General features: G+C 50.7%; 1 long non-coding RNA gene across 1 annotated transcript; it reads right to left on the minus strand.

Moving 5' to 3' along the window:
• Positions 1 to 29,740: 29,740 nt before the first annotated feature.
• Positions 29,741 to 33,079, minus strand: LOC141046857 (uncharacterized). The gene is made up of 4 exons (XR_012219681.1): positions 32,421 to 33,079; positions 32,281 to 32,344; positions 32,119 to 32,205; positions 29,741 to 30,684 (listed from the first exon to the last, which is right to left on the minus strand). It is a non-coding gene; the product is annotated as an uncharacterized lncRNA (long non-coding RNA).
• Between the last annotated feature and the right edge of the window lie 39,010 nt (positions 33,080 to 72,089).

Below are 72,089 nucleotides of genomic sequence, written 5' to 3' on the forward strand. Positions count from 1 at the left end.
TACCTAAAAGGGGATACCTCAATGGGGCCCCTGAACACAGAGAAATTGGCAATCAGGGGGTCATAGCCTGCTCCACCCGGCTAAAATCATCATCTGTCTACATGCTATAAAGGGTAAAAAAATTCCAGGGGAGTACTTCACGGCCCCAGGACCTGTTATCAAGCCCAGAGCAGGTCCTAAGCTTTCCAACGCCACCTCGTGCGCCCCGCTAGCATGCCCAGAAGCCGATCAGGGGACCCCGAAAGCTCAAAAAGAACCAGCCCTCCTAAAGAATGATCTGCCTGGATCAGCTTTCTGGGGCCTCAGACCCCACAACTCCCGAGGGGAAGGTGCCAGCAACCCCAAATTTTGCACACACGTTCTTCAGACTGTTACCTAAAAGGGGATACCTCAATGGGGCCCCTGAACACAGAGGAATTGGCAATCAGGGGGTCATAGCGTGCTCCCCCCGGCTAAAAACATCATCTCTCTACATGCTATAAAGGGTAAAAAAATTCCAGGGGAGTACTTCACGGCCCCAGGACCTGTTATCAAGCCCAGAGCAAGTCCTAAGCTTTCCAACGCCACCTTGTGCGCCCCGCTAGCATGCCCAGAAGCCGATCAGGGGACCCCGAAAGCTCAAAAAGAACCAGCCCTCCTAAAGAATGATCTGTCTGGATCAGCTTTCTGGGGCCTCAGACCCCACAACTCCCGAGGGGAAGGTGCCAGCAACCCCAAATTTTGCACACACGTTCTTCAGACTGCTACCTAAAAGGGGCTACCTCTATGGGGCCCCTGAACACAGAGGAATTGGCAATCAGGGGGTCATAGCGTGCTTCCCCCCGGCTAAAATCATCATTTGTCTACATGCTATAAAGGGTAAAAAAATTCCAGGGGTGTACTTCACGGCCCCAGGACCTGTTATCAAGCCCAGAGCAGGTCCTAAGCTTTCCAACGCCACCTCGTGCGCCCCGCTAGCATGCCCAGAAGCCGATCAGGGGACCCCGAAAGCTCAAAAAGAACCAGCCCTCCTAAAGAATGATCTGCCTGGATCAGCTTTCTGGGGCCTCAGACCCCACAACTCCCGAGGGGAAGGTGCCAGCAACCCCAAATTTTGCACACACGTTCTTCAGACTGCTACCTAAAAGGGGCTACCTCAATGGGGCCCCTGAACACAGAGGAATTGGCAATCAGGGGGTCATAGCTTGCTCGCCCCGGCTAAAAGCATCATCTGTCTACATGCTATAAAGGGTAAAAAAATTCCAGGGGAGTACTTCACGGCCCCAGTACCTGTTATCAAGCCCAGAGCAGGTCCTAAGCTTTCCAACGCCACCTCGTGCGCCCCGCTAGCATGCCCAGAAGCCGATCAGAGGACCCCGAAAGCGCAAAAAGAACCAGCCCTCCTAAAGAATGATCTGCCTGGATCAGCTTTCTGGGGCCTCAGACCCCACAACTCCCGAGGGGAAGGTGCCAGCAACCCCAAATTTTGCACACACGTTCTTCAGACTGCTACCTAAAAGGGGCTACTTCATTGGGCCCCTGAACACAGAGGAATTGGCAATCAGGGGGTCATAGCGTGCTCCACCCGGCTAAAATCATCATCTGTCTACATGCTATAAAGGGTAAAAAAATTCCAGGGGAGTACTTCACGGCCCCAGGACCTGTTATCAAGCCCAGAGCAGGTCCTAAGCTTTCCAACGCCACCTCGTGCGCCCCGCTAGCATGCCCAGAAGCCGATCAGGGGACCCCGAAAGCTCAAAAAGAACCAGCCCTCCTAAAGAATGATCTGCCTGGATCAACTTTCTGGGGCCTCAGACCCCACAACTCCCGAGGGGAAGGTGCCAGCAACCCCAAATTTTGCACACACGTTCTTCAGACTGCTACCTAAAAGGGGATACCTCAATGGGGCCCCTGAACACAGAGAAATTGGCAATCAGGGGGTCATAGCGTGCTCCCCCCGGCTAAAATCATCATCTGTCTACATGCTATAAAGGGTAAAAAAATTCCAGGGGAGTACTTCACGGCCCCAGGACCTGTTATCAAGTCCAGAGCAGGTCCTAAGTTTTCCAACGCCACCTCGTGCGCCCCGCTAGCATGCCCAGAAGCCGATCAGGGGACCCCGAAAGCTCAAAAAGAACCAGCCCTCCTAAAGAATGATCTGCCTGGATCAGCTTTCTGGGGCCTCAGACCCCACAACTCCCGAGGGGAAGGTGCCAGCAACCCCAAATTTTGCACACACGTTCTTCAGACTGCTACCTAAAAGGGAATACCTCAATGGGGCCCCTGAACACAGAGAAATTGGCAATCAGGGGGTCATAGCGTGCTCCCCCCGGCTAAAATCATCATCTGTCTACATACTATAAAGGGTAAAAAAATTCCAGGGGAGTACTTCACGGCCCCAGGACCTATTATCAATCCCAGAGCAGGTCCTAAGCTTTCCAACGCCACCTCGTGCGCCCCGCTAGCATGCCCAGAAGCCGATCAGGGGACCCCGAAAGCTCAAAAAGAACCAGCCCTCCTAAAGAATGATCTGCCTGGATCAGCTTTCTGGGGCCTCAGACCCCACAACTCCCGAGGGGAAGGTGCCAGCAACCCCAAATTTTGCACACACGTTCTTCAGACTGCTACCTAAAAGGGGCTACCTCAATGGGGCCCCTGAACACAGAGGAATTGGCAATCAGGGGGTCATAGCTTGCTCGCCCCGGCTAAAATCATCATCTGTCTACATGCTATAAAGGGTAAAAAAATTCCAGGGGAGTACTTCACGGCCCCAGGACCTGTTATCAAGCCCAGAGCAGGTCCTAAGCTTTCCAACGCCACCTCGTGCGCCCCGCTAGCATGCCCAGAAGCCGATCAGGGGACCCCGAAAGCGCAAAAAGAACCAGCCCTCCTAAAGTATGATCTGCCTGGATCAGCTTTCTGGGGCCTCAGACCCCACAACTCCCGAGGGGAAGGTGCCAGCAACCCCAAATTTTGCACACACGTTCTTCAGACTGCTTCCTAAAAGGGGCTACCTCAATGGGGCCCCTGAACACAGAGGAATTGGCAATCAGGGGGTCATAGCGTGCTCACCCCGGCTAAAATCATCATCTGTCTACATGCTATAAAGGGTAAAAAAATTCCAGGGGAGTACTTCACGGCCCCAGGACCTGTTATGAAGCCCAGAGCAGGTCCTAAGCTTTCCAACGCCACCTCGTGCGCCCCGCTAGCATGCCAAGAAGCCGATCAGGGGACCCCGAAAGCTCAAAAAGAACCAGCCCTCCTAAAGAATGATCTGCCTGGATCAGCTTTCTGGGGCCTCAGACCCCACAACTCCCGAGGGGAAGGTGCCAGCAACCCCAAATTTTGCACACACGTTCTTCAGACTGCTACCTAAAAGGGGATACCTCAATGGGGCCCCTGAACACAGAGGAATTGGCAATCAGGGGGTCATAGCGTGCTCGCCCAGGCTAAAATCATCATCTGTCTACATGCTATAAAGGGTAAAAAAATTCAAGGGGAGTACTTCATGGCCCCAGGACCTGTTATCAAGCCCAGAGCAGGTCCTAAGCTTTCCAACGCCACCTCGTGCGCCCCGCTAGCATGCCCAGAAGCCGATCAGAGGACCCCGAAAGCGCAAAAAGAACCAGCCCTCCTAAAGAATGATCAGCCTGGATCAGCTTTCTGGGGCCTCAGACCGCACAACTCCCGAGGGGAAGGTGCCAGCAACCCCAAATTTTGCACACACGTTCTTCAGACTGCTACCTAAAAGGGGCTACCTCAATGGGGCCCCTGAACACAGAGGAATTGGCAATCAGGGGGTCATAGCGTGCTCCCCCCCGGCTAAAATCATCATCTGTCTACATGCTATAAAGGGTAAAAAAATTCCAGGGGAGTACTTCACGGCCCCAGGACCTGTTATCAAGCCCAGAGCAGGTCCTAAGCTTTCCAACGCCACCTCGTGCGCCCCGCTAGCATGCCCAGAAGCCGATCAGGGGACCCCGAAAGCTCAAAAAGAACCAGCCCTCCTAAAGAATGATCTGCCTGGATCAACTTTCTGGGGCCTCAGACCCCACAACTCCCGAGGGGAAGGTGCCAGCAACCCCAAATTTTGCACACACGTTCTTCAGACTGCTACCTAAAAGGGGATACCTCAATGGGGCCCCTGAACACAGAGAAATTGGCAATCAGGGGGTCATAGCGTGCTCCCCCCGGCTAAAATCATCATCTGTCTACATGCTATAAAGGGTAAAAAAATTCCAGGGGAGTACTTCACGGCCCCAGGACCTGTTATCAAGCCCAGAGCAGGTCCTAAGCTTTCCAACGCCACCTCGTGCGCCCCGCTAGCATGCCCAGAAGCCGATCAGGGGACCCCGAAAGCTCAAAAAGAACCAGCCCTCCTAAAGAATGATCTGTCTGGATCAGCTTTCTGGGGCCTCAGACCCCACAACTCCCGAGGGGAAGGTGCCAGCAACCCCAAATTTTGCACACACGTTCTTCAGACTGCTACCTAAAAGGGGCTACCTCAATGGGGCCCCTGAACACAGAGGAATTGGCAATCAGGGGGTCATAGCGTGCTCCCCACGGCTAAAATCATCATCTGTCTACATGATATAAAGGGTAAAAAAATTCCAGGGGAGTACTTCACGGCCCCAGGACCTATTATCAAGCCCAGAGCAGGTCCTAAGCTTTCCAACGCCACCTCGTGCGTCCCGCTAGCATGCCCAGAAGCCGATCAGGGGACCCCGAAAGCTCAAAAAGAACCAGCCCTCCTAAAGAATGATCTGCCTGGATCAGCTTTCTGGGGCCTCAGACCCCACAACTCCCGAGGGGCAGGTGTAAGCAACCCCAAATTTTGCGTACACGTTCTTCAGACTGCTACCTAAAAGGGGATACCTCAATGGGGCCCCTGAACACAGAGAAATTGTCAATCAGGGGGTCATAGCGTGCTCCACCCGGCTAAAATCATCATCTGTCTACATGCTATAAAGGGTAAAAAAATTCCAGGGGAGTACTTCACGGCCCCAGGACCTGTTATCAAGCCCAGAGCAGGTCCTAAGCTTTCCAACGCCACCTCGTGCGCCCCGCTAGCATGCCCAGAAGCCGATCAGGGGACCCCGAAAGCTCAAAAAGAACCAGCCCTCCTAAAGAATGATCTGCCTGGATCAGCTTTCTGGGGCCTCAGACCCCACAACTCCCGAGGGGAAGGTGCCAGCAACCCCAAATTTTGCACACACGTTCTTCAGACTGTTACCTAAAAGGGGATACCTCAATGGGGCCCCTGAACACAGAGGAATTGGCAATCAGGGGGTCATAGCGTGCTCCCCCCGGCTAAAAACATCATCTCTCTACATGCTATAAAGGGTAAAAAAATTCCAGGGGAGTACTTCACGGCCCCAGGACCTGTTATCAAGCCCAGAGCAAGTCCTAAGCTTTCCAACGCCACCTTGTGCGCCCCGCTAGCATGCCCAGAAGCCGATCAGGGGACCCCGAAAGCTCAAAAAGAACCAGCCCTCCTAAAGAATGATCTGTCTGGATCAGCTTTCTGGGGCCTCAGACCCCACAACTCCCGAGGGGAAGGTGCCAGCAACCCCAAATTTTGCACACACGTTCTTCAGACTGCTACCTAAAAGGGGCTACCTCTATGGGGCCCCTGAACACAGAGGAATTGGCAATCAGGGGGTCATAGCGTGCTTCCCCCCGGCTAAAATCATCATTTGTCTACATGCTATAAAGGGTAAAAAAATTCCAGGGGTGTACTTCACGGCCCCAGGACCTGTTATCAAGCCCAGAGCAGGTCCTAAGCTTTCCAACGCCACCTCGTGCGCCCCGCTAGCATGCCCAGAAGCCGATCAGGGGACCCCGAAAGCTCAAAAAGAACCAGCCGTCCTAAAGAATGATCTGCCTGGATCAGCTTTCTGGGGCCTCAGACCCCACAACTCCCGAGGGGAAGGTGCCAGCAACCCCAAATTTTGCACACACGTTCTTCAGACTGCTACCTAAAAGGGGCTACCTCAATGGGGCCCCTGAACACAGAGGAATTGGCAATCAGGGGGTCATAGCTTGCTCGCCCCGGCTAAAAGCATCATCTGTCTACATGCTATAAAGGGTAAAAAAATTCCAGGGGAGTACTTCACGGCCCCAGTACCTGTTATCAAGCCCAGAGCAGGTCCTAAGCTTTCCAACGCCACCTCGTGCGCCCCGCTAGCATGCCCAGAAGCCGATCAGAGGACCCCGAAAGCGCAAAAAGAACCAGCCCTCCTAAAGAATGATCTGCCTGGATCAGCTTTCTGGGGCCTCAGACCCCACAACTCCCGAGGGGAAGGTGCCAGCAACCCCAAATTTTGCACACACGTTCTTCAGACTGCTACCTAAAAGGGGCTACTTCATTGGGCCCCTGAACACAGAGGAATTGGCAATCAGGGGGTCATAGCGTGCTCCACCCGGCTAAAATCATCATCTGTCTACATGCTATAAAGGGTAAAAAAATTCCAGGGGAGTACTTCACGGCCCCAGGACCTGTTATCAAGCCCAGAGCAGGTCCTAAGCTTTCCAACGCCACCTCGTGCGCCCCGCTAGCATGCCCAGAAGCCGATCAGGGGACCCCGAAAGCTCAAAAAGAACCAGCCCTCCTAAAGAATGATCTGCCTGGATCAACTTTCTGGGGCCTCAGACCCCACAACTCCCGAGGGGAAGGTGCCAGCAACCCCAAATTTTGCACACACGTTCTTCAGACTGCTATCTAAAAGGGGATACCTCAATGGGGCCCCTGAACACAGAGAAATTGGCAATCAGGGGGTCATAGCGTGCTCCCCCCGGCTAAAATCATCATCTGTCTACATGCTATAAAGGGTAAAAAAATTCCAGGGGAGTACTTCACGGCCCCAGGACCTGTTATCAAGCCCAGAGCAGGTCCTAAGCTTTCCAACGCCACCTCGTGCGCCCCGCTAGCATGCCCAGAAGCCGATCAGGGGACCCCGAAAGCTCAAAAAGAACCAGCCCTCCTAAAGAATGATCTGTCTGGATCAGCTTTCTGGGGCCTCAGACCCCACAACTCCCGAGGGGAAGGTGCCAGCAACCCCAAATTTTGCACACACGTTCTTCAGACTGCTACCTAAAAGGGGCTACCTCAATGGGGCCACTGAACACAGAGGAATTGGCAATCAGGGGGTCATAGCGTGCTCCCCCGGCTAAAATCATCATCTGTCTACATGCTATAAAGGGTAAAAAAATTCCAGGGGAGTACTTCACGGCCCCAGGACCTGTTATCAAGCCCAGAGCAGGTCCTAAGCTTTCCAACGCCACCTCGTGCGCCCCGCTAGCATGCCCAGAAGCCGATCAGGGGACCCCGAAAGATCAAAAAGAACCAGCCCTCCTAAAGAATGATCTGTCTGGATCAGCTTTCTGGGGCCTCAGACCCCACAACTCCCGAGGGGAAGGTGCCAGCAACCCCAAATTTTGCACACACGTTCTTCAGACTGCTACCTAAAAGGGGATACCTCAATGGGGCCCCTGAACACAGAGGAATTGGCAATCAGGGGGTCATAGCGTGCTCCCCCCGGCTAAAATCATCATCTGTCTACATGCTATAAAGGGTAAAAAAATTCCAGGGGAGTACTTCACGGCCCCAGGACCTGTTATCAAGCCAGAGCAGGTCCTAAGCTTTCCAACGCCACCTCGTGCGCCCCGCTAGCATGCCCAGAAGCCGATCAGGGGACCCCGAAAGATCAAAAAGAACCAGCCCTCCTAAAGAATGATCTGCCTGGATCAGCTTTCTGGGGCCTCAGACCCCACAACTCCCGAGGGGAAGGTGCCAGCAACCCCAAATTTTGCACACACGTTCTTCAGACTGCTACCTAAAAGGGGCTACCTCAATGGGGCCCCTGAACACAGAGGAATTGGCAATCAGGGGGTCATAGCGTGCTCCCCCGGGCTAAAATCATCATCTGTCTACATGCTATAAAGGGTAAAAAAATTCCAGGGGAGTACTTCACGGCCCCAGGACCTGTTATCAAGCCCAGAGCAGGTCCTAAGCTTTCCAACGCCACCTCGTGCGCCCCGCTAGCATGCCCAGAAGCCGATCAGGGGACCCCGAAAGCTCAAAAAGAACCAGCCCTCCTAAAGAATGATCTGTCTGGATCAGCTTTCTGGGGCCTCAGACCCCACAACTCCCGAGGGGAAGGTGCCAGCAACCCCAAATTTTGCACACACGTTCTTCAGACTGCTACCTAAAAGGGGCTACCTCAATGGGGCCCCTGAACACAGAGGAATTGGCAATCAGGGGGTCATAGCGTGCTCCCCCCGGCTAAAATCATCATCTGTCTACATGCTATAAAGGGTAAAAAAATTCCAGGGGAGTACTTCACGGCCCCAGGACCTGTTATCAAGCCCAGAGCAGGTCCTAAGCTTTCCAACGCCACCTCGTGCGCCCCGCTAGCATGCCCAGAAGCCGATCAGGGGACCCCGAAAGATCAAAAAGAACCAGCCCTCCTAAAGAATGATCTGCCTGGATCAGCTTTCTGGGGCCTCAGACCCCACAACTCCCGAGGGGAAGGTGCCAGCAACCCCAAATTTTGCACACACGTTCTTCAGACTGCTACCTAAAAGGGGCTACCTCAATGTGGCCCCTGAACACAGAGGAATTGGCAATCAGGGGGTCATAGCGTGCTCCCCACGGCTAAAATCATCATCTGTCTACATGATATAAAGGGTAAAAAAATTCTAGGGGAGTACTTCACGGCCCCAGGACCTGTTACCAAGCCCAGAGAACGTCCTAAGCTTTCCAACGCCACCTCGTGCGCCCCGCTAGCATGCCCAGAAGCCGATCAGGGGACCCCGAAAGCTCAAAAAGAACCAGCCCTCCTAAAGAATGATCTGCCTGGATCAGCTTTCTGGGGCCTCAGACCCCACAACTCCCGAGGGGCAGGTGTAAGCAACCCCAAATTTTGCGTACACATTCTTCAGACTGCTACCTAATGGGGGATACCTCAATGGGGCCCCTGAACACAGAGAAATTGGCAATCAGGGGGTCATAGCGTGCTCCCCCCGGCTAAAATCATCATCTGTCTACATGCTATAAAGGGTAAAAAAATTCCAGGGGAGTACTTCACGGCCCCAGGACCTGTTATCAAGCCCAGAGCAGGTCCTAAGCTTTCCAACGCCACCTCGTGCGCCCCGCTAGCATGCCCAGAAGCCGATCAGGGGACCCCGAAAGCTCAAAAAGAACCAGCCCTCCTAAAGAATGATCTGCCTGGATCAGCTTTCTGGGGCCTCAGACCCCACAACTCCCGAGGGGAAGGTGCCAGCAACCCCAAATTTTGCACACACGTTCTTCAGACTGCTACCTAAAAGGGGATACCTCAATGGGGACCCTGAACACAGAGGAATTGGCAATCAGGGGGTCATAGCGTGCTCCCCCCGGCTAAAAACATCATCTGTCTACATGCTATAAAGGGTAAAAAAATTCCAGGGGAGTACTTCACGGCCCCAGGACCTGTTATCAAGCCCAGAGCAGGTCCTAAGCTTTCCAACGCCACCTTGTGCTCCCCGCTAGCATGCCCAGAAGCCGATCAGGGGACCCCGAAAGCTCAAAAAGAACCAGCCCTCCTAAAGAATGATCTGTCTGGATCAGCTTTCTGGGGCCTCAGACCCCACAACTCCCGAGGGGAAGGTGCCAGCAACCCCAAATTTTGCACACACGTTCTTCAGACTGCTACCTAAAAGGGGCTACCTCTATGGGGCCCCTGAACACAGAGGAATTGGCAATCAGGGGGTCATAGCGTGCTTCCCCCCGGCTAAAATCATCATTTGTCTACATGCTATAAAGGGTAAAAAAATTCCAGGGGTGTACTTCACGGCCCCAGGACCTGTTATCAAGCCCAGAGCAGGTCCTAAGCTTTCCAACGCCACCTCGTGCGCCCCGCTAGCATGCCCAGAAGCCGATCAGGGGACCCCGAAAGCTCAAAAAGAACTAGCCCTCCTAAAGAATGATCTGCCTGGATCAGCTTTCTGGGGCCTCAGACCCCACAACTCCCGAGGGGAAGGTGCCAGCAACCCCAAATTTTGCACACACGTTCTTCAGACTGCTACCTAAAAGGGGCTACCTCAATGGGGCCCCTGAACACAGAGGAATTGGCAATCAGGGGGTCATAGCTTGCTCGCCCCGGCTAAAAGCATCATCTGTCTACATGCTATAAAGGGTAAAAAAATTCCAGGGGAGTACTTCACGGCCCCAGGACCTGTTATCAAGCCCAGAGCAGGTCCTAAGCTTTCCAACGCCACCTCGTGCGCCCCGCTAGCATGCCCAGAAGCCGATCAGAGGACCCCGAAAGCGCAAAAAGAACCAGCCCTCCTAAAGAATGATCTGCCTGGATCAGCTTTCTGGGGCCTCAGACCCCACAACTCCCGAGGGGAAGGTGCCAGCAACCCCAAATTTTGCACACACGTTCTTCAGACTGCTACCTAAAAGGGGCTACCTCAATGGGGCCCCTGAACACAGAGGAATTGGCAATCAGGGGGTCATAGCGTGCTCCCCCCCGGCTAAAATCATCATCTGTCTACATGCTATAAAGGGTAAAAAAATTCCAGGGGAGTACTTCACGGCCCCAGGACCTGTTATCAAGCCCAGAACAGGTCCTAAGCTTTCCAACGCCACCTCGTGCGCCCCGCTAGCATGCCCAGAAGCCGATCAGGGGACCCCGAAAGCTCAAAAAGAACCAGCCCTCCTAAAGAATGATCTGCCTGGATCAACTTTCTGGGGCCTCAGACCCCACAACTCCCGAGGGGAAGGTGCCAGCAACCCCAAATTTTGCACACACGTTCTTCAGACTGCTACCTAAAAGGGGATACCTCAATGGGGCCCCTGAACACAGAGAAATTGGCAATCAGGGGGTCATAGCGTGCTCCCCCCGGCTAAAATCATCATCTGTCTACATGCTATAAAGGGTAAAAAAATTCCAGGGGAGTACTTCACGGCCCCAGGACCTGTTATCAAGCCCAGAGCAGGTCCTAAGCTTTCCAACGCCACCTCGTGCGCCCCGCTAGCATGCCCAGAAGCCGATCAGGGGACCCCGAAAGCTCAAAAAGAACCAGCCCTCCTAAAGAATGATCTGTCTGGATCAGCTTTCTGGGGCCTCAGACCCCACAACTCCCGAGGGGAAGGTGCCAGCAACCCCAAATTTTGCACACACGTTCTTCAGACTGCTACCTAAAAGGGGCTACCTCAATGGGGCCCCTGAACACAGAGGAATTGGCAATCAGGGGGTCATAGCGTGCTCCCCACGGCTAAAATCATCATCTGTCTACATGATATAAAGGGTAAAAAAATTCCAGGGGAGTACTTCACGGCCCCAGGACCTGTTATCAAGCCCAGAGCAGGTCCTAAGCTTTCCAACGCCACCTCGTGCGCCCCGCTAGCATGCCCAGAAGCCGATCAGGGGACCCCGAAAGCTCAAAAAGAACCAGCCCTCCTAAAGAATGATCTGCCTGGATCAGCTTTCTGGGGCCTCAGACCCCACAACTCCCGAGGGGCAGGTGTAAGCAACCCCAAATTTTGCGTACACGTTCTTCAGACTGCTACCTAAAAGGGGATACCTCAATGGGGCCCCTGAACACAGAGAAATTGGCAATCAGGGGGTCATAGCGTGCTCCCCCCGGCTAAAATCATCATCTGTCTACATGCTATAAAGGGTAAAAAAATTCCAGGGGAGTACTTCACGGCCCCAGGACCTGTTATCAAGCCCAGAGCAGGTCCTAAGCTTTCCAACGCCACCTCGTGCGCCCCGCTAGCATGCCCAGAAGCCGATCAGGGGACCCCGAAAGCTCAAAAAGAACCAGCCCTCCTAAAGAATGATCTGCCTGGATCAGCTTTCTGGGGCCTCAGACCCCACAACTCCCGAGGGGAAGGTGCCAGCAACCCCAAATTTTGCACACACGTTCTTCAGACTGCTACCTAAAAGGGGATACCTCAATGGGGCCCCTGAACACAGAGGAATTGGCAATCAGGGGGTCATAACGTGCTCCCCCCGGCTAAAAACATCATCTGTCTACATGCTATAAAGGGTAAAAAAATTCCAGGGGAGTACTTCACGGCCCCAGGACCTGTTATCAAGCCCTGAGCAGGTCCTAAGCTTTCCAACGCCACCTTGTGCGCCCCGCTAGCATGCCCAGAAGCCGATCAGGGGACCCCGAAAGCTCAAAAAGAACCAGCCCTCCTAAAGAATGATCTGTCTGGATCAGCTTTCTGGGGCCTCAGACCCCACAACTCCCGAGGGGAAGGTGCCAGCAACCCCAAATTTTGCACACACGTTCTTCAGACTGCTACCTAAAAGAGGCTACCTCTATGGAGCCCCTGAACACAGAGGAATTGGCAATCAGGGGGTCATAGCGTGCTTCCCCCCGGCTAAAATCATCATTTGTCTACATGCTATAAAGGGTAAAAAAATTCCAGGGGTGTACTTCACGGCCCCAGGACCTGTTGTCAAGCCCAGAGCAGGTCCTAACCTTTCCAACGCCACCTCGTGCGCCCCGCTAGCATGCCCAGAAGCCGATCAGGGGACCCCGAAAGCTCAAAAAGAACCAGCCCTCCTAAAGAATGATCTGCCTGGATCAGCTTTCTGGGGCCTCAGACCCCACAACTCCCGAGGGGAAGGTGCCAGCAACCCCAAATTTTGCACACACGTTCTTCAGACTGCTACCTAAAAGGGGCTACCTCAATGGGGCCCCTGAACACAGAGGAATTGGCAATCAGGGGGTCATAGCTTGCTCGCCCCGGCTAAAAGCATCATCTGTCTACATGCTATAAAGCGTAAAAAAATTCCAGGGGAGTACTTCACGGCCCCAGGACCTGTTATCAAGCCCAGAGCAGGTCCTAAGCTTTCCAACGCCACCTCGTGCGCCCCGCTAGCATTCCCAGAAGCCGATCAGAGGACCCCGAAAGCGCAAAAAGAACCAGCCCTCCTAAAGAATGATCTGCCTGGATCAGCTTTCTGGGGCCTCAGACCCCACAACTCCCGAGGGGAAGGTGCCAGCAACCCCAAATTTTGCACACACGTTCTTCAGACTGCTACCTAAAAGGGGCTACCTCAATGGGGCCCCTGAACACAGAGAAATTGGCAATCAGGGGGTCATAGCGTGCTCCCCCGGCTAAAATCATCATCTCTCTACATGCTATAAAGGGTAAAAAAATTCCAGGGGAGTACTTCATGGCCCCAGGACCTGTTATCAAGCCCAGAGCAGGTCCTAAGCTTTCCAACGCCACCTTGTGCGCCCCGCTAGCATGCCCAGAAGCCGATCAGGGGACCCCGAAAGCTCAAAAAGAACCAGCCCTCCTAAAGAATGATCTGTCTGGATCAGCTTTCTGAGGCCTCAGACCCCAAAACTCCCGAGGGGAAGGTGCCAGCAACCCCAAATTTTGCACACACGTTCTTCAGACTGCTACCTAAAAGGGGATACCTCTATGGGGCCCCTGAACACAGAGGAATTGGCAATCAGGGGGTCATAGCGTGCTTCCCCCCGGCTAAAATCATCATCTGTCTACATGCTATAAAGGGTAAAAAAATTCCAGGGGTGTACTTCACGGCCCCAGGACCTGTTATCAAGCCCAGAGCAGGTCCTAAGCTTTCCAACGCCACCTCGTGCGCCCCGCTAGCATGCCCAGAAGCCGATCAGGGGACCCCGAAAGCTCAAAAAGAACCAGCCCTCCTAAAGAATGATCTGCCTGGATTAGCTTTCTGGGGCCTCAGACCCCACAACTCCCGAGGGGAAGGTGCCAGCAAACCCAAATTTTGCACACACGTTCTTCAGACTGCTACCTAAAAGGGGCTACCTCAATGGGGCCCCTGAACACAGAGGAATTGGCAATCAGGGGGTCATAGCGTGCTCCCCCCGGCTAAAATCATCATCTGTCTACATGCTATAAAGGGTAAAAAAATTCCAGGGGAGTACTTCACGGCCCCAGGACCTGTTATCAAGCCCAGAGCAGGTCCTAAGCTTTCCAACGCCACCTCGTGCGCCCCGCTAGCAAGCCCAGAAGCCGATCAGGGGACCCCGAAAGCTCAAAAAGAACCAGCCCTCCTAAAGAATGATCTGCCTGGATCAGCTTTCTGGGGCCTCAGACCCCACAACTCCCGAGGGGAAGGTGCCAGCAACCCCAAATTTTGCACACACGTTCTTCAGACTGCTACCTAAAAGGGGCTACCTCAATGGGGCCCCTGAACACAGAGGAATTGGCAATCAGGGGGTCATAGCGTGCTCCCCCCCGGCTAAAATCATCATCTGTCTACATGATATAAAGGGTAAAAAAATTCCAGGGGAGTACTTCACGGCCCCAGGACCTGTTATCAAGCCCAGAGCAGGTCCTAAGCTTTCCAACGCCACCTCGTGCGCCCCGCCAGCATGCCCAGAAGCCGATCAGGGGACCCCGAAAACTCAAAAAGAACCAGCCCTCCTAAAGAATGATCTGCCTGGATCAGCTTTCTGGGGCCTCAGACCCCACAACTCCCGAGGGGAAGGTGTAAGCAACCCCAAATTTTGCGTACACGTTCTTCAGACTGCTACCTAAAAGGTGATACCTCAATGGGGCCCCTGAACACAGAGAAATTGGCAATCAGGGGGTCATAGCGTGCTCCCCCCGGCTAAAATCATCATCTGTCTACATGCTATAAAGGGTAAAAAAATTCCAGGGGAGTACTTCACGGCCCTAGGACCTGTTATCAAGCCCAGAGCAGGTCCTAAGCTTTCCAACTCCACCTCGTGCGCCCCGCTAGCATGCCCAGAAGCCGATCAGGGGACCCCGAAAGCTCAAAAAGAACCAGCCCTCCTAAAGTATGATCTGCATGGATCAGCTTTCTGGGGCCTCAGACCCCACAACTCCCGAGGGGAAGGTGCCAGCAACCCCAAATTTTGCACACACGTTCTTCAGACTGCTACCTACAAGGGGATACCTCAATGGGGCCCCTGAACACAGAGAAATTGGCAATCAGGGGGTCATAGCGTGCTCCCCCCGGCTAAAAACATCATCTGTCTACATGCTATAAAGGGTAAAAAAATTCCAGTGGAGTACTTCACGGCCCCAGGACCTGTTATCAAGCCCAGAGCAGGCCCTAAGCTTTCCAACGCCACCTTGTGCGCCCCGCTAGCATGCCCAGAAGCCGATCAGGGGACCCCGAAAGCTCAAAAAGAACCAGCCCTCCTAAAGAATGATCTGTCTGGATCAGCTTTCTGGGGCCTCAGACCCCACAACTCCCGAGGGGAAGGTGCCAGCAACCCCAAATTTTGCACACACGTTCTTCAGACTGCTACCTAAAAGGGGCTACCTCAATGGGGCCCCTGAACACAGAGTAATTGGCAATCAGGGGGTCATAGCGTGCTCCCCCCGGCTAAAATCATCATTTGTCTACATGCTATAAAGGGTAAAAAAATTCCAGGGGAGTACTTCACGGCCCCAGGACCTGTTATCAAGCCCAGAGCAGGTCCTAAGCTTTCCAATGCCACCTCGTGCGCCCCGCTAGCATGCCCAGAAGCCGATCAGGGGACCCCGAAAGCTCAAAAAGAACCAGCCCTCCTAAAGAATGATCTGCCTGGATCAGCTTTCTGGGGCCTCAGACCCCACAACTCCCGAGGGGAAGGTGCCAGCAACCCCAAATTTTGCACACACGTTCTTCAGACTGCTACCTAAAAGGGGATACCTCAATGGGGCCCCTGAACACAGAGAAATTGGCAATCAGGGGGTCATAGCGTACTCCCCCCGGCTAAAATCATCATCTGTCTACATGATATAAAGGGTAAAAAAATTCCAGGGGAGTACTTCACGGCCCCAGGACCTGTTATCAAGCCCAGAGCAGGTCCTAAGCTTTCCAACGCCACCTCGTGCGCCCCGCTAGCATGCCCAGAAGCCGATCAGGGGACCCCGAAAGCTCAAAAAGAACCAGCCCTCCTAAAGAATGATCTGTCTGGATCAGCTTTCTGGGGCCTCAGACCCCACAACTCCCGAGGGAAAGGTGCCAGCAACCCCAAATTTTGCACACACGTTCTTCAGACTGCTACCTAAAAGGGGCTATCTCAATGGGGCCCCTGAACACAGAGGAATTGGCAATCAGGGGGTCATAGCGTGCTCCCCCCCGGCTAAAATCATCATCTGTCTACATGCTATAAAGGGTAAAAAAATTCCAGGGGAGTACTTCACGTCCCCACGACCTGTTATCAAGCCCAGAGCAGGTCCTAAGCTTTCCAACGCCACCTCGTGCGCCCCGCTAGCATGCCCAGAAGCCGATCAGGGGACCCCGAAAGCTCAAAAAGAACCAGCCCTCCTAAAGAATGATCTGCCTGGATCAGCTTTCTGGGGCCTCAGACCCCACAACTCCCGAGGGGAAGGTGCCAGCAACCCCAAATTTTGCACACACGTTCTTCAGACTGCTACCTAAAAGGGGCTACCTCAATGGGGCCCCTGAACACAGAGGAATTGGCAATCAGGGGGTCATAGCGTGCTCCCCCCGGCTAAAATCATCATCTGTCTACATGCTATAAAGGGTAAAAAAATTCCAGGGGAGTACTTCACGGCCCCAGGACCTGTTATCAAGCCCAGAGCAGGTCCTAAGCTTTCCAAAGCCACCTCGTGCGCCCCGCTAGCATGCCCAGAAGCCGATCAGGGGACCCCGAAAGCGCAAAAAGAACCAGCCCTCCTAAAGTATGATCTGCCTGGATCAGCTTTCTGGGGCCTCAGACCCCACAACTCCCGAGGGGAAGGTGCCAGCAACCCCAAATTTTGCACACACGTTCTTCAGACTGCTACCTAAAAGGGGCTACCTCAATGGGGCCCCTGAACACAGAGGAATTGGCAATCAGGGGGTCATAGCGTGCTCCCCCCGGCTAAAATCATCATCTGTCTACATGCTATAAAGGGTAAAAAAATTCCAGGGGAGTACTTCACGGCCCCAGGACCTGTTATCAAGCCCAGAGCAGGTCCTAAGATTTCCAACGCCACCTCGTGCGCCCCGCTAGCATGCCCAGAAGCCGATCAGGGGACCCCGAAAGCGCAAATAGAACCAGCCTTCCTAAAGTATGATCTGCCTGGATCAGCTTTCTGGGGCCTCAGACCCCACAACTCCCGAGGGGAAGGTGCCAGCAACCCCAAATTTTGCACACACGTTCTTCAGACTGCTACCTAAAAGGGGCTACCTCAATGGGGCCCCTGAACACAGAGGAATTGGCAATCAGGGGGTCATAGCGTGCTCCCCCCGGCTAAAATCATCATCTGTCTACATGCTATAAAGGGTAAAAAATTTCCAGGGGAGTACTTCACGGCCCCAGGACCTGTTATCAAGCCGAGAGCAGGTCCTAAGCTTTCCAACGCCACCTCGTGCTCCCCGCTAGCATGCCCAGAAGCCGATCAGGGGACCCCGAAAGCTCAAAAAGAACCAGCCCTCCTAAAGAATGATCTGCCTGGATCAGCTTTCTGGGGCCTCAGACCCCACAACTCCCGAGGGGAAGGTGCCAGCAACCCCAAATTTTGCACACACGTTCTTCAGACTGCTACCTAAAAGGGGCTACCTCAATGGGGCCCCTGAACACAGAGGAATTGGCAATCAGGGGGTCATAACCTGCTCCCCCCCGGCTAAAATCATCATCTGTCTACATGCTATAAAGGGTAAAAAAATTCCAGGGGAGTACTTCACGACCCCAGGACCTGTTATTAAGCCCAGAGCAGGTCCTAAGCTTTCCAACGCCACCTCGTGCGCCCCGCTAGCATGCCCAGAAGCCGATCAGGGGACCCCGAAAGCTCAAAAAGAACCAGCCCTCCTAAAGAATGATCTGCCTGGATCAGCTTTCTGGGGCCTCAGACCCCACAACTCCCGAGGGGAAGGTGCCAGCAACCCCAAATTTTGCACACACGTTCTTCAGACTGCTACCTAAAAGGGGATACCTCAATGGGGCCCCTGAACACAGAGGAATTGGCAATCAGGGGGTCATAGCGTGCTCGCTCCGGTTAAAATCATCATCTGTCTACATGCTATAAAGGGTAAAAAAATTCCAGGGGAGTACTTCACGGCCCCAGGACCTGTTATCAACCCAGAGCAGGTCCTAAGCTTTCCAACGCCACCTCGTGCGCCCCGCTAGCATGCCCAGAAGCCGATCAGGGGACCCCGAAAGCTCAAAAAGAACCAGCCCTCCTAAAGAATGATCTGTCTGGATCAGCTTTCTGGGGCCTCAGACCCCACAACTCCCGAGGGGAAGGTGCCAGCAACCCCCAATTTTGCACACACGTTCTTCAGACTGCTACCTAAAAGGGGCTATCTCAATGGGGCCCCTGAACACAGAGGAATTGGCAATCAGGGGGTCATAGCGTGCTCCCCCCCGGCTAAAATCATCATCTGTCTACATGCTATAAAGGGTAAAAAAATTCCAGGGGAGTACTTCACGGCCCCAGGACCTGTTATCAAGCCCAGAGCAGGTCCTAAGCTTTCCAACGCCACCTCGTGCGCCCCGCTAGCATGCCCAGAAGCCGATCAGGGGACCCCGAAAGCTCAAAAAGTACCAGCCCTCCTAAAGAATGATCTGCCTGGATCAGCTTTCTGGGGCCTCAGACCCCACAACTCCCGAGGGGAAGGTGCCAGCAACCCCAAATTTTGCACACACGTTCTTCAGACTGCTACCTAAAAGGGGCTACCTCAATGGGGCCCCTGAACACAGAGGAATTGGCAATCAGGGGGTCATAGCGTGCTCCCCCCGGCTAAAATCATCATCTGTCTACATGCGCCAGACATTACTCGCTCCCAGGGTGGACTGCTGAGAGTCTCCTCTACGAAAAAGACACCAAAACTGGATTGCTGTGACTTGTGGTTCAAGAGAAACAGACCCAGAACCGCGAGCTCCCCCCCACGTTCCATCCAAAGGATAGTATCGAGATCCCGGTAACACACGTGGTATAGCCACGTTTCCTACCCAGACCTCGACTTGCCTGATGGCATTGGCATGTCGAGAACCGGGTAACGACCGTGGCAAATGGCCGTCGCTTACCGGGCCCTCGACGTGCCAATTGGCATGGAAGGGGAGATTTTTCGGAGGGTGAGGGCACGGGCGCACCCCCCCCCCCCCACACACACACACACAAACACATTTCAGGGCCCCCTCTTCTCGCTGGCACTTTGTTAGTGGAGAATATCATTCATTTTGCCTAAAACAAAAGTAAAACGCCACATTAAATCGAAAACCACTAACGCAACGTGGAAAAAAAGCACGCCATTGTTTTCTGGGTGAAATTCTCTATTCGATTGACATATCGCACGCCAGGGGGAAAATGTTTCGCACCCCCCGCTCCCTGTCAAAATGGCCGACGTTTTCATCTTTTTGCTGGGTAGCTCCGCAGCCTAAGCGCACAGTGACGAGCCACTTTGGGGGATGAAAACCGAGGGAATTCCCCAGATTTCAAGACCCGTTTCGCCCGGCTGCGACTTGCGGTTCCGGAGTACCTAGGCCCTGGCTCTGAGGACCACCACTCCCGTGCCGTAAGCACCAGACATTACTCGCTCCCAGGGTGGACTGCTGAGAGTCTCCTCTACGAAAAAGACACCAAAACTGGGTTGCTGTGACTTGTGGTTCAAGAGAAACAGACCCAGAACCGCGAGCTCCCCCCCACGTTCCATCCAAAGAATAGTATCGAGATCCCGGTAGCATACGTGGTATAGCCACGTTTCTTACCCAGACCTCGACTTGCCTGATGGCATTGGCATGTCGAGAACCGGGTAACGACCGTGGCAAATGGCCGTCGCTTACCGGGCCGTCGACGTGCCAATTGGCATGGAAGGGGAGACTTTTCGGAGGGTGAGGGCACGGGCGCACCCTCCCCCCACACACACACAAACACATTTCAGGGCCCCCTCTTCTCGTTGGCACTTTGTTAGTGGAGAATATCATTCATTTTGCCTAAAACAAAAGTAAAACGCCAAATTAAATCGAAAACCACTAACGCAACTTGGAAAAAAAGCACGCCATTGTTTTCTGGGTGAAATTCTCTATTTGATTGACATATCGCACGCCAGGGGGAAAATGTTTCGCACCCCCCCGCTCCCTGTCAAAATTGCCGACGTTTTCATCTTTTTGCTGGCTAGCTCCGCAGCCTAAGCGCACAGTGACGAGCCACTTTGGGGGATGAAAACCGAGGGAATTCCCCAGATTTCAAGACCCGTTTCGCCCGGCTGCGACTTGCGGTTCCGGAGAACCTAGGCCCTGGCTCTGAGGACCACCACTCCCGTGCCGTAAGCGCCAGACATTACTCGCTCCCAGGGTGGACTGCTGAGAGTCTCCTCTACGAAAAAGACACCAAAACTGGGTTGCTGTGACTTGTGGTTCAAGAGAAACAGACCCAGAACCGCGAGCTCCCCCCCACGTTCCATCCAAAGGATAGTATCGAGATCCCGGTAACATACGTGGTATAGCGACGTTTCTTACCCAGACCTCGACTTGCCTGATGGCATTGGCATGTCGAGAACCGGGTAACGACCGTGGCAAATGGCCGTCGCTTACCGGGCCCTCGACGTGCCAATTGGCATGGAAGGGGAGATTTTTTGGAGGGTGAGGGCACGGACGCACCCCCCCACACACACACACAAACACATTTCAGGGCCCCCTCTTCTCGCTGGCACTTTGTTAGTGGAGAATATCATTCATTTTGCCTAAAACAAAAGTAAAACGCCACATTAAATCGAAAACCACTAACGCAACGTGGAAAAAAAACACGCCATTGTTTTCTGGGTGAAATTCTAGAAGCCGATCAGGGGACCCCGAAAGCGCAAAAAGAACCAGCCCTCATAAAGTATGATCTGCCTGGATCAGCTTTCTGGGGCCTCAGACCCCACAACTCCCGAGGGGAAGGTGCCAGCAACCCCAAATTTTGCACACACGTTCTTCAGACTGCTACCTAAAATGGGGTACCTCAATGGGGCCCCTGAACACAGATAAATTGGCAATCAGGGGGTCATAGCGTGCTCCCCCCGGCTAAAATCATCATCTGTCTACATGCTATAAAGGGTAAAAATATTCCAGGGGAGTACTTCACGGCCCCAGGACCTGTTATCAAGCCCAGAGTAGGTCCTAAGCTTTCCAACGCCACCTCGTGCGCCCCGCTAGCATGCCCAGAAGCCGATCAGGGGACCCCGAAAGCGCAAAAAGAACCAGCCCTCATAAAGAATGATCTGCCTGGATCAGCTTTCTGGGGCCTCAGACCCCACAACTCCCGAGGGGAAGGTGCCAGCAACCCCAAATTTTGCACACACGTTCTTCAGACTGCTACCTAAAAGGGGGCACCTCAATGTGGCCCCTGAACACAGAGGAATTGGCAATCAGGGGGTCATAGCGTGCTCCCACCGGCTAAAATCATCATCTGTCTACATGCTATAAAGGGTAAAAAAATTCCAGGGGAGTACTTCACGGCCCCAGGACCTGTTATCAAGCCCAGAGCAGGTCCTAAGCTTTCCAACGCCACCTCGTGCGCCCCGCTAGCATGCCCAGAAGCCGATCAGGGGACCCCGAAAGCTCAAAAAGAACCAGCCCTCCTAAAGAATGATCTGCCTGGATCAGCTTTCTGGGGCCTCAGACCCCACAACTCCCGAGGGGAAGGTGCCAGCAACCCCAAATTTTGCACACACGTTCTTCAGACTGCTACCTAAAAGGGGCTACCTCAATGGGGCCCCTGAACACAGAGGAATTGGCAATCAGGGGGTCATAGCGTGCTCCCCCCGGCTAAAATCATCATCTGTCTACATGCTATAAAGGGTAAAAAAATTCCAGGGGAGTACTTCACGGCCCCAGGACCTGTTATCAAGCCCAGAGCAGGTCCTAAGCTTTCCAACGCCACCTCGTGCGCCCCGCTAGCATGCCCAGAAGCCGATCAGGGGACCCCGAAAGCGCAAAAAGAACCAGCCCTCCTAAAGTATGATCTGCCTGGATCAGCTTTCTGGGGCCTCAGACCCCACAACTCCCGAGGGGAAGGTGCCAGCAACCCCAAATTTTTCACACACGTTCTTCAGACTGCTACCTAAAAGGGGCTACCTCAATGGGGCCCCTGAACACAGAGAAATTGGCAATCAGGGGGTCATAGCGTGCTCCCCCCGGCTAAAATCATCATCTGTCTACGTGCTATAAAGGGTAAAAAAATTCCAGGGGAGTACTTCACGGCCCCAGGACCTGTTATCAAGCCCAGAGCAGGTCCAAAGCTTTCCAACGTCACCTCGTGCGCCCCGCTTGCATGCGCAGAAGCCGATGAGGGGACCCCGAAAGCGCAAAAAGAACCAGCCCTCCTAAAGTATGATCTGCCTGGATCAGCTTTCTGGGGCCTCAGACCCCACAACTCCCGAGGGGAAGGTGCCAGCAACCCCAAATTTTGCACACACGTTCTTCAGACTGCTACCTAAAAGGGGCTACCTCAATGGGGCCCCTGAACACTGAGGAATTGGCAATCAGGGGGTCATAGCGTGCTCCCCCCCGGCTAAAATCATCATCTGTCTACATGCTATAAAGGGTAAAAAAATTCCAGGGGAGTACTTCACGGCCCCAGGACCTGTTATCAAGCCCAGAGCAGGTCCTAAGCTTTCCAACGCCACCTCGTGCGCCCCACTAGCATGCCCAGAAGCCGATCAGGGGACCCCGAAAGCTCAAAAAGAACCAGCCCTCCTAAAGAATGATCTGCCTGGATCAGCTTTCTGGGGCCTCAGACCCCACAACTCCCGAGGGGAAGGTTCCAGCAACCCCAAATTTTGCACACACGTTCTTCAGACTGCTACCTAAAAGGGGCTACCTCAATGGGGCCCCTGAACACAGAGGAATTGGCAATCAGGGGGTCATAGCGTGCTCCCCCCGGCTAAAATCATCATCTGTCTACATGCTATAAAGGGTAAAAAAATTCCAGGTGAGTACTTCACGGCCCCAGGACCTGTTATCAAGCCCAGAGCAGGTCCTAAGCTTTCCAACGCCACCTCGTGCGCCCCGCTAGCATGCCCAGAAGCCGATCAGGGGACCCCGAAAGCTCAAAAAGAACCAGCCCTCCTAAAGAATGATCTGTCTGGATCAGCTTTCTGGGGCCTCAGACCCCACAACTCCAGAGGGGAAGGTGCCAGCAACCCCAAATTTTGCACACACGTTCTTCAGACTGCTACCTAAAAGGGGCTACCTCAATGGGGCCCCTGAACACAGAGGAATTGGCAATCAGGGGGTCATAGCGTGCTCCCCCCCGGCTAAAATCATCATCTGTCTACATGCTATAAAGGGTAAAAAAATTCCAGGGGAGTACTTCACGGCCCCAGGACCTGTTATCAAGCCCAGAGCAGGTCCTAAGCTTTCCAACGCCACCTCGTGCGCCCCGCTAGCATGCCCAGAAGCCGATCAGGGGACCCCGAAAGCTCAAAAAGAACCAGCCCTCCTAAAGAATGATCTGCCTGGATCAGCTTTCTGGGGCCTCAGACCCCACAACTCCCGAGGGGAAGGTGCCAGCAACCCCAAATTTTGCACACACGTTCTTCAGACTGCTACCTAAAAGGGGCTACCTCAATGGGGCCCCTGAACACAGAGGAATTGGCAATCAGGGGGTCATAGCGTGCTCGCCCCGGCTAAAATCATCATCTGTCTACATGCTATAAAGGGTAAAAAAATTCCAGGGGAGTACTTCACGGCCCCAGGACCTGTTATCAAGCCCAAAGCAGGTCCTAAGCTTTCCAACGCCACCTCGTGCGCCCCGCTAGCATGCCCAGAAGCCGATCAGAGGACCCCGAAAACGCAAAAAGAACCAGCCCTCCTAAAGAATTATCTGCCTGGATCAGCTTTCTGGGGCCTCAGACCCCACAACTCCCGAGGGGAAGGTGCCAGCAACCCCAAATTTTGCACACACGTTCTTCAGACTGCTACCTAAAAGGGGCTACCTCAATGGGGCCCCTGAACACAGAGGAATTGGCAATCAGGGGGTCATAGCGTGCTCGCCCCGGCTAAAATCATCATCTGTCTACATGCTATAAAGGGTAAAAAAATTCCAGGGGAGTACTTCACGGCCCCAGGACCTGTTATCAAGCCCAAAGCAGGTCCTAAGCTTTCCAACGCCACCTCGTGCGCCCCGCTAGCATGCCCAGAAGCCGATCAGAGGACCCCGAAAACGCAAAAAGAACCAGCCCTCCTAAAGAATTATCTGCCTGGATCAGCTTTCTGGGGCCTCAGACCCCACAACTCCCGAGGGGAAGGTGCCAGCAACCCCAAATTTTGCACACACGTTCTTCAGATTGCTACCTAAAAGGGGCTACCTCAATGGGGCCCCTGAACACAGAGGAATTGGCAATCAGGGGGTCATAGCGTGCTCCCCCCGGCTAAAATCATCATCTGTCTACATGCTATAAAGGGTAAAAAAATTCCAGGGGAGTACTTCACGGCCCCAGGACCTGTTATCAAGCCCAGAGCAGGTCCTAAGCTTTCCAACGCCACCTCGTGCGCCCCGCTAGCATGCCCAGAAGCCGATCAGGGGACCCCGAAAGCGCAAAAAGAACCAGCCCTCCTAAAGTATGATCTGCCTGGATCAGCTTTCTGGGGCCTCAGACCCCACAACTCCCGAGGGGAAGGTGCCAGCAACCCCAAATTTTGTACACACGTTCTTCAGACTGCTACCTAAAAGGGGCTACCTCAATGGGGCCCCTGAACACAGAGGAATTGGCAATCAGGGGGTCATAGCGTGCTCCCCCCGGCTAAAATCATCATCTGTCTACATGCGCCAGACATTACTCGCTCCCAGGGTGGACTGCTGAGAGTCTCCTCTACGAAAAAGACACCAAAACTGGGTTGCTGTGACTTGTGGTTCAAGAGAAACAGACCCAGAACCGCGAGCTCCCCCCCACGTTCCATCCAAAGGATAGTATCGAGATCCCGGTAACACACGTGGTATAGCCACGTTTCCTACCCAGACCTCGACTTGCCTGATGGCATTAGCATGTCGAGAACCGGGTAACGACCGAGGCAAATGGCCGTCGCTTACCGGGCCCTCGACGTGCCAATTGGCATGGAAGGGGAGATTTTTCGGAGGGTGAGGGCACGGGCGCACCCCCCCCCCCACACAAACACACACATTTCAGGGCCCCCTCTTCTCGCTGGAACTTTGTTAGTGGAGAATATCATTCATTTTGCCTAAAACAAAAGTAAAACGCCACATTAAATCGAAAACCACTAACGCAACGTGGAAAAAAAACACGCCGTTGTTTTCTGGGTGAAATTCTCTATTCGATTGACATATCGCACGCCAGGGGGAAAATGTTTCGCACCCCCCGCTCCCTGTCAAAATGGCCGACGTTTTCATCTTTTTGCTGGGTAGCTCCGCAGCCTAAGCGCACAGTGACAAGCCACTTTGGGGGATGAAAACCGAGGGAATTCCCCAGATTTTAAGACCCGTTTCGCCCGGCTGCGACTTGCGGTTCCGGAGAACCTAGGCCCTGGCTCTGAGGACCACCACTCCCGTGCCGTAAGCGCCAGACATTAGTCGCTCCCAGGGTGGACAGCTGAGAGTCTCCTCTACGAAAAAGACACCAAAACTGGGTTGCTGTGACTTGTGGTTCAAGAGAAACAGACCCAGAACCGCGAGCTCCCCCCCACGTTCCATCCAAAGGATAGTATCGAGGTCCCGGTAACATACGTGGTATAGCCACGTTTCTTACCCAGACATCGACTTGCCTGATGAGATTCATTGGAGGGAGGAGTTTAAATGGGGGACCAATGATAAGCCTTGCAAAGAACAGTTTCTTTTTGAATTGTGACCAAGTTCCCACACAATTCTAACAGCTCAGTGAAGTGAAGCCTGAGCACAGATATGGATGCAATGAACACAGATATGGATGCAATGAACACAGATATGGATGCAATGTCGTCTTCACCAGCAAAGCAGTAAGTATATTACAGAACCCCCAGCAGTATTTATCTTCCTAATGTACAGGAGTTGTTCCCACCTTCTCCTGTGATCACAGTCTGTTTGGCTGTGTGCACACGCTGCGGATTATGTGCGGATTCATCCGCGCGGATTTTGTAAAATCCGCAGGTGAAACCGCAGGTCAAAAGACCTGCGGTTTTACCTGCGGATTGCTCTGCGGTTTTGCCCTGCGGTTTTTCATCTCCTCAATGGAGGAGATGGCAAACCGCAGGAGAATCCGCAGAAAGAATTGACATGTCAATTCTTTCTGCGGATTGAAAACCGCAGATAATCCGCGCGGAAAATTCCGCACCGTCTGCACTGCGGTTTTTGATTCCCATAGGGAATCATGGTACTGTACACCGCAGCAAAAACTGCTGCGGGTCCGCAGCGGCCAAAACCGCTGCGGAACCGCAGCAAAATCCGCAGCGTGTGCACACAGCCTTTGTGTTTGGCTGGGTCCACACATAGTGTAAAAACACTGTTCTCTCTGGCACATTCCAATGTATGTCTATTGAAGGTGAATGCAAAGTAAACTTTAGGGCCTCAGGTGGGACATCCGCGGTCTCTCCAGAGGGAAATATTGTCTGTCTCTGTCTCTCTTTCTTTTTTTCTCTCCCTCTCCTCTCCTGTCAAGGAGGAGATGGAGAGCGCCTTGACTTTGTTGGTACAGCTTATGGGGACAATGGTACTGTTCCTAGGTGCACTATTTGTTCATGTGTACCCTCTGGCACGGCTTATGTGTACTGTCTGCCACTGTTTCCTGTGATCACAGTGTGTTTGGCTGGGTCCACACATAGTGTAAAAACACTGTTCTCTCTGGCACATTCCAATGTATGTCTATTGAAGGTGAATGCAAAGTAAACTTTAGGGCCTCAGGTGGGACATCCGCAGTCTCTCCAGAGGGAAATATTGTCTCTCTCTGTCTGTCTTTCTTTTTTTCTCTCCCTCTCCTCTCCTGTCAAGGAGGAGATGGAGAGCGCCTTGACTTTGTTGGTACAGCTTATGGGGACAATGGTACTGTTCCTAGGTGCACTATTTGTTCATGTGTACCCTCTGGCACTGCTTATGTGTACTGTCTGCCACTGTTTATGGGGCACTCTGGCACTATTTGTGGACCCTCTGGCACTGGTTATGTTTACTCTGAGGCTATGTGCACACGTTGCGTTTTTAAGCGTTTCCGCTTAAACGCATAGCACAATGCATCCCATTGTTCCCACGTTCCATCCAAAGGATAGTATCGAGAGCCCGGTAACACACATAGTATATTCACGTTTCTTACCCAGACCTCGACTTGCCTGATGGCATTGGCCTGTCGAGAACCGGGTAACGACCGTGGCAAATGGCCGTCGCTTACCGGGCCCTCGACGTGCCAATTGACATGGAAGGGGAGATTTTTCGGAGGGTGAGGGCACGGGTGCACACCCCCCCCCCACACACACACACAAACACACACACACACACACATTTCAGGGCCCCCTCTTCTCGCTGGCACTTTGTTAGTGGAGAATATCATTCATTTTGCCTAAAACAAAAGTAAAACGCCACATTAAATCGAAAACCACTAACGCAATGTGGAAAAAAAACACGCCATTGTTTTCTGGGTGAAATTCTCTATTCGATTGACATATCGCACGCCAGGGGGAAAATGTTTCGCACCCCCCGCTCCCTGTCAAAATGGCCGACGTTTTCATCTTTTTGCTGGGTAGCTCCGTAGCCTAAGCGCACAGTGACGAGCCACTTTGGGGGATGAAAACCGAGGGAATTCCCCAGATTTCAAGACCCGTTTCGCCCGGCTGCGACTTGCGGTTCCGGAGAACCTAGGCCCTGGCTCTGAGGACCACCACTCCCGTGCCGTAAGCGCCAGACATTAGTCGCTCCCAGGGTGGACAGCCGAGAGTCTCCTCTACAAAAAACGTAACCAATGATATGAACCGTTTTCACAGGAAGTAAGATTATTAAAAGTCATACAACTTAGTCTCTACATGTAGTGTATATATATATATAAAATTTTTTTTTTTTTTTATTTAGGTTTCATCTCCCCATAGTCACCAGCCAGATGGTTAGAAAAGTGCTTGAATCCTGGACTCTCTCAAGATGTACTGACGTGCAACAACGTCTGGTCGCCAGGTATTTGGCACATTCAAATCTTACAGCGGACAGGAACTACCGGGAAAAGAACATGGATGACATTTGCCATGGACAAAGCCTACTGATGGAAGCACGGAAGTCAGCGAGTCAAGAAGCCACAGCCAGCACTTCAAGGTATTTTATTGTGAAATGAAAATAATACATGCTTTGAAATAAACTTGACAAAGACTTCTTTTTTTCTTCTTTTTGATTCCCCTAAAGGGTTGCAGAAGAGAACACCAGGGGAAGAAGAGACCAGACAGCTGCAGTCCACAGTTCCCAGATACCAGAACTGATTCCCGAAGAACTGGAGAGTGAGCATGAAGAGACTTCGAGTGCAAGGTGAAAATACCTTTACTCCAATACCATGGTGCCAAGCTAATGGATGCACTCATTACCAGCTTTTAATACTAATGTATTCATTTCAGGGCACATGTACCTTCCCCGTCCTTTCTCATGCAGACACGTTCCATGAGGCAGAACCAGAAAAGGAGCTCTTCAAGGTAATTATTGAACACTTCTATTTATATTAAATTCTTACTGTACTTGTCAGGGACTAGCCACACCAGCCACTGAGTTTGAAACTGTAGATAATTCTATTGTATGGAACTTTAAAAACTATTCTATGGATAGGGGATAACATTGGAAGAAAAAAAAAATCCTGCCACCGGCGCTCACCCTTTAATGTGATAGCCAGGACTCATGGAAAAACCTTAAAGCATAGTAACACTTTGCAGCATTTCTGTGAAGCATTACTGTACTTTGGCTGAGTGCCAGTATTCTAGAAGTGTGGATTTTTTTATGCATATCTTTCAGTTGTAACATCATTCCTTTTTCCTTCTAAGCACTAAAGAAACAAGTACATCTCAGATGAGGAGATGGAATATGAACCCTGTGGTCATGCTGAAGAGACTCCGAAGTTAAAGTTCATTTTTGTTTGCGTTTTAGGTGGGTACTCTAGCAACAGAAAAACAGCTTCCAGAAATATGTGATATTGAGGCTCAGCTCTATTGAGTTCAATGGAGCTGAGCATCATGACTTCACTTAACGCCAGTTTGGAAGTGGCAGTTTTTTGCAAGGAGGCAGCTGTTCTTCTAATACTATAGTTCACCTTTAATTGAGTCTATTCTAACTTTTTTTTTTCTCTTTTGCAGGTGAAGTTTAGTCTTTTAAATAATGTGCATGTTGCTGCTCTGCAATGTTTTTGTTTATTAAACTAATGGTTTTTATTCTAGTGTATTGTTAAAGCGTAACTAAACTTTTTATATATATATATTCAGGGGGGGGGGTCTTCAAACTTGTGGCCCATCCACACATGCATATTGTTATCAAGTGTTTTGTGTGATTTCTGCAAATGTGGAATGCACACAAAATCCGTGTGTATCCTGCAATAAGTGTGCAGAAGGAGGTAAGTAATTAACCCTTGATGCCCCATCCACCTGTAACATCTGTGCTGGTATATCAGATAAGATGTTACAGGGTTAAAACACAGAAGTGACAGATCTGTCACTTCTCTGTGTGCAAAATTCACAGTAAATATGCAGGTGACTACATTGCATATTTACTGCAACGTGTACCAGTTTTATGTGCAAGAACCATCCATACGCATGTGTGGCTCAGCCCTTGGAATCCCCTGTTTCTTTCCAATGTGTGTGTGTAATATATATATATATAGAAACAGGGGATTCCAAGGGCTGAGCCACACATGCGTATGGATGGTTCTTGCACGTAAAACTGGTACACGTTGCAGTAAATATGCAATGTAGTCACCTGCATATTTACTGTGAATTTCGCACACAGAGAAGTGACAGATCTGTCACAGTATATATATATATAAAAATTTGTACGCTTTTAAGGCCTAGGGCTATCAGCAATGATGAAAAAAACCTGTCAATTGCTCTGGCATCATGGCCAAAGTGAGGACTATGCACAGGGATCTGAGCTGATAAATTTAAGGCCCATCCCTTGACAATGTCACTGGATTAATTGCCTGAGTAAATGCACTCTTATTTGAATTATATTTTTAACAGTTTGAGCTTTCGTTTTAATTCAATAAAATATTATTTAAGCTGGCTATGTTGTAGTTGTGTGTGGGCTATAGAAGACTTGTTTAATGGTATTAGGGTTTGTAAAGCCATCTTTGTACTCATGGCCTTCAGGTACTCTGTACTTTTATAGCACCTCTCACTCCCTACTAGTCATTAAGTACTTTAGCTTGCTTGTAGCTGTATTCACATAGCTGTGAGTTAGTTGCCTGAAAGACAAGGCATGAGCCCTAGTGCATGCACTGTCTGATTATCCAGGACCATTCTACTTTCATCTCCTTTTTCTGGCCTGTGACAGAAAAACACATATGAGAATAACCTCATCAGATACAATGGGTACAATTGCATTCTGTAACCTCTGGTCACACGGACACCTCATCATTATTCATTGTGCAAGTGTCAAGCTCCTAAAATTCACAGTAGAAAAAGTCCACAGGGTATGCTGACATGTACATATCATATTCATATCACCACTATACTATAGAAAAGGGAACAAAACCAAAGCAAACGTCATGTTATTTAGAGAAACAAACATAAAACTATATTTGGTCTTATTCCTGTGCTTTACAGCAATGGCATAGCTTCCTTTCTCCATCTTCATTATTGCCAATTTGTGAAACCGTATCCAAACTGGGGAGAGAAAAAAATTTGATCAATATTGCACAGTGCAACATTATACATAGTGACAGTCTGGTATGGCACCTCGGCAACATTGTCACCCACAAAATATTATACATTATATACTGTAATCAAAGATGCTTTTAGGCCATGTGCACACGATGCATTTTTCCCGCAGAACCGCACAGTGATTTACAGTAGCATGTAAATCTATGGAAAAAAAAAAATCTGTGCAGACGCTGCAGAAAGTGGGTGTGCGGTTTTCAAACAACTGCATGTGACTTCTTTTGTGCGGTTTTCTATCTCCCCATTCTCAAAAACCGCAGGGGGAAAACCGCACTGAAAAACCGCATCAAAACTGCACTAAAAAAGGAAGAAATCCGCAGGAAAAATGCAGCTCATTTGACCTGCGGATTTCGTGAATTCTGCGCAGAAAAATCCGCAGGAGGATTTTCCCCGTGTGCACATAGCCTTAGGCTGCGAGTCAGGTCACAATAGTAGCAGATAGGAAAGGAGATAACAAGTTAAGGGCTGTAGAAAACTTTGCTATGTGGAGTTTGCTCATTTTATTTTATAAAAATGTAATGTCTACCCCTCCGCATAGCAATGTTTTCTACACACCAACTCTTATCTCCTTTGTTATATGGGAGGTTCTGAGATGTCTGTGCCTGCAATCAGAAGGGTTGAATGTAGACAACCTGGCTGTGGAGATGTGCAAGTTTTTTTTCCAACTGATTTTATTTTATTTTTTCTTCACTACCTCCCCTACCACCTCCCACCCCAGTCAGTGAACAACTTTAATGGATCCTGTACTGATAGGCTGTGTACCTTCAGAGCAAAATACTTGTTTTCTGCCCAAGATTGCTGATCTAGAAGTTGCTCAGTGTTCATTGTCACTTTTTTTTTTTTTTTTAAATCAAAGGGCTGGCTTTACACACCTGAATGACACCGCTGCTCAATGAGGCTTCTTGCAGGACCTTCAATGATGTTGGAGATCAAATGATCTCTGATGCTGTTGAAGGTCCTGAAGTACTGCAGGATGCCTCGGTCAGCATTCGGGTGAGCGTTTAACCCTTTTATCATATACCGGAGTGCTATTTGGTGAAGTGTCATGCATCGTGGTGTAGTACAAACCTCTTCACAGTGCTAATGCAGTGCAGACAAAAGACTGGAACTGTTCCCCAGCCAGTGTGCTAATGAAATACTGGCGATAGCATGTACTCAGCCAAACAAAACAACACTGCATGATCTGAGTGACTGAGGGAATATCATTTAGTGTCCGGTGTGTGGTCGTGCACAATTGGAACGATAGTCGCTCATCACCGACTACTGAGCGACAGTTGCTTAATAGTTGTGTGTAAAGTCACATTGACAATCGAGGTGCTAGATGGGCGTAATAGCCTGATAAATCATCCCGCGTAAAAGTAATTTAACAGGACTCCGTACCTTGGGTTTCAACTGGTATGCTTCATCCTGATGTTCCAGGGCATCGTTTATCAGTTTTAACATTCTGTACCGACGCCAACCTCTGACCTACAGAGAGAGTAATGTGGTTAAGAGGATGGAGAACAAATGGGAACGTGGATGAATATGTGAGCAGAACATTACCTGTATGGTAAACACCTCCACCTCCCTGGAACGCTTCACTTTTTCACCATTACATCAGAAATAGCTGAAACCGAATATGAAATGCTATTAAATATTGCATGTGACACCACAGCCTCATGTTCTTTTATGATTCAACCCACCTCTTTTTTGGGAAACATGGACCAATGATTCTTCATAATTGTAGTGTGCAAAATCCTAGAAAAAATAAAGACATCTTAGGCTGTGTGCACACGCTGCGGATTTTGCTGCGGTTCCGCAGCGGTTTTGGCCGCTGCGGACCCGCAGCAGTTTTTGCTGCGGTGTACAGTACCATGATTCCCTATGGGAATCAAAAACCGCAGTGCAGACGGTGCGGAATTTTCCTCGCGGATTATCTGCGGTTTTCAATCCGCAGAAAGAATTGACATGTCAATTCTTTCTGCGGATTCTCCTGCGGTTTGCCATCTCCTCCATTGAGGAGATGAAAAACCGCAGGGCAAAACCGCAGGTAAAACCGCAGGTCTTTTGACCTGCGGTTTCACCTGCGGATTTTACAAAATCCGCGCGGATGAATCCGCACATAATCCGCAGCATGTGCACATAGTTAAGGACAAGGAATCTGGGTCAATTCGAATTGTACTTCAGAGCATGTGCCATTTTGAAGCCTCTCTGTAAAAAATGCTATAAATTATAGGAAGCATGCTCATCAACACATGTACTATTTGCCAGTGCGCTTTTCCTACTATGCCATTCATTTAGGACTTCTGGTAATTTGTAGGTGAAAAAATTGTCAAAGTCCTAAATTAATGGGATTCATCATAGGGAGCTAAGCGATTATATCTCCGTGGCTGATGCACACAGAATCTAGATCTTTAACAGGGTGAGTACAGAGTCTCCCACAAATTTTAAGACCCTCACTGCCCTGCAGTGACTTGAATTCCAGAGAAATTTGCCCAAAACGGACCACCCTTATCCACTTTCCAATGCATATCTATGAGAAAAAAAATGCCCAAAATCTGGGGTCACTGCTCTGCCTTCATAAGCCCTGGACACTAGCGCTTTTAGGGGAAGAAAGCCCAGGCACTGCACTTCAAATAGACACCAAAACCGGGTTGCTGATTTATGTACTTACAGTTTGTCTCTCAGCCATCTTTCCTCGTAGGCAGTTTGAAAGCAAGTAAAGACATGCCCCATATTCAAATCCTCACCTCAACTTCCTCCTCATCATGATTGGCTGTGCTGTCACTACTCAAGTTTAAGAACACACCCCTTAAAGAAATAGAAAAATAAATATTGAGTTAAACAATAAAAGGATTCGAACCCTAGTCACTGCAAGAAAAAGGCAGCTCCACGTCTTCTTGTGCCACCTAGGTACAAGAGGAAGTGTAACCACCTAATCAAAGTGGTATCTCCGTTCCATTTAAATTACTATATCGAGATCCGGGTAACAGCCGCATACACGCCCCGTTCGTTAACCAGGCCTTGACCATCCAATTTGCATTGAACCTTGGGTGCCGGAGGTCTTGGTCTCATTTCTCTGGAACCACAATTTGCAGCCACATGCTTTTGGTGTCTATTTGAAGGGCACACCTTGGGATTTCTTCCCGTAAAAGGGCTAGCATCAGACCATTGAACCCTCGAAGTTTTGGCATGTTTTTCTTGTAGACATGCATTGGAAATCGATCATATCTCCGTGGCGGTGGCAGTCGGCCACTAGATCTTTCGGAGGGTGAGGGCACGGTGCCCCCCCACACATTTCAGGGCCCCCTCTTCTCGCTGGCACTTTTGGAGAATATCATTCATTTTGCCTAAAACAAAAGTAAAACGCCACATTAAATCGAAAACCACTAACGCAACGTGGAAAAAAAGCACGCCATTGTTTTCTGGGTGAAATTCTCTATTCGATTGACATATCACATGCCAGGGGGAAAATGTTTCGCACCCCCCGCTCCCTGTCAAAATGGCCGACGTTTTCATCTTTTTGCTGGGTAGCTCCGCAGCCTAAGCGCACAGTGACGAGCCACTTTGGGGGATGAAAACCGAGGGAATTCCCCAGATTTTAAGACCCGTTTCGCCCGGCTGCGACTTGCGGTTCCGGAGAACCTAGGCCCTGGCTCTGAGGACCACCACTCCCGTGCCATAAGCGCCAGACATTAGTCGCTCCCAGGGTGGACTGCTGAGAGTCTCCGCTACGAAAAAGACACCAAAACTGGGTTGCTGTGACTTGTGGTTCAAGAGAAACAGACCCAGAACCGCGAGCTCCCCCCACGTTCCATCCAAAGGATAGTATCGAGAGCCCGGTAACACACGTAGTATATTCACGTTTCATATTGGAATATTGTCCAGGATGCCTCCTACAAACAGAGACATCACTTGTCCCCCTGCTGCCCAGGGAATTTGATTTCTGGGGTCAGTGCATGGCTGTCCATTGATAAAAAAGGATCCTGGTGGTGCAGGCTTGAGGGGGAACAAATGCCCAACAGAGCAGCACACAGCCCCAATAAATGTTCCCTCACATCAGTCTGGTAATTAGCTTTCAAATGACACCCAAGTGGCCCCTCTGGCTTTACCAGAAGTCGCACCAGGGGCCCAATATCTGATTTGGACAGCAGATTTGAAAAGACATTTTGAGGCCTTGGGTCGGTTTTGAGCTTCTGAAACCTCACAATTACCCAGCAGAAGGTACCAGGCCAACCAAACTTGGCAGGAATATTGTCCAGGATGCCTCCTTCAAACAGAGACATCACTTGTCCCCCTGCTGCCCAGGGAATTTGAATTCAGGGGTCAGAGGATGGCTGTCCACTGATGAAAAGGATTCAGGTGGTGAAGGCCTGAGGGGGAACAAATGCCCAACAGAGCAGCACACAGCCCCAATAAATGTTCCCTCACATCAGTCTGGTAGTTAGCTTTCAAATGACACCCCAGTGGTCCCTCTGGCTTTAACAGAGGTCGCACCAGGTGCCCAATATCTGATTTGGACAGCAGATTTGAAAAGACATTTTGAGGTCTTGGGTCGGTTTTGAGGTTCTGAAACCCCACAACTACCCAGCAGAAGGTACCAGGCCAACCAAACTTGGCAGGAAAATTGTCCAGGATGCCTCCTACAAACAGAGACATCACTTGTCCCCCTGCTGCCCAGGGAATTTGAATTCTGGGGTCAGAGCATGGCTGTCCATTGATGAAAAGGATCCTGGTGGTGCAGGCTTGAGGGGGCACAAATGCCTAACAGAGCAGCACACAGCCCCAATAAATGTTCCCTCACATCAGTCTGGTAATTAGCTTTAAAATGACACCCCAGTGGCCCCTCTGGCTTTACCAGAAGTCGCACCAGGGGCCCAATATCTGATTTGGACAGCAGATTTGAAAAGACATTTTGAGGCCTTGGGTCGGTTTTGAGGTTCTGAAACCCCACAACTACCCAGCAGAAGGTACCAGGCCAACCAAACTTGGTAGGAAATCAAATTCGATGGGGAGCAGGGGGAAAAGTGATGTCTCTGTGAGGCATCCTGTCAAAATCAGATATTGGGCCCCTGGTGCGACTTCTGGTAAAGCCAGAGGGGCCACTGGGGTGTTAATTGAAAGCAAATTACCACACAAATGTGAGGGAACATTTATTGGGGCTGTGTGCTGCTCTGTTGGGCATTTGTGCCCCCTCAAGCCTGCACCACCAGGACCATTTTTATCCATGGACAGCCATGCTCTGACCCCCTGAAATCAAATTCCATGGGGAGCAGGGGGACAAGTCATGTCTCTGTATGTAGGTGGCATCCTGGACAATATTACTGCCAAGTTTGGTTGGCCTGGTACCTTCTGCTGGGTAGTTGTGGGGTTTCAGAACCTCAAAACCGACCCAAGGCCTCAAAATGTCTTTTCAAATCTGCTGTCCAAATCAGATATTGGGCCCCTGGTGCGACATCTGGTAAAGCCAGAGGGGCCATTGGGGTGTGGTTTGAAAGCTAATTACCAGACTGATGTGAGGGAACATTTATTGGGGCTGTGTGCTGCTCTGTTGGGCATTTGTTCCCCCTCAAGCTTGCACCACCAGGATCCTTTTCATCAATGGACAGCCATGCACTGACCCCTGAATTCAAATTCCCTGGGCAGCAGGGGGACAAGTTATGACTCTGTTTGAAGGAGGCATCCTGGAGAATATTCCTGCCAAGTTTGGTTGGCCTGGTACCTTCTGCTTGGTAGTTGTGGGGTTTCAGAACCTCAAAACCGACCCAAGGCCTCAAAATGTCTTTTCAAATCTGCTGTCCAAATCAGATATTGGGCCCCTGGTGCGACTTCTGGTAAAGCCAGAGGGGCCACTGGGGTGTCATTTGAAATCTAATTACCAGACTGATGTGGGGAAATATTTATTGGGGCTGTGTGCTGCTCTGTTGGGCATTTGTTCCCCCTCAAGCCTGCACCATTAGCCGGCTCTCACTGTTGAATGTGACATACTGAGGATGAGAGCCGGCTAGCCTAAGCGCACAGTGACGAGCCACTTTGGGGGATGAAAACCGAGGGAATTCCCCAGATTTTAAGACCCGTTTCGCCCGGCTGCGACTTGCGGTTCCGGAGAACCTAGGCCCTGGCTCTGAGGACCACCACTCCCGTGCCGTAAGAGCCAGACATTAGTCGCTCCCAGGGTGGACAGCTGAGAGTCTCCACTACGAAAAAGACACCAAAACTGGGTTGCTGTGACTTGTGGTTCAAGAGAAACAGACCCAGAACCGCGAGCTCCCCCCCACGTTCCATCCACAGGATAGTATCGAGATCCCGGTAACATACGTGGTATAGCCACGTTTCTTACCCAGACCTCGACTTGCCTGATGGCATTGGCATGTCGAGAACCGGGTAACGACCGTGGCAAATGGCCGTCGCTTACCGGGCCCTCGACGTGCCAATTGGCATGGAAGGGGAGATTTTTCGGAGGGTGAGGGCACGGCGCCCCCCCACATTTTAGGGACCACTCTTATCACAGGCACTGAGTGAGACTGCCAGGGACTCTGCGGCACTGCCAGGGACTCTGCGGCACTGCCAGGGACTCTGCGGCACTGCCAGGGACTCTGCGGCACTGCCAGGGACTCTGCGGCACTGCCAGGGACTCTGCGGCACTGCCCGGGGGCAGGTTGTCAGGGGCTGCAGGAGCCCGGGGGCAGGTTGTCAGGGGCTGCAGGAGCCCGGGGGTAGGTTGTCAGGGGCTGCAGGAGCCCGGGGGCAGGTTGTCAGGGGCTGCAGGAGGCTGTGGCAGGCCGCAATGCTGTGTAGGACGCTGTGTGGTGCTGGAGAGTGCTACAGAGCCACACAGCTCTCTGGTGTCATGACAGGTGACTGTATATACATGTATACACATACATGAATGTACGTGTCATGACAGCTACTTTGACGATACGTACATGGATTTTTACTTACCCAAACAAAGGATGAAGAGGCTAGCTGGTCCACATTATGATGGAGGCCGGAGAGCATCGTCCCTCCATCGTGATGTCGTCCAGCAGGGAAATTTGTTGTCCTTGCCACATGGAGCCAGTTCAGTCTCTGAGATGCCTTGTTAACTAGTTGAAAAAAAAAAGGAAATTATTGAATTTTAAAATTATTTTTATTCTAAATCCTATTAATTCTATTAATACATTAAATATGAATCTTCATCCATGAGTGTATGGTTCCAGCAGACACAGCGCGCGGTGGCGGCTTCCTCAAGTGTTACCTGTGGGTTATGCTCTGTTAGCTAATGACAAACAGGGAAAGAAAAAAAAATGAATTATCGAATTATTGTATTTTACTATTATTTCTATTCTAAGCCCTGCTAGTGTTCACAGCAGTGATAACACAGCCCCCTGCATGTCAGCTCACCCTCCCACCCACCGGGACAGCCTGTATCCCCGCCGTGCCCCCCACAGCTGACCCCATATACTGTGCTGAGCATCCCCTCCCTCCACCCCAACTGGACAGCCTGTATCCCTGCCGTGCCCCCCACAGCTGACCCCATACTCTGTGCTGAGCTACCCCTCCCTCCAACCCACCGGGACAGCCTGTATCCCTGCCATGCCCCACACAGCTGACCCCATACACTGTGCTGAGCTTCCCCTCCCCCCACCCCACCGGGACAGCCTGTATCCCTGCCATGCCCCACACAGCTGACCCCATACACTGTGCTGAGCTTCCCCTCCCCCCACCCCACCGGGACAGCCTGTATCCCTGCCATGCCCCACACAGCTGACCCCATACACTGTGCTGAGCTTCCCCTTCCTCCACCCCACCGGGACAGCCTGTATCCCTGCCATGCCCCACACAGCTGACCCCATACACTGTGCTGAGCTTCCCCTCACCCCACCGGGACAGCCTGTATCCCCGCCATGCCCCACACAGCTGACCCCATACACTGTGCTGAGCTTCCCCTCCCTCCACCCCACCGGGACAGCCTGTATCCCTGCCATGCCCCACACAGCTGACCCCATACACTGTGCTGAGCTTCCCCTCCCCCCACCCCACCGGGACAGCCTGTATCCCTGCCATGCCCCACACAGCTGACCCCATACACTGTGCTGAGCTTCCCCTTCCTCCACCCCACCGGGACAGCCTGTATCCCTGCCATGCCCCACACAGCTGACCCCATACACTGTGCTGAGCTTCCCCTCACCCCACCGGGACAGCCTGTATCCCCGCCATGCCCCACACAGCTGACCCCATACACTGTGCTGAGCTTCCCCTCCCCTCACCCCACCGGGACAGCCTGTATCCCTGCCATGCCCCACACAGCTGACCCCATACACTGTGCTGAGCTTCCCCTCACCCCACCGGGACAGCCTGTATCCCTACCATGCCCCACACAGCTGACCCCATACACTGTGCTGAGCTTCCCCTCCCTCCACCCCACCGGGACAGCCTGTATCCCTGCCATGCCCCACACAGCTGACCCCATACACTGTGCTGAGCTTCCCCTCACCCCACCGGGACAGCCTGTATCCCTGCCATGCCCCACACAGCTGACCCCATACACTGTGCTGAGCTTCCCCTCCCTCCACCCCACCGGGACAGCCTGTATCCCTGCCATGCCCCACACAGCTGACCCCATACAGTAGCTATGTATTGGTGGTGCCCATAGGGGTGTACATACTTACCAGCAGGCGGCTTCCAAGCTTTAAATTTCCCACAGCACACAGAGCCCGGCGAGATGGACAGTGACCCGGCCTCACAGGACGCTGGCCCCGCCCCCGTGCCCGCCCAGCGGCCACACTGTGCAGAGAACAGGGAATTGAGTGACAAGCTGCCCGGCCGCGTCACACATCTCCCCGCCCCTCCCACTCCATTGCCCTGTGTCACACACAGGCTCACAGAGCGCTGACACCCGACCTTCCTCCTCCGGACGCACACCACTGACTCCCACCCCGGCCAGACAGCATGGCACAAGGGGGATGAATGGGATGAATGTCTGGCGACAAAAGGAAATAGCCCCGCCCCCATACCCGCCCACCGGCCACACAGTGCAGAGAACAGGGGATTGAGTGACAAGCTGCCCGGCCGCGTCACACATCTCCCTACCCCTACCACTCCACTGCCCTATGTTACACTCAGTCTGGCAGACCTGCCCCCGGTCTCCTGCAGCCCCTGACAACCTGCCCCCGGTCTCCTGCAGCCCCTGACAACCTGCCCCCGGTCTCCTGCAGCCCCTGACAACCTGCCCCCGGTGTCCTGCAGCCCCTGACAACCTGCCCCCGGTCTCCTGCAGCCCCTGACAACCTGCCCCCGGTGTCCTGCAGCCTCTGACAACCTGCCCCCGGTGTCCTGCAGCCTCTGACAACCTGCCCCCGGTCTCCTGCAGCCCCTGACAACCTGCCCCCGGTCTCCTGCAGCCTCTGACAACCTGCCCCCGGTCTCCTGCAGCCCCTGACAACCTGCCCCCGGTCTCCTGCAGCCTCTGACAACCTGCCCCCGGTCTCCTGCAGCCCCTGACAACCTGCCCCCGGTCTCCTGCAGCCTCTGACAACCTGCCCCCGGTCTCCTGCAGCCCCTGACAACCTGCCCCCGGTCTCCTGCAGCCTCTGACAACCTGCCCCCGGTCTCCTGCAGCCCCCTGACAACCTGCCCCCGGTCTCCTGCAGCCCCCTGACAACCTGCCCCCGGTCTCCTGCAGCCTCTGACAACCTGCCCCCGGTCTCCTGCAGCCCCTGACAACCTGCCCCCGGTCTCCTGCAGCCCCTGACAACCTGCCCCCGGTCTCCTGCAGCCCCTGACAACCTGCCCCCGGTGTCCTGCAGCCCCTGACAACCTGCCCCCGGTCTCCTGCAGCCCCTGACAACCTGCCCCCGGTGTCCTGCAGCCTCTGACAACCTGCCCCCGGTGTCCTGCAGCCTCTGACAACCTGCCCCCGGTCTCCTGCAGCCCCTGACAACCTGCCCCCGGTCTCCTGCAGCCTCTGACAACCTGCCCCCGGTCTCCTGCAGCCCCTGACAACCTGCCCCCGGTCTCCTGCAGCCTCTGACAACCTGCCCCCGGTCTCCTGCAGCCCCTGACAACCTGCCCCCGGTCTCCTGCAGCCTCTGACAACCTGCCCCCGGTCTCCTGCAGCCCCCTGACAACCTGCCCCCTGTCTCCTGCAGCCCCTGACAACCTGCCCCCGGTCTCCTGCAGCCTCTGACAACCTGCCCCCGGTCTCCTGCAGCCCCTGACAACCTGCCCCCGGTCTCCTGCAGCCCCCTGACAACCTGCCCCCGGTCTCCTGCAGCCTCTGACAACCTGCCCCCGGTCTCCTGCAGCCCCTGACAACCTGCCCCCGGTCTCCTGCAGTCCCCTGACAACCTGCCCCCGGGTTCCTGCAGCCGGTTCCTTCAAAAAAGCTATTTAAAAATGTCATTTAAGGCAAAGCTTTACTGAAAGACATTAGCATTCTATTAAATAAGGCAATCCTGCCACCTTGTGGTCTCTGATTAAAAAAAAAATACAATGATGACACCTGGTGTTCATTGCGGTACTGCAGACCAATGTCAAAATTGAGCGCCCGGTAAACTGCGTGAAATGGGCGTGAAAAGGGGCCGGCGGTTGAGTGCCTGGTAAGGGACGGAAATTTTCGTGTTCTACGATTTGCGCCAAATTTGTACCGGCGGGCCGTCGGGCACTCGGGAACGCGTTGTCGGCACCAAAAGCTACCTCAAAGCTACGTAGCGGGCTAAACACGCACCTCAGCAAAAAAGATCCCACCAGAGTCAAGCTGTTGAGTATGGTGAAGCCTACAGAGAACCTGATGCTGAAGAGCTGGAGAGTGTGGAGTTCTCTTAAGTTCTAGAGAGTAGAAAGGTACCTAAGGGTGACCGGGCAGAGCCTCAAGAGAGGTTGAAGGTGTCGAGTATGAAAGCTGCCAACTCCACGCAGCTGGATCAGGTGCGTCACCTGGAGTCCGAGCTCTCGGTAGTCAAGGCTCAGCTCAGAGAGAAGGATGCGCAGGAGCAGAAGCTGCTCCATACCCTCCACTCCACCGAGGAGAAGCTGTGCTCTGCTTGGCAGGAGAATGCAGAAAACGTGTCTCAGCTGGAAATGACCTGCTGGAACAAAGTGCAGGAGTTCCAGGACCTCGCCAAAGAGTTGTCTCGGGAGTAGGAAAAAGTGACAGATTTACAAGCCGAAGTAAAGCATTTGAAGGAACAAAAATCTGACAAAAACTCAGTTTTTGAGTCTGGGAGCAAGAACAGTGATTCTTCAGAGAGCCCAGCAGAGACCCTAGAGGCAGTCGAAGGTAATGGATGGAAGACCCAAGAGAAAGCTAAACCTGGTGATGAAGGAACAGATAGAACTCTCAAGCAGCAGAGTTTGGGTGGGCAAGCTGGCCCATCTGAAAATATAATTAAAGAAGTTATGGTGCGACACATGCTGGCCAAAAGAGAACAGGATCATGAAATAAAGATGCTTAAAGAGACGGTAAAAGAGCATGTCGAACGAGAAAGGGTCCTGGGCACAGAGTGGATGAGCTGGAGAAGGAAGTCTCTGAGCTCAGAGGTCACCTGTCAAAGTGTCAAACCGTGAACAAGGCCACATTTGAAGATATGGTGGTGCTCAGAGAAGCATTAGGAGGACTTCTACAAGAGAAGGAGTTGGTGGTCGCAGACTTACAGCGGCAGTGCCAGAGTGGTAATGAGGCAAAGCTGTAAAGGCCCATCTTGGCAAAGGGTCTTGAAGAGGGTAAAGCTCAGGGAGAGTTTGCACTAAGAGCTGGACAAGACAATCAGCCAGTCATGGCAGATGTCTTGATGGAAATGTCCTAGGCAAAACAGGAGCCGTCCGTCCGTGAAGAGAATAGCACTTTGAAATTCAAGTGAGTTGTTGAGGTACCCGAGGACCTGAGAGAGGCATGTGCCAGGCAGTCTGTGCTTGAAGAATTCAAGAAGGCTGTGGGGGCGTGTAAGGTGTACTGGCCCCCAGAAGCTAAACAGTTACTGGTACTGTCCACAAATGATGTCACAGCGAGGAGAGTAGCTATCCTGAGTGGAGATGTGTGCGTGCAACGTGGATGTTTCGATTGAGGAATGAAGACGCTGCTAGGCAGCTGGAGCATATGAGGAAAGCTCAGAGTCTTCTGCCTATTCCTATGGTGGAAAAAGTCATTGGAAGAAATGGTTGAGCCATGCAAGAGATGGTGGATAAGTCTGGAGTGGTGAGATTAAGAATTCCAGGTGACCATGAAGACCAGAAACCCAGAGAAAAGGGTATGATTCGATTCTTCGTCTTGGGTACGATGGAGAGTCTCGGAGCTATACTCTGTTGGAGTATCGAATGGTTTTTTAGAATCATAGAATCATAGAATGGTAGAGTTGGAAGGGACCTCCTGGGCCATCTGGTCCAACCCCCTGCTCAAAGCAGGATTCGCTAAATCATCCCAGTTAGATGTCTGTCCAGCCTCTGTTTGAAGACTTCCATTGAAGGAGAACTTACCACTTCTCGTGGCAGCCTGTTCTACTCATTGATCACCCTTACTGTCAAAAAGTTTTTTCTAATATCTAATCTGTGTCTCCTCCCATTCAGCTTCATCCCATTGCTTCTAGTCTTTCCTTGTGCAAATGAGAATAAAGTTGATCCTTCTACAATGTGACAGCCCTTTAGATATTTGTAGACAGCTATTAAGTCTCCTCTCAGTCTTCTCTTTTGCAAACTAAACATTCCCAAATCCTGCAACCTTTCTTCATAAGACAGGGTTTGCAGACCGGTCACCATTCTGGTCGCTCTTTTCTGAACTTGCTCCAGTTTGTTGATGTCTTTTTTAAAATGTGGTGCCCAAAATTGGACACAATATTCCAGATGAGGTCTGACCAAAGAGGAGTAGAGGGAAATAATTACTTCACGTGATCTAGACTGTATGCTTCTGTTAATACATCCTAGAATTGCATTTGCCTTTTTTGCTGCTGCATCACACTGTTGACTCATATTCAGTCTGTGATCTATTAGTATACCCAAGTCTTTTTCACATGTGCTGTCACTTAGCCCTATTCCTCCCATTCTATATATGCTTTTTTCATTTTTATTGCCCAGATGTAGTACTTTGCATTTCTCCCTGTTAAAAACCATTCTGTTAGTTGCTGCCCACTTCTCCAGTTTATTTAAATCTTTATGAATCCTCTCTCTCTCTTCTCTAGTATTAGCTATCCCTCCTAGCTTTGTGTCATCAGCAAATTTAATCAGTTTACCCTCAATTCCTTCATCTAAATCGTTGATAAAGATGTTGAACAATACAGGGCCCAGGACAGAGCCCTGTGGTACCCCACTTGAGACATTCTTCCAACTGGATGTGCAGCCATTTACGACCACTCTTTGGGTCCGATCACTAAGCCAGTTATGAATCCACCTAACAGTTGCCTTGTCCATTCCATACTTAGTCATTTTTTCAATAAGGATTGTATGAGAGACTTTGTCAAATGCTTTGCTGAAGTCAAGATATACTATATCTACAGCATTTCCTTGATCCACCCAATCAGTAATACCGTCATAGAAGGAAATTAAATTAGTCTGACATGACTTATTAGTTACAAACCCATGCTGACTCTGTTTAATCACTTCATTCTTATCCAGGTATTGACATACATGTTGTTTAATAATTTGTTCAAAGATCTTTCCTGGTATAGAAGTCAGACTCACCGGCCTATAGTTGCCTGGGTCCACCTTCTTCCCCTTTTTGAAGATAGGAACAACATTTGCTCTTCTCCAGTCTTCTGGCACTTCTCCTGTTCTCCAAGAATTTTCAAAGATTATGGAGAGGGGTTCAAAAATTTCTTCTGCTATCTCCTTCAGTACTCTGGGGTGTAATTCATCTGGACCTGGAGACTTGAATTCATTTAGGTTAGCTAAGTGTTTCCTCACTATCTTTCTGTTTATAGATATCCTGGATTCTTCTATTCCCTTAATAGGGCAGTGAATAACAGTTGATGTTACATTTCCTTTCTGAGAGAAAACAGATGCAAAATAGGAATTTAAAAGTTCAGCCTTCTCAACATCCTGTCTTACCATTTCATCATTTTCATCCTGTAAAAATCCTATAGCATCTTTGACTTTTCTTTTACTTTTGACATATCCCCAAAATCCTTTATTATTGCTTTTGACATCTCTTGCAAGCCTCAATTCATTTTCAGCTTTAGCTAATCTGATTTGTGCCCTGCAGGTTCTGCAGACAGCATTATATTCTTCTTTAGATATGCCTCCCTCTTTCCATTTTATAAACATTTTTTTCTTCCTTTTTAGCATGTGCTTAAGTTCTGTGTTCATCCATCCTGGTTTCCTTAAATGCTGAATGGTGTATCTAAAGGAGATAGAGCAGTTAAGGCTCGAAAGATTGCTTCTTACAGGACAGCTTTGCCACATTGGTGGATGATGGCTGCCGCCTTCAACCCAAGGTAATGGGAACTGAAGGGGCCCTCCAAATAATGGAATTGCTGACAGCCAAAGACATCTAGAAAGAAGAAACCTTGGAAGTTCAGGAAGGAAAACAAGGATGTCAAGAATCTGAAAATGGCAGATCTACTCTCAGGGCAAAGCTGAAGGACCTGGACAATAGCCCCTGTAACATACTAGATGTGTCAGACTCAGACAGTAGGTTCGACTGTAAGTGAGTCTCGTGACTGCACCAACCATTGGAAGCGGTCATGGAGAGAAAGGTCGGGTGAAGGTTATACTTGAGAAATGTGGTGACTAAAAAGGGTCTGGTGACACAGACAGACTGTGACTCAAGGGCTCAAGGGCTGAAGCTCAAAGCCTACATACGGACCTCTGGGGGCAGGGGAGGCCTAACAAATTGATGACTATGAAACGTAAGGCGACAAAGAATTTAGTGACTGATGGACTATGTTTTCGGGACTGAGAAGGCCCTCTCGACAGGTAGGGCATGGTGACATGCGTGACATGTCTCGAGGCCCCTGGTTTATGTCAAGTGTTCAACCCCACAAGTTTGAACAGAGGGGGGTATGTGAGACAGTGACTGGTGTTGTGGTGAATGGACGGTATGTGTTGCAGAGGAGAAGGTCCTCTGGGCTCTTAGCCTGTTGCTCTGGGACCTGTACTTCCATGAGACTTATTTAGCTTATAAGGCATTGTGCTTACAGGGTTAGCCAGAGAGCTGGGCGGATCTGGCTAGTCACAGACCTCCAATCAAGGGGTGGGTCTCATACGTTATAATGAGACTGTGGTTTAGTCACATGGTCTCTGTGTTGGAAGGTCCTGCAAGAGGACTGGATTCCTGAATAGCACATGGTGAGGCCATGTACCTGCAGTCTGTGATGGCTAACTGCATTGGGGAAGCTACCGACCTTCGCCCTTCTGAGGGTCTGGAACTGTCGGGTTTGACCTGCTGAGCCAGTCATTGCCCGGGACAGGGATTCCAGTTAGGCAGCTTCCCTGGAAGCCAGGACTGACAAAAAGACAGCATGTGGAGCTGAGCTCCTGGAAGCTAACCTCAGACAAGGGGGTTGTAAGAATGGCAGGGAGGTATATCTGCTACATGAGCAGACTGGTGTCTTGTTATGTTCATGAATGTAACTAAACGGTCTGTAGTCTATCCGGTTTATGCCGTGCCTAAATTAACCGGATGGTCTGTTTAAGTGAGAAACCGTTCCTGTGTGCCTTAATCCTGTTGCCAAGTGAGTGACCCCAAACCATACAGTGAGCATTATCTTATGCCTCCACACAAAATACCCCCCCACACATAGTAACACCCACCCACACTAAATACTCCCCACTCACACTGTAATACCACCCCCCCACACACAGTAAATACCACACACACACAAACACAGTAATCTCACCTACTCCTCCAATTATTACTTATTTATATAGCACCATTGATTCCATGGTGCTGTTCATGAGAAGGAGTTACGTCAAAACACAAATATCACTTAGGCTGGGTTCACACGTAGCGGAACCCTCGCGGAAATTACCGCGAGAATTCCGGAATTCCATTCCGCGGGAAAATCGCATTTTAAATTCCGGCGATTTTCCCACAGAAAAACTAGCATTTTGCAAGCGTATTTGGCTTGCAGAATTGCTAGCGTTTTCCAAGCGATCTGTAGCATCGCTTGGAGAACTGATTGACAGGTTGGCCACACTCGTCAAACATAGTGTTTGACGAGTGTGACCAACTTTTTACTATTGAGGCTGCCTATGCGGCATCAATAGTAAAAGAATGTAAAAAATAATAATAAAAAAAAAATATTGTTATTCTCACCTTCCGATGTCCCGCGCAGCCTTCCCGCCTCTCTCCACGCTCCTGGTCCCAGTAATCATTTGCGACAATTACCGCGATGACGTCCGTTCTCACGTGATCGTGACGTCTCACGGTCATTCGCGATAACGTTGTGCGAATGACCGTGAGAACGGACGTCATCGCTCGCAAAGGCTTACTGGGACCGGGAGCGTGGAGAGAGGCGGGAAGCCTGCGCAGGATGTCGGAAGGTGAGAATAACAATATTTTTTATTTTAAATTCTATTTTTTACAGGGATATGGTACCCAAAGCCCGGAGGACAGTATCCTCTCCTCCGGACCGTGGGTGCCATCCGCAAATGTTCTGCTTACTTTTCGCATGGTGTGCACAGCCACATGCGGAAAGTAAGCAGAACAATGCATTCCTATGGGTGTGGGATCGCCGCGATTCCGCAAAATTAATGAGCATGCTGCGTTTTTTACCACGAAGCAATTTTGCAGCGGTAAAAACCGCAGCATTAGCACAGCATTGCGGAATCCCATAGGAATGCATGGGATGCTTATGTTTCACGTTTTCGCGGCAAAAACGCTCGGAAAATACCGCCGCGGAAACGCGAAAAAACGGTACGTGTGAACGAGGCCTCACAGAAGACAAAGAAACAATGACAGACTAGTACAGAGGGAAGAAGTCCCTGCCTCTTGCCTGATTACATTCTACAGGATTATGGGGAAGGAGACAGAAGGTTGGGGGTTGCAGTAGCTCCGATGGTGTTGATGTGGCAGCGTGGTCATTACAGGTTGTACGCTTTCTTGAAGAGATGGGTTTTCAAGTTCCACTTGAATGATCCAATTGTGGTGGCTAATCAGATGTGTTGGGGCACACAGTTCCAGAAGATGGGGGATATTCAGGAGAAGTCTTGGAAGCGATTGGGTGAGGAGTGAGTAAGCATGAAGGAGAGAAGGAGGTCTTGGGAGGACCAGAGATTACGTGAGGGAAGATATTGGGAGATTAGTTCGGAACAATACAGAGGAGAAAGGTTATGGATGGCTTTGTAGGTCAGTGTTAGTAGTTTGAACAGGATGTGCTCGGAAATTGGATGCCAGTGAAGGGATTTGCAAAGGGGGGAAGCAGGGAAGTAGAGAGGACAGAGATGAATTAGTCTGGCAGCACTTTTAAGGACAGAATGGAGAGGTGCAAGAGGGTTAGAATGTAGGCCACAGAGAAGAATGTTGCAGTAGTCAAGGTGGGAGATGATTAGGGCATGCACAAGCATTTTAGTAGATTGAGGGTTGAGGAAAGAATGTAGTCTGGAAATATTTTTTAGCTAGAGGTGACAGGAGGTGGCGAGAGCTTGGATGTGCAGTTTGAAGGACAGGGCGGAGTCAGGGGTTACTCCGAGGCAGCAGACTCCTGGTACAGGGGAAAGTGTGATGTCACTTATTGTGATAGATAGATCCAATCTTAGGTGTCTTCAGCTCCACTAGCATGAAGCACTTACCACCATTGTGCCTCAGGGAGTGACATCATCAGCGTGATCACATGACCTGATCACGCAGCTAGAGTCGCTCTGAAAGATGCGAGTGCAATTGAATACTGGGAGCCGGCAAGCTGCAGCCTCTCTGTGCCGTCTGTCAACTTGAGGTGCAGGGGCAGAGCTTCACGGAGGAAGCCAGCAGCCCTCCGCACTTCAGCCATACACTAGTGTGAAACTAGCCTTAAACAAATACTTTTTTATGTACCCTTTGAATTTATGACAACATTAAGTGTTGTTGGGTAGGAGTATTTCAGCATGACAAACCTAGAAATTGCAATCTTTGTTCACTCTGCCTTGCATAGCGCTCCAAATTTGTCAGATTGCAAGGGAATCACTTGTGTAGAGCTCTCTTTAGGTCAACCCACAAATTTTCAATTCTATACAGGTCTGGGCTCTAACTGGGCTATTTTCAAAACTTTGGTCTTCTTAAGATCGCTGTTGTGCTACAAAGTGAAATTACTCTTCATTTTCAACTAACAGGTTTTGATGAAAAATTGACTGATATTTAGAGCTCTCCATAATTCTCCCCAACTCCAGCTGCAAGAAAATAGTCACAAATGCTGCCTCCACCATGCTTCAATGCTGCCTCCACCATGCTTCCCTGTGGGTATAGTGTTCTTTTGGTGATACACATTGTTAACGATATGGTTGGTGCAAAGTTACATCTTGGTCTCATCACACAACACATTTTCCCTCATGATTTTGGCAGACTTGATGTAGGTTTTGGCAATAGATTGCCACGTTTGTGTTTTTTCTTTGTAAGAAAAGGCTTGCGACTTGCCAACCTACCCCACAGGCCATACTTATGAAGAATACATGAGATTGTTGTCACTTGCAGTACCCAACCAGTACTTGCCAGAAATTTTTGTAGCTCCTTAAATGCTGCTGTAGACCTCTGGTAGTATAGCTCAAAAAACAAAATGCGCATAATATGGCATTACCCAGGCAATTAACATTGTAGATTGTATAGTATTGCTCACCTGGCTACAGGATTACCTGTGGGCACATGGTACAAATTTGTATAGTCTGCTGTTATATCTATATGTTTTGTATTATATCATATATCCATGGTATATATGATTATCATTTTTTCGTTAGTCTGATGGATTTTAATTATTTCCTAATAAAGGTTTATTTTGAAAGGGTTACAGTTTCTTGTAAGCTGCTAGTCTCTTCTCTTTGATACTATTGTGAGCACTCAGCTCACATACAGTTGAAACCAGAAGTTTACATACAGTTGTGCTCAAAAGTTTTTATATCCTGGCAGAATTTTTACTTTCTTGGCCTTTTTTCAGAGAATATGAATGATAACACCAAAACTTTTTCTTCACTCATGGTTAGTGGTTGTGTGAAGCCATTTATTGTCAAACCAATGTGTTTTCACGTTTTAAATCATAATGACAACCCAAAACATTCAAATGACCCTGATCAAAAGTTTACATACCCCATTTCTTAATACCGTATGATGAGGGAGCTATTGAGGGAGGGCTAAATTAACCCCTCACGGTTGACCAAGTGATTTCCAAATTAATCCACAGGGCGTTGCTAGCAACTGGGAATGACCAGACGGAGACGTATGCCTCTGTATGGGAGGATCAAGGCAGATCACTAACCCCGTTTATTATGTCACCTTTTTATAGTATTTTGCTTAAATATGCAAAGTACTCAGCTACCAATAGCATCGTCGTGACACATTTACTTTATAAGCCAATAGTATTGCAAGAAAATCGGAATATGTCCCTAGCTACGTGACGCAGAGAATAGAACAATAGCACATTCATCAGGGTCTCATATATCATATCTTGTTCAGACTGGGACAGTCTGGTTTCTTAACAACCGCAAACTTTCACCTAACTACAAAATTTAACTCGTAAGCAACAAAATGGCGTCGCAAGCACTAAAATGGAGGTCTGGAGAACAAGATGTCCCGTACAACTGAATACTGTACTTCACAATCCCCCCTAGATAAATTTAGTTAACTAATGTGCAGCATCAGAGGTGCTATCCCAGGCCATAAGCTCAAGGGGTACTGGTCTTCACATGGCTGATGCCATGTTATCAGTCATGGCTGTTGCAGCGCACCCATCTCCCCGTATGCTACAATTTACAAATAACAATTTTTGATGATGGTGGTGGAGATCTTTTGAAGGTAGCCATGCGCTTGGCTTCAACATCTTCATCAAGTAGCCTTTTGAGATCGGTATAGAGAAGAGCAGGGGCAACGATGACTTTGGTATCATCGCTAGCTATCCTAGTGCAGAATTTCCTAATACATACAGAAATACACCAAAGAACAAGTTTTAGTATCACATATACAACAAGGATACAGGCAGCAATATACAGCAAGCTTTGTAAAATCCCAGTTATCCAGCCCCCAATTCCCTTAAATCAATTGGCTGGATTGAGAACCACCAACTGTCCTTATTATGATCATTGTCTTTATTATATTGATCTCTGAGCCTTTGAATATCTTCTAACTTTAACTTTAATTTCTACCAATAATAATACAGAAAATGTGGAAAACCAAAACATTTTGCCCCCTTTATTTGCTATTGGCTTGTTGGGTGATGAGGAGGACTTGATAGGGACCGTCATACAAGGGTTCTTGTCCATGCTTTCTGACATACCTTTTCACAACTACCAAATCACCAGGCTTAAGATTATGACAGGTGTCGGTTTCTGATGAATCTGGAAGAGAAAAAGAAACTAGAGCATGGGTGTTAGCAAGATTTTTACTAAGCTGAAAAACATACAGTTGTGGCCAAAAGTATTGACACCCCTGCAATTCTGTCAGATAATACTCAGTTTCTTCCTGAAAATGATTGCAAACACAAATTCTTTGGTATTATTATCTTCATTTAATTTGTCTTAAATGAAAAAACACATAAGAGAATGAAGCAAAAAGTAAAACATTGATCATTTCACACGAAACTCCAAAAATGGGCCAGATAAAAGTATTGGCACCCTCAGCCTAATACTTGGTTGCGCAACCTTTAGCCAAAATAACTGCGACCAACCGCTTCCGGTAACCATCAATGAGTTTCTTACAATGCTCTGCTGGAATTTTAGACCATTCTTCTTTGGCAAATTGCTCCAGGTCCCTGATATTTGAAGGGTGCCTTCTCCAAACTGCCATTTTTAGATCTCTCCACAGGTATTCTATGGGATTCAGGTCTGGGCTCATTGCTGGCCACCTTAGAAGTCTTCCTCTCAAACCATTTTCTAGTGCTTTTTGAAGTGTTTTGGGTCATTGTCCTGCTGGAAGACCCATGACCTCTGAGGGAGACCCAGCTTTCTCACACTGGGCCCTACATTATGCTGCAAAATTTGTTGGTAGTCTTCTGACTTCATAATGCTATGCACACGGTCAAGCAGTCCAGTGCCAGAGGCAGCAAAGCAACCCCAAAACATCAGGGAACCTCCGCCATGTGTGACTGTAGGGACCATGTTCTTTTCTTTGAATGCCTCTTTTTTTCTCCTGTAAACTCTATGTTGATGCCTTTGCCCAAAAAGCTCTACTTTTTTTCTCATCTGACCAGAGAACATTCTTCCAAAACGTTTTAAGCTTTTCAGGTAAGTTTTGGCAAACTCCAGCCTGGCTTTTTTTATGTCTCGGGGTAAGAAGTGGGATCTTCCTGGGTCTCCAACCATACAGTCCCTTTTCATTCAGACGCCGACGGATAGTACGGGTTGACACTGTTGTACCCTCAGACTGCAGGGCAGCTTGAACTTGTTTGGATGTTAGTCGAGGTTTTTTATCCAACATCCGCACAATCTTGCGTTGAAATCTCTTGTCAATTTTTCTTTTCCTTCCACATCTAGGGAGGTTAGCCACAGTGCCATGGGCTTTAAACTTCTTGATGACACTGCGCACGGTAGACACAGGAACATTCAGGTCTTTGGAGATGGACTTGTAGCCTTGAGATTGCTCATGCTTCCTCACAATTTGGTTTCTCAAGTCCTCAGACAGTTCTTTGGTCTTCTTTCTTTTCTCCATGCTCAATGTGGTACACACAAGGACACAGGACAGAGGTTGAGTCAACTTTAATCCATGTCAACTGGCTGCAAGTGTGATTTAGTTATTGCCAACACCTGTTAGGTGCCACAGGTAAGTTACAGGTGCTGTTAATTACACAAATTAGAGAAGCATCACATGATTTTTCAGACAGTGCCAATACTTTTGTCCACCCTCTTTTTTTATGTTTGGTGTGGAATTATATCCAATTTGGCTTTAGGACAATTCTTTTTGTGTTTTTTAATTTAAGACATTAGGCTGAGGGTGCTAATACTTTTGTCTGGCCCATTTTTGGAGTTTCGTGTGAAATGATCAATGTTTTACTTTTTGCTTCATTCTCTTATGTGTTTTTTCATTTAAGACAAATTAAATGAAGATAATAATACCAAAGAATTTGTGTTTGCAATCATTTTCAGGAAGAAACTGAGTATTATCTGACAAAATTGCAAGGGTGTCAATACTTTTGGCCACAACTGTATAATACTACTGCAAAAATAAGATTTTTCCGATTTAAAGTTACAGTGCAATGCGTGCTTCAATCTATTGTTGTCACTCTTGCACCGTCTATTTGCACATTTATGTCTATCTGTGTGTTCCTGGAACCTAGTATGATCTGAAGTCACCTTAAATCCCCTGTGCACAATGTACAGACATTAAATTTTCTTGTCTTTGAGACAAAGATTGTGCATGTAGGCAGGTTCACAATGCCACCCAAATGTTGTAAGTACTTTAAATTGGTAGAAGAACAAGATTCCGTTACATATTTGTATGCCAGCTTTTTATAAGTATTCTTCCATTCCTAAATAACGGCGCATTGAATTTAATATTACATGTATAGATATGACTGTTAATATCTTTTATAAAATATACATAAAATGGTCATACATTAGCAGTTTATAGCAGAAGATGTTGTGAATTCTCTTGATCGGAGTTCTGAGCCGAAACTCCCTCTGCTCCCTCTGGTGGTTACTGAGATTAGTGGAGCTGGCAAGGTGGACGGAAGATCCCCACCTGACGATGATAATTGGAAACCTGGGATTACTAGCTGGGTGCATATAATTGAGCTGGCTGCTCTTTGAGGTTGCTGGTGATTTCCTCCCTGTGCATTTGGAGTTCTTTTGTCCCCTGCCTGATCTGCATTGTTCAGCTAAGTGATTCTTTTGCTAATCCTTTGCATCTAATCTGGTTTTGCCTTTTTTTGCTTTCTGCTTTGTTGCCAGGATTCAGCGTGCTCCCTGCTGAGGGCAGCGCTGGGCCCTGCTTCATATGTTGCAGCTTGTTCAGTCCCCTGTCATGTTAGTATCTTTTTGCTTTGCTTCCAGTTCATACCAGAGTGCTGATCTAGCGGGGGTGAGGTCATGTGACCTCAGGTTTTTTGTATATCAGAAGTGTTGGACTTTTTTAGGGTTTTGTGTGTGATTGCAGACAGTATCTTTTCTGTCCTGTCCTGTCTAGACAGCTTGCCCCCCCCCCCCGTTTGCTCAGTCTGTTCTCTGCCTGTGTTTGTGTCTCATCTTGTCTCACCGACAATATATGTTTGGGGGCTGTCTATTCCTTTGGGGATCTGCTCCAGGGCAGTTTAGATTTCACCTTTCTGTCTTTAGGCTTAGATAGTTCTCCGGCTGTGACGAAGTGTCTAGGGCATCGTAGGAACGCTCCATGGCTACTGCTAGTTATGTGGATAGGATCACGGGCCTGCAATCCCCTTAGTTACCAACCTCTCTGGTTCTCTGGTGGTTTAGCCTGTTCCTGCCATCCTCCTCAGTGACCCATTCATAACAGAATCACCAGCCTAACCGCAGACTCTAGGGTACTCAAAAGAAGTTAAGAATTGTAAAAAAAATTTTTAATATAGAGATGAGCGACTTTGCCTTTTTTAGGGTCAAGTCGGGTTTCATGAAACCTGACTTTCGCAAAAGTCGGGTTGAACGAAAACGGCCGACTATAGGGAAAAGTCGGAGGTCCAACTGAAACACGAAACTGTCATGATCTCAGTGCGGGTTTGACTCGCACACGTGGGGTTAATGTTTGGAACCAGTGCTGATGACTGGCATTTCTGGGGTTAAAGGTTGTGATCCCGATGCAGTCTTACCTGCACACCTGGGGCTATGATTGCGGCCTCTCCCTGGTTCTGGGGAGGCTTCTTATAGCCTCAGGACGCTCCCATCCCTGTCAGTTATACTCTTGCCCTTGGCATTGTGTGGTGACCCCTGAGTGTGTTAGTGCTGTGTTCTGGTTACTTGATTCTCTGTATATGACTCGGTCTGTTCCATGGATATCGCTTTGGATTCTGCCTGGTACCTCCTATGTCTGTTTGGTCTTGATCTCTGCTTGACCCTGATTATCCGCTCTGTCTCATCCCTGGTACTGTACTGTGATCCTTTGTATGACCTTTGGCTTTGTCTGACCTCCCGTCTGTTTGTCCCTCCTGTACTTCATTTGCCCATACTGTTGTGACCTCCATTTTGCCTGACTCTGAGTTGTTGTATGGTGTACTGTCATATCTGAAAGCAGGACGCTAAGCTACGCCCCCTTGCAGTCACATGACCATAGGTCCCGTTCAAGCTTGTTCATTTTCAGTGTCCGCAGGTCCCGTGCCTCTTTACTTTCCAGCGCTGACTGGACCCTGACACTAATAGTTGAAGCACGCCCGGTCACCTCTGCTGCCCTGCTCCCCAGGTAACTCTTAGCACTGCTTCTGTACTCAGGACACGCGCACTGGCTCTATGAGCAAGTGTAGTGCGGTGTCTCTGACAGAAACCCAATGCAAGTCAATGGGGAAGCAAAGTCGGCAGGGAGTGGGAGTGGCTTTAGGACAATTCTTTTTGTGTTTATTCATTTAAGACAAATTAAATGAAGATAATAATACCAAAGAATTTGTGTTTGCAATCATTTTCAGGAAGAAGCTGAGTATTATCTGACAGAATTGCAGGGGTGTCAATACTTTTGGCCACAACTGTGTATATATGGGGGAACTGGGTCAACCATACCATATATATCGGAGAACTGGGCCTATCATATTATATATATGGGGTATACTGGGGCCATCATACTATATGTATGGGGTGAACTGGGGCCATCATTCTATATGTGTGGGGGGAACTGGGGCCATCATACTATATATGGGGAACTGGGGCCATCATACTTTATATATGGGGGAATTGGGGCCATCTTACTATATTTAGGGGAACTGGGGCATCATACTATATATGGGGGGAACTGGGGCCATCATACTATATATATGGGGGAATTGGGGCCATCTTACTATATATACGGTAACTGGGGCCATCCTACTATATATATGGGGGGGAACTGTGACCAACATACTAAGCAACAAAAGGTCATTGCTAAAGAAGGTGGCTTTTCACAGGGTGCTGTATCCAAGCATATTAATGGAAAGTTGAATGGAAGGAAAAAGTGTGGTAGAAAAAGGTGCACAAGCAACTGAGATAACCACAGCCTTGAAAGGATTGTTAAGAAAAGGCCATTTAAAAGTTTGGGGGGAGATTCACAAGGAGTGGACTGCTGTGGACACAGAGACGTATCCAGGATATGGGCTACAAGTGTCTCATTCCTTGTGTCAAGCCACTCATGAACAATAGACAAGACGAGAAGCGCCTTCCCTGGGCCAAGGAGAAAAAGAACTGGACTGTTGCTCAGTGGTCCAAGGTGTTGATTTCACATGAAAGTAAATTTTGCATTTCATTTGAAAATCAAGGTCCCAGAGTCTGGAGGAAGAGTGGAGAGGCACACAATCCAAACTGCTTGAGGTCCAGTGTGAAGTTTCCACAATCAGTGATGTTTTGGGGAGCCATGCCGCCAGCTGGTGTAGGTCCACTTCATGCATCCCTGTGCCGACAAGGTTTTGGAGATGGAAATTTCATTCTCCAGCATAACTTGGCACCTGTCTACACTGCCAAAACTACCAATACCTGGTTTAAAAACAACAGTATCACTGTGCTTGAATGGCCAGCAAACTCGCCTGACCTTAAACCCATAGAGAATCTAAAGGGTATTGTCAAGTGAAAGATGAGAGACACCAGGCCCAACAATTCAGATGCAAAAGGAGCCCTGACCAAGTATTGAGTGCATTTAGTGAACATACATTTTAGTAGGCCAACATTTTGGATTTTAAGATAATTTTTCAAGCTGGTGTTATAAAGTGTTCTAATTTACTGAGATAATGACTTTTGGGTTTTAATTGGCTGTAAGCCATAATCATCAACATTAACAGAAACAAACACTTGACATAGATTACTCTGTTTGTAATGACTCTATATAATATGTGTTTCACTGAAATTAATTAACCTTTTGATGATATTCTAATTTTGTGAGAAGCAACTATATATAGGGGTGTCGCGACTAGCGACCGCGTTCGCGGCCGAGCCGGCACCTCCACGTCGACCGACCACGCCGACGTGGGGCGAGCATCCCAGGTGGGAACGGAATGTGGATCCACTGGACCACAGGGGGACCCTGGCATACCCAGACGAGGGAAGAGTAGAGACCGGGGTCTGTGGCAGCTGAGCATGTGGACGAGGAGGCAGAACGACACCGCACAACTTCAGGTATAGACAAAGTTTACTTGAACAAGACATGGTACAGAAACAAAATAGTTATGCAAGGCTCTCGATTCTGCACATCAGGGAAGGGTACACGTCTCAGGATAACAGACGAAGGCAGGAGGACATCACGGGTTGATGCAGTCCAGGGTTGTCTGGCACGGGCATACTAGGGCGGCCTCTTCCTCAGGCCCCAGGCATAGCACAGGCTCAGCAGGAGAACATCAGACACCAACCTCAGACTGACTTCAGACAATGGCAGGGGTCATCATGGGTTGATGCAGTCCAGGGTCATCTGGCACGGGCATATCAGGACGGCCTCTTTCTCAGGCCTCAGGCATAGCACTGGCTCAGCAGGAGAACATCAGACACATACCCAGGACAGATGTCAGACGATGGCAGGAGTCATCATGGGTTGATGCAGTCCAGGATCCTCTGGCACGGGCATACTAGGATGGCCTCTCTCTCAGGCCTCAGGCATAGCACAGGCTCAGCAGGAGAACATCAAACACCGATCCGAGAAGGACGTCATCACTGGGTGGACCTCAGATAATTGGCGGAACATCGGGACACGGGCAGAACATCAGGAACACGGACTGGACATCAGGAACATGGACATCAGGCCACCAGGAACACGGACATCAGGCCACCAGGAACACGGACATCAGGCCACCAGGAACACGGACATCAGGCCACCAAGAACACGGACATCAGGCCACCAGGAACACGGACATCAGGCCACCAGGAACACGGACATCAGGACACGAGGAACACGGACATCAGGACACCAGGAACACGGACATCAGGACACCAGGAACACGGACATCAGGACACCAGGAACACGGACATCAGGACACCAGGAACACGGACATCAGGACACCAGGAACACGGACATCAGGACACCAGGAACACGGACATCAGGACACCAGGAACATGGACTGGACATCAGGACACAGGCAGGGCATCAGGACTCGGATCTTAGATAGAGCATCAGCACACTGGCATCGGACTCCAGACATCTGGCAGCGACCGACAGGATCCGGACATCAGGCTGCGGGCATCAGCTACGGACATCAGGCCGCAGTCATCAGGCTCCGGACCACTGGCAGCGATCGGCAGGCTCCGGACATCGGGCAGAGAAGCATAGGATCCGGACATCTGGCAGAGGACATCAGGCACAGCACATCTGGAAGGGGTCGTCAGACACCGGACATCAGGCCGTGGTCATCAGGCTCCGGTCATCTGGCAGAGACCTAGAAAGGAACCCCAGCGGTCTGGTGCAATCCCTGCCGGGTTGGACTGGAACTGGCAGGGAATTGCACTGAATCCCCAGCTGAGCACAGAGTGGCAGAAACCCAGCGGACACACCGGACTCCTACTTCCTAGATGAACCCAGGTTAAATCACAGCAAGTCAGGTAGCATAGAGTCACAGTCACTGGGCACAGGGTTCAAGACATGAAGGGACCTCAGGAACATCCCACAGAGGACATAGTTCAGACAGGGTCAGGTAAAGGAGCTGGTCCAGAATTCAGGGAACAAGACACAACATAGACGGGCCTGGATATGCAGCCTCCAGGAAGGGCGATCTTGGTATTACTGCCCCCAGAGCAGGCAAAGAAACAAGACACAATTCAGACAGAGTCAGGTGCAGGAACAAATTCAGGATCCAGGATTCAGGGAACAAGACACAGGTGCAAGGCAAGACTCCACACAAACACAGGGACCAAGATATTCTGCCTTCTGGGAGGGCGGACAAGGGCCAGGATATTCTGCCTCCTGGGAAGGCGGACAGGGCCGAGGGCCAGGATATTCTGCCTCCTGGCAGGTGGCAAAACACAGTTCACATGGGGACAAAGAGCACCAGCTCCCCCAGAACTGATCACAATCAGAGCAGGAGCTGAACACACATACTCACATCGCTAGGTTCAGGAACTCAATGCGAAGCTCTGGCGATGCCCCAAAGGGGGAGGGACTTTATATAGCAGCTGCCTCACAGTGATAGGCTGGAGCAGCAATTGTAGCACACACCCATTCCTCATAAAAGCAGGGGAGGTGTGGCCGCGCGCACCCTAAGCAAGGCCAAACAAAACAGCATTGCAGAGGACACCTGGCGAGAGCTGCAAGCCTGAACATACGTGGTAAGCCATACACAATGTAGAGGACCTATTAACCCACCGATAGCTTTCCACAGCAGCAGCCAGGGACCGCACCAGCGGGTGGTCTTGCAAAGCAGCTGAGCCACGCACGCATGTACGGCTACGCAGCGGGGCAGGGACCTGAGCAGCATCCATAACGGTAACAGGCAACAGTATCCCTGCTAGTTAGGAGGAGAGGAGCAAAGGGTTAATGCAGACATGCAGAGTAACGCCGGGGAAGCAAAGTACAAACACACCGGCGTTACAAGGAGGAACTGGGGCGATCATAATTTATATATGGGGAGAACTGGGGCTATGATACTATATATATGGGGAGAACTGGGGCCATCCTACTAGATATACGGAGGAACTAGGGCTATCCTACTATATATATGGGGAACTGGGGCCATCCTACTATATATATGGGGGAACTGGAGCCATCATACTATACATATGGTGGGAACAGGGACTCTATGAATGTAGTAATCTAGATTCTGAAACCATATCTATGCTGTAAACTTGGTTCTGTTCCCGTATCTATATACCAGACCTAGTTGGTTCTGGTCTGATATCTCTGTAGCAAGTGTGATAAAACACTCCGGGATCGGCTTTGCTGGGGTCAAAGGTCACGTGCGTTCAGCATGAAACTCAGGCGCAGAGTCGGGGTCCGGGTATAACTGACACTGGGTCAGGTTTATTAACGGTGAAAGCAATGCATAAAGAAAAAAAACATAAAACAAATCCTTGCCTGTCCGGCACTAACTAAACAATGGACAACCTAACTACCAACTGGCGGGCTTCTCCCGTCCAGCCAAACCACAGTTGCAGTGGGCACTGCTTTCACTCACGTGTGTCTCTCACACAGACAGGCTCTCTGTGTTCCCAGGCTGAGACACTCACACAACCACCTGGCATCCTTTTATATCCACCTCCCATTATTCATTAGCAAGCAGGTGCGATACTAACCAGACTAGGCCACATAGGAAAGGAATCTGGGCGAGATATACCTGCCCTCATCCACTATTCCCACATGATTATCACATAAGCTTGATTCTGCTCCCTTATCTCTGTAGTAAGCTCAGTTCTTCCACCATAGCTCTAGTAAGCTCAGTTCTGCTCCCATATCTCTCTAGTAAGCTTGGTTCTGCTCCCATTATCTCTCTAGTAAGCTTGGTTCTCGTACTCTATCGATGTAGTAATCTAGATTCAGGGACTATATATATGCTGTATGCTTGGTTCTGTTCCCGTATCTATGTAGTAGACCTAGTAAGCTCCGTTCTGCTCCCTTATCTCTGTAGTAAGCTTGGCTCTGCTCCCTTATCTCTGTTGTAAGTGTGGCACCACAGGAGTCCGGTAGCCACAAGGGCATTGCCTTCCTCACAGGGGATAATGTCAGGCCTGAAGCAAGGAGGGATCCCCTGGCCAGGTATACACAGCATGCAACACAGATCCTGCTCTAGGCCAGCAGGGGGAACTCTGAACCTGACTTGAGGGGAGCTGCTCTATCTGGTCAGGAGGAGGAAGTTAGTTAGAGTTTCAGTCAGTCAGTGCTGGGAACTGGACGAGTGAGAAGCTTGTCCCCAGACTAGAGTGCATTCTGAGTCAGAGAGGAAGATAAAAGTATAGGGAAGCTTGGGAAGAGGAGTTGTGACCACGCTCATCCCAGAGCTCAGTGCTAGAACTGGACAACAGAGTCTATAGCTGCAGAGCACTACAGTCTCATCAGCTAAATCCGGAGGACAGATTGCAGGTCTTCTGGCCCCTATCACACACCTGAAGGCACAGCAGCAGGATAGAGCCCGGAGATGCCACGAGGAGCGACTCCTGTGAAAAGCTCAAGCTGCCTGTCATGCGAGTAACGTTTTCTAAAAGACAGTGAGAGGAACAGAGGACTGAGCTGAGCTTTAGGCAGCAAGGACCTCAAATAGAGCAGCGCAGTAAGGAGGCCTCCAAGCCACCTGGCTGAGTGGATCCTAAGTTGCTTCGGGCTGCCTGGACCTTCATTGACACCTGTAACCAGTGCTCCCATCGGCACCTCTATAAATTCAGTAAAGGTAAAGGAAATACAACCCTGATGTGTCCTCAGATTTGTTTGCTATACCATCTGCCCTGCACTACAACCACCATCATCTCATCACTTACACATACAATTACCCTGGGGCCTAGCTCTACCTGTGGAGAGCTGTAACAACTCTACTGCATCACCATCAGCCCCATCGGACTCTGAAGCCGGGTCGGCTAACACCTTATTTGCCGAATACCACAGGTAGCATCATGAACTAATTTCCTTTTAAATCATCCACTATAAACTTTATTGAACATTTTCATTGGATGCCCAGGGCCACGGACCAGGTCACCGCTATCGTGACACTTCCCCTTTAAGAACTGCCTGGTACCGAGTTCCCCACGGCCCTGGTGGGCGCTCCATAAGCTCAGTTCTGGACTGATATCTCTGTAGTAAGCTGGGTTCTGGTCTGATATCACTGTAGCAAGCTCAGTTCTGCTCCCTTAACTCTGTAGTAAGCTCGGTTCCTCCCCCATATCTCTCTAGTAAGCTTGGTTCTGCTCCCATATCTCGGTAATAAGCTCGGGTCTGCTTCCATATGTCTGTAGTAAGCTCGGTTCTGCTCCCATATCTCTGTAGTAAGCTCGGCTCTGCTCCCATAGCTCTGTAGTAAGCTTGTTTCTGCTCCCACAGATCCTTAGTAAGGTTTGTTATGTTCCCATATCACTCTAGTAAGCTTGGTTCTGCTCCCATATCTCTCTAGTAAGCTCGGTTCTGCTTCCATATCTCTCTAGTAAGCTCAGTTCTGCTTCCATAGCTCTTTTGTAAACTTGGTTCTGTTCTCATAGCTCTGTAGTAATCTCGGTTCTGCTTCCATAGCTCTGTTGCAAGCTTGGTTCTGCTCCCTTATTTTTGTAGTAAGCTTGATTCTGCTCCCATAGAGCTGTAGTAAGCTTGGTGCTGTTCCCATATCACTCTAGTAAGCTCGGTTCTGCTCCCATATCTCTCTAGTAAGCTCTGTTCTGCGCCCATAGCTCTGTAGTAAGCTCAGTCCCACTCCTATATCTCTGTAGTAAGCTCGGTTCTGCTCCCATAGCTCTGTAGTAAGTTCGGTACTGCTCCCATAGCTCTGTAGTAAGCTCGGTTCTGCTCCCATATCCCTCTATTAAGCTTGATCCTGCTCCCATAGCTCTGTAATAAGCTCAGTTCTGCTCCTGTGGCGCCCCTGAGGCTCAGTCGCCACAGAGGTACTGCACCTTCTCCTTAGGTGTGGTGCCCCACCATCCAGGTAAGTCGGAGGCTCTTGACCACGCTCCAACACTCGCACCCCACACAATAGAGTAGTTCACCACAACCACATTGCGGCTCTTTGCTTAGAGAGAGGCAGAGCACCTTTGGTGGTTCCCTTCTTGGAACCCTAGACGTGCTGGGAGGTGGGTGGAGTTCAGAATATATATATGAGTGGGATGGTTTAGAATGACAAGTCAGTCTGACAGGAGGTCAGTGAGGAAGGAAGCCACTCGGGAGGAGTGGGGATCCCTGGAAGAAGGGATGGAAGAAGAAGTGCTGCAGCTGCCTCAGTGACCTGAGCCAGCTGGCACGGGAAAGGAAAGGAAAGGAAAGGAAAGAAGGAGAAGGACGTTGACCTGAAGCCTGAGCTTCCATAGAAGGGAAAGGACAAGCACGGAATGTAGGAGTAAAAGGGAACACAGAGGACGTGGGTTAGAGGAAGAATCCTGCCTAGAAGTTCTAAGTGCAAGGCCGGGGCCCGGTCCCCGAGGTTGTACGAACGCTAATGGTTCTGCAGAAGACACTGGTGGAGTAGTGGGCTGTAAATGCACTACTCCCATCTACGACTTGAGGGCACAACAGCAATAAGGATAGAGAGCCGGGACTTAGGAGTAGAGAGTCCCCGAAGCAGGCTACAGCTGTGTGCCATGCAAGTAGAGTTCTTGGGAACATCTGTCAGGAGGAACTCCAGTGTAACACGGTAGTGGAGATCTTCACACTTAAAGGTGCTATAGAGGAGACGTTCAGGAAAGGCACATAAGTTGGCAGAGTGTGGAAGGGAGCTTTCCATCTTGCCTGGAGGTTGACTGAGTCCCTGACCCGGAGAACATGGCACAGAAGCGGGCACTACAGACTGTGAGTAAAGCTTTGGAACTACATGCCCTGGTGTCCTCTATTCCTTCCTGCGTCCGTCTGCCTGACACTGCTACATCCCCTGCGCCAGACACTACATCACCTAAGTGTCTCCACATCTATACTGCTCTGGGACAACAGCGCTGCCTGTGGAGGGCTATACCATCATTGCTGCACCACACCATCTGTCCTGGAGGATCTGCATGCAGCGTCGGCTTAACGCCTCCCTTGCCGACGCTGGCACGGGAAAGGAAAGAAAAGAAGGAGAAGGACGTTGACCTGAAGCCTGAGCTTCCATAGAAGGGAAAGGACAAGCACGGAACGTAGGAGTAAAAGGGAACACAGAGGACGTGGGTTAGAGGAAGAACCCTGCCTAGAAGTTCTAAGCGAAAGGCCGGCTCCCGGTCCCCGAGGTTGTACGAACGCTAATGGTTCTGCAGCAGACACCAGTGGAGTAGTGGGCTGTAAATGCACTACTCCCATCTAAGACTTGAGGGTGTGGCGCCCCTGAGGCTTCAGTCGCCATAGAGGTACTGCACCTTCTCCTAAGGTGTAGTGCCCCACCATCCAGGTAAGGTGGGAACACCTGACCACGCTCCACACCTGCATTCCACACACAGGATAGTTCAGTGGGGCCACCTAACAGCTTCAGGCTGGGGGTTAGCAGAGCACCCCTCGTGGAACCCTGCTTCGTAACACGAGATGTGCTGGGAGGCGGGTGGAGTGAGATGATATAAAAGAGTGGGAAGAGTGAGAGTTATGGAGGAGTTGGTTGGTTAGTTGGAGAGAGAAGAGAGAAGATGGGTGTCTGAAGGACGTGCTGCAGCAGGTCCCAGTGATCTGGGCTGCTGGCACGAGAAAGACAGAAAAAGAGATTGATAAGATTGATAACCTAACCTTCCATAAGAGAGATAGAACAGATCGGAATGAAGGAGAATAGAAGGACGGTGGGAAGCAGGTTGAAGAAAGATAGAGAACCCTTCCAGTCCAGAGAGCGCAAAGGCCGGGGCCGGTCCCCGAGGTTGATTGGATCTTTATGTCCGGCAACAGACACCGGAGGAGTAGTGATCCGCTAACTCCTTGCTCCCATCATAGACTTGGGACACAACAGCAACTGAATAGAGAGCCGGGACGCAGTGAGGAGTCCCCGAAGCAGGCTACAGCTGTCTGTCATACAAGTAAAGACTAGGAACACCTAGAGAGAGGCATTCCAGGGTAACCAAGTACTGGAGTGCTTCGCACCTAAAGGCGCATTGGACGAGTCGTTCAGTAAGGTACATGTTGGCGGAGTGTGGAAGGGAGAATCCTATCCTGCCTGGAGGTTGGCTGGAGCCCTGACCTGGAGAACACAGTACGGAGGCAGGCAGTGGAGTGAACTGCAAACAGTGAGTAAAGCTTTGGAACCGCATACTCGGGTGTCCTCCAATTATTCCCGCACCACTACACCTGGGTACCAGCCTCCATACCATTCTGCGCCTCTCCTCATCCATTGCACCTACACTGCCCTGGGACTACAGCTCCACCTGTGGGGAGCTACACCATCTTTGCTGCACCACACCATCAGTCCCGGCGGATCTGCATGCAGCGTTGGCTCAACATCTTACTTGCCAAACACCACGGGTGGTGTCACGAACTATTCTAATAAACTTTAACACCATTAACATCACCGCCATTGATATTGGGCGCCCAGGGCCACAGACCGGGTCACCGCTGCTGTGACACATTCCCACCTTGACACCGGCCCGGTACCGAGTACCCCGCTGCCCTGGGTGTGCGAGGGCGACCCAATTTTGGCGTCACGAACAGGATGACGAGACCCAATGCCATCGGGTTCTGTGTGCCTTGGATTTACAACTTTTGAAAATGTGCAGAAGACCAAATTAAATAGACTGTAAAATGGACATTAGAAATGGCCACTGGTGCGGAGAAGAAGGGCGTGAAGAGATGGGAGGTCCTAAGAAAAGACTGCGAAGAGTCTTGGGCCATCCCTGCCTGAATTACTATGTGACCGATGCATGGCCCACCCCCCCCGAGGGGTTCGTACACTGGCTTGGTATGGAGGCGCTGGAAGAAGACGCCGCCCCCAGAAGGAGGGGCAGATGAAGCCTCTGGTGAGCAGAAGGGCGGAGCGAGGAGAACGCCAGAATGCCATCATGAAAGCAGATGAGAAGACAGAAGAACAGGGAGGGGAGAAGTCACTCGCCCCTAGTCCGCCTACGCGGAGGTTGCGACCGCTGATTCATCCTCAGCTGCGTCTGCCACCGCCTCACAACAGATATTGTCATTGGGGGAGCCACGTCCGGAGGAGATACATGAAGGCTCTGGAACAGAATGGAGGACCGGGACCGTGTCTCTGCCTGGATCGGGCGCGGTGGCACCGGCCTCCACCATCAACCCCAGCTGAGACCGGCCTGGTCCCGGCACGGATCCAACTGCGGCCTACTCCACCAGTCACTCCGGGAGTTGCAGCTGCTGCCATCTACCACCAGGAAGCAGAGCCGGAACCGCGGCTGGAAACGCCAGGTATGATCGCTACCCCCGGTCTGACCCTGGTTTTGGGAGCGGAACCCACAGATAGGAACGGGCCCACTGACCTTCGCCGACGATCCCCGGCTGCAGTGCCTATAGGGGAGATGATCAAGTTGTTCCTGGCTGGCGGCCTCGGGCTGCGGCACCATCTCCTGAACTTCCTATGGAACTGGAGGGACCCATATCCCCACAGACAGTAGAAATATCCATGGCCCTTTCCCTGCGCCCCAACAGTCCCTATCCCTCTGTATGGGAGATTGAGTATATGCGGCTAGCAAGTAGCCAACGGGACGAAGATACCACCTCTGAGAACAGTTCCAGTTCAGCTACCAGAACCCCAGGAGGGGACCACAATTGAAATAATTTACTAAATCTTGTTACCCAGGAGGGTTTGTTGCACCAGTTGTGCCTTTGCCTTTTTGTTCATCATGTTGCCCAGTTTTGATTGGCAGCGTTGCTTTTGAAATGGAACTGTGGAGATCATAGACACTGATTAATCCAAAAAGTTTTATTGTAAATAGTTGCACCTCTTTAGGTGCCCTTTCTTGGTTTTACATATAAAGACACTTTGCGAAGATAATGTTTTTGCATGGACACTTTTCGAGGAATGATGTCTACCTCAAGGGACACAGCAAGAAAGCCTGGCTGGGAGCAATGTTCAGCACCTTTGTGTCACGCTGCTGCCGCCGCAGCCTCCTCCGATACCTTCTCTTCTGCCGCAGTCTGCCCACTCTCTGGCGGCCTCCACACCGCGGTCCCGGCTGCCTCGGCCTTCTCCGCGCTCCTCCTTTCCCCGTCTCTCGTTCCCGGCGCCCGCTCCGGCTCGGTCTCCTGTGTCCCGTCAGGCGCGCGCCCCGGTCCAGCTTCCTGTTTCTCGGCGGGCGCGCGCGCACACTGTGGTCTGCAGCACACACGCTCTCTACCCCTCCTGAGGCCACACGCTCTCCTCACCTTGCGCTGGGAGGGGTCATGACCCGGAAGTCCCTGCCACGACTCCCTATATCAGGCCGCCTCTTCCTGCTGGCGGTGCCTGATTATCACTTGTGCCCTGCTAAGTGATTCTGGCCCTTGTCTCTGTGTGCACCCCCGTTGCCTCCCTGCCTGTAGCTTACCTGTCTTCTCCACTGTCCTCTCTCCTAGGATCTGGAAGTCTGAGCTCATGCTCCTGTCTGTCCTGGTCCCCTGGCTGAGTTCTCCAGTTCGTGCCTGCTTCCCTCCGTCTCGCCTGTGTTCCTGACCTGTCCGCCATCTGTATTCCTGTTTCTGGGGAGGTCCACCGCCAGCACCTCTGGCCCCTTGCCAGCTCTCCTGTATTCTCTCTGGGTACCAGCTGCCGTGGTGATAGTTACCCGCGGGGCCTGCCCCAAACACTCCCTGTATAGGGGGTGGTCCACCTGGCCAGCTCGCCCGTGGGAGGTTCGTTGCCACGGTCCAGCGGGTCCACTCCAGGAGATCTACCTAAGTCTCAAATCACAGAATAATCAGGCCATGGATCCCGCTGGTACCCCGACCCAGAAGGAACTTTTGTTCCTCCGAGAAAATCAGGCGAGGATCATGTCATTCCTCAAATCTATGGAGTCCCGTCTTTCCTCTTTGCAAGCCTCCGATCCAGGGACTGCCTCTCAGATCTCCAGCCTCCAGCAGGAGCTTGCCCAGCAGCGCGACACCCAGGCCCACATTCTGAATTACATGGCCTCGGTGGATAAACTCCTACTAGCTCTCCAGACCGCTGCTGCTGCCCCTGTTCAGGCGGCAGTTCATTAGCCAATGCCAGCTGCATTTTGAGTTGACGCCCCTGCAGTATCCTACCGACCGGGCCAAGGTGCCCTTTGTGGTATCCCATTTGGAGGGTGAGACGCTGGCTTGGGTAAATCCCTTGTGGGAACGTGACGACCCGTTAGTCTCCCAGCTTGCGACCTTCTTAGAGACCTTTCGTAGAGTCTTCGATGAGCCCGGTCGCCTGGTCTCGGCCACCGAGTCCTTATTTAACCTCCGCCAGGGTGCTCTCTCTGTGGGGCAGTATGCCATCCAGTTCCGTACAGTGTCCTCTGAGCTTGGATGGAACAACGAGGCTCTAGTGGGGGCTTTTTGGCGCGGCTTGTCGGCTCGAATCAAAGACGAGTTGGCTGGGAGAGACACACCCACGTCTTTGGAGGACCTCATCTCTCTGGCAACGCGAATTGATCTGCGTTTCCAGGAGTGCTCCCGCGAAGCCGCCAGGGAGAGAAGGCCTTCTCGTTTTTCCCCTTCTCCACGCAGTCCTCCTCGCCCACGACCTACCACCGTGGCGTCAGCTTTGGAGCCCATGCAAGTGGACTGACTCAGACCAGCGGAGCTGCGTCGCCAGGAGAGACTTACACATGGTCTTTGTCTCTATTGTGGCAGCGCCTCCCATCTTCTGCGTTCCTGTCCAGTGAGGCTGGGAAACACCTCAGCCTAGGACAGGTAAGAGAGGCCTCCCTAGGTGTCTGTGATACCTCTCTACCCTTGACCCTCTCTGTTTTGTTTGTCCTGGGATCCAAACATTTTTCTGAGGTGGCCTATATTGACTCAGGGGCTGCAGGGAACTTCATCCAACTCGAGGCGGTAAAAAGATTGCAGATACCTGTCAGGTCCTTGGAGGTTCCCCAGCAGTTAGCTTCAGTCGACCGTGTTCCCCTGCACGAGACCGTCACTTTGGTCACCGAAGAGGTGGAGTTACAGATCAGGGTCCTGCACCGTGAGAAGATAGCCTTCTTCGTGCTGCCGTCACTGTCCCACACCTTGCTTCTGGGTCTTCCATGGTTGAGGATACACACCCGTCTTGGATTGGCGCTCTGGAGACATTCTTCGTTGGAGTCGTTTCTGCCAGACTAAATGTCTTCTTCCGGTACAACCTCTCATGACTTCGCTACCTGCCTTGGGTCCAGCGGATCTGCCCCCGGCCTACTGGGCCTTTGCTGACGTCTTTGACAAAAAGGAGGCAGAGACTCTTCCACCGCACTGGCCATGTGATTGCCCGATCGAGTTTGTTCCAGGTTCAACTCCGCCCCAGGGGCGAATCTATCCTTTGAGTCCGCTCGAATTCCAAGCCATGACTGAGTACGTTCAGGAGAATTTGGCCAGGGGCTTTATCCGGAAGTCATCTTCACCCGCCGGAGCAGGTTTCTTTTTTGTCAAGAAGAAGGATGGGTCCCTTTGCCCGTGTATCGACTATCGGGGTCTTAATGAAATCACTATCAAGAACAAATACCCCCTACCTCTCATCCCCGAGTTATTCGACCGGCTGCGAGGGGTGCAAATCTTTACCAAACTGGATCTCCGTGGAGCCTACAATCTCATCCGTATTCGCTCCGGAGATGAATGGAATACCGCTTTTAACACCAGGGATGGGCACTACGAGTATCTCGTCATGCCATTCGGTTTGTGCAACGCCCCCGCAGTCTTTCAGGAATTTGTAAATGACATTTTCCGAGACCTTCTGTACTCCTGTGTGGTCGTATATCTGGACGATATCCTCGTCTTCTCTCCCGATCTGCCCGCCCACAGGAGAGATGTCCGTCGAGTACTGTTACGCCTAAGGGAGAATTGCCTATATGCTAAGCTGGAGAAATGCACCTTTGAACAGTCCACCCTTCCATTCCTAGGATACGTCATCTCTGACTCAGGCTTATGCATGGACCTGGAGAAAGTATCTGCCGTGCTTAACTGGCCGCGTCCCCATGGGGTAAAAGCCATTCAGCGATTTCTTGGCTTCGCAAATTACTACCGGCAGTTCATTCCTCATTTTTCCTCTTTGACTGGTCCTATCTCCTCTTTGATCCGTAAGGGAGCTAATCCGCACGCCTGGTCCCCTGAAGCCGAGAACGCCTTCTTGTCTCTGAAACACGCATTCGCCATGGCACCCGTGCTCCATCGCCCAGAAGCCAATAAAGCTTTCATCCTCGAGGTGGATGCTTCCGCAACTGGGGCCGGAGCAGTTCTGTCTCAAAAATCTCCCTCTGGTAGACTTGTTACGTGCGGTTTCTTTTCCAAGTCCTTCTTCACTTCGGAGCGAAACTATTCCATCGGAGACCGGGAACTGCTTGCCATCAAATTAGCTCTGGAGGAATGGAGGTACTTATTAGAGGAAGCCCTACATCCGTTTACAATCTACACGGACCATAAAAATCTGACTTACCTTGAATCGGCACAGACTCAATCCTCGGCAGGCCAGGTGGTCTCTGTTCTTTGGCCGATTCGATTTTGATCTGCACTTTCGTCCCGGCAACAAGAACCTCAAGGCTGATGCTTTGTCCAGGTCCTTCCTTTCTGCAGATTTGGAGGAGGAACCCACACATATCTCGATCCCTCCAGGCTCATCACGGTGGCACCTCTCTCTCTCGTCTCGCCGCCACGTGGTAAGACTTTCGTGGCAGAGATGGACCGAAGACAGATCCTACACTGGGGGCATGCTTCCAAACTTGCTGGTCATGTCGGCCTTAAAAAAACACTTGTCCTTGTCTCCCGCTACTACTGGTGGCCGACTCTTCCCCTGGATGTCCGAGATTTTGTCGCTTCCTGTCCGTCCTGTGCTAAAACCATGGTGCCTAGGCATTTGCCTTCCGGTATTCTGCATCCGCTTCCAGTTCCATTGTCCCCTTGGCAACACATTGCCATGGATTTCATTACCGATCTACCCAGGTCTGCAGATTGTACCGTCGTCCTTGTGGTGGTAGACAGATTCTCTAAGATGGCACATTTCATCTCTCTCCCCGGGTTACCTTCAGCACGAGACTTGGCAAAAGTTTTCGTTCACCACATCTTCCGTCTCTATGGACTACCCCAACATATTGTTTTTGACAGAGGAGTCCAATTTACCTCTCGATTTTGGAGAGCCCTATGCAAGTCGATGGATGTCACACTTGACTTCTCCTCATCTTACCACCCACAGTCCAATGGTCAAGCGGAGCCGACTAACCAGAATTTGGTGAACTATCTCCGGCACTTTTCTAATGCCCACCAGGACGACTGGTCAGACTTACTCCCGTGGGCAGAGTTCGCCTATAATAACCACGTCAGCGAGTCTTCTGGCAAATCTCCTTTTTTTGTTGTCTACGGGCAGCATCCGGGTGTACCTCTACCGGTTCCCTCTGCCTCGGGTGTACTGGCGGCTGATCTGTCCGGGGATTTCTCCAGGATCTGGCAGGAGACAAAGGCCGCTCTCGAGTTAGCACGCAACAAGGTAAAGAGACACGCAGACAAAAGGCGCCTGGATTCCCTGCCATATCACCCTGGTGCTAAAGTTTGGCTGTCCTCCAAGTTCATTCGTCTCAAGATCCCTTCACATAAACTGGGTCCCCGCTATATTGGACCCTTTGAGGTATTGGCTCGTATTAACGACGTCTCCTACAAACTGCGACTTCCCGCCTCACTTCGCATCCCCAGTGCTTTTCATGTCTCCCTTCTAAAACCGGTCATCCTCAAACCTCTGCCACTCAGTCGCCGCCGCCTGTCTCCGCTGACAATGAGTTTGAGGTTAAAGACATTTTGACCATGAAGAAGCGAAGGGGAAGGACCTTTTTTCTGGTCGATTGGAAGGGCTTTGGTCCTGAGGAGAGGTCCTGGGAGCCTCGGGAGAATATTCGGGCTCCTCGAATTTTGGCTAAGTTTTTTCCACTCTGCGGAGGGGGGCACGTAGGGAGGGGGGTACTGTCACGCTGCTGCCGCCGCAGCCCCTACCAATACCTTCTCTTCTGCCGGCAGTCTGCCCACTCTCTGGCGGCCTCCACGCCGCGGTCCCAGCTGCCTCGGCCTTCTCCGCGCTCCTCCTTTCCCCGTCTCTTGTTCCCGGCACTCGCTCCTGCCTGGTCTCCTGTGTCCCGTCGGGCGCGCGCCCCGGTTCAGCTTCCTGTTCCTCGGCGGGCGTGCGTGCACACACTGTGGTCAGGAGCACGCGTGCTCTCTACCCCTCCTGAGGCCGCGCGCTCTCCTCACCTTGCGCTGGGAGGGGTCATGACCTGGAAGTCCCTGCCATGACTCCCTATATCAGGCGGCCTCTTCCTGCTGGCGGTGATTCTGGCCCTTGTCTCTGTGTGCACCCCCGTTGCCTCCCTGCCTGTAGCTTACCCGTCTTCTCCACTGTCCTCTCTCCTAGGATCTGGAAGTCTGAGCTCGTGCTCCGGTCTGTCCTGGTCCCCTGGCTGAGTTCTCCAGTTCGTGCCTGCTTCCCTCCGTATCGCCTGTGTTCCTGACCTGTCCGCCATCCGTATTCTTGTTTCTGGGGAGG

This window comes from Dendrobates tinctorius, unplaced genomic scaffold, assembly GCF_039654945.1.
Source record: "Dendrobates tinctorius isolate UK_male_01 unplaced genomic scaffold, ASM3965494v1 ptg000122l, whole genome shotgun sequence".
NCBI classification, from domain to species: Eukaryota; Metazoa; Chordata; class Amphibia; order Anura; family Dendrobatidae; genus Dendrobates; species Dendrobates tinctorius.